The sequence below is a fragment of the Salminus brasiliensis genome, chromosome 25, assembly GCF_030463535.1.
Source record: "Salminus brasiliensis chromosome 25, fSalBra1.hap2, whole genome shotgun sequence".
NCBI lineage: Eukaryota > Metazoa > Chordata > Actinopteri > Characiformes > Bryconidae > Salminus > Salminus brasiliensis.
Genome location: NC_132902.1, coordinates 19,375,868 through 19,447,956, shown reverse-complemented (window position 1 = coordinate 19,447,956; position 72,089 = coordinate 19,375,868). Strand labels below are relative to the sequence as shown.

At 42.0% G+C, this 72,089-nt stretch overlaps 2 protein-coding genes across 2 annotated transcripts; both read left to right on the top strand.

The window, feature by feature from the left end:
- The first annotated feature begins 2,235 nt into the window (after positions 1 to 2,235).
- Positions 2,236 to 14,032, top strand: smad6a (SMAD family member 6a). Its single transcript, XM_072671051.1, has 4 exons — positions 2,236 to 3,838; positions 5,529 to 5,585; positions 5,718 to 5,795; positions 13,123 to 14,032. The coding sequence occupies exons 1-4, from the start codon at positions 3,046 to 3,048 to the stop codon at positions 13,662 to 13,664; spliced, it is 1,470 nt and encodes a 489-aa protein (XP_072527152.1). The 5' UTR covers positions 2,236 to 3,045; the 3' UTR covers positions 13,665 to 14,032.
- A 21,710-nt stretch (positions 14,033 to 35,742) lies between these two features.
- smad3a (SMAD family member 3a) lies at positions 35,743 to 70,165 on the top strand. Its single transcript, XM_072671071.1, has 9 exons — positions 35,743 to 36,158; positions 56,508 to 56,701; positions 56,967 to 57,101; positions 61,785 to 61,859; positions 62,092 to 62,142; positions 63,028 to 63,240; positions 63,621 to 63,758; positions 63,866 to 64,010; positions 69,082 to 70,165. Exons 1-9 carry the CDS (start codon positions 35,956 to 35,958, stop codon positions 69,203 to 69,205), a joined length of 1,278 nt encoding a protein of 425 aa, XP_072527172.1. The 5' UTR covers positions 35,743 to 35,955; the 3' UTR covers positions 69,206 to 70,165.
- The last annotated feature ends 1,924 nt before the right edge of the window (positions 70,166 to 72,089 follow it).

Genomic DNA, 72,089 nt, shown 5'->3' with positions numbered 1-72,089 from the left:
AGTTGGGAATGAGACAGGGTGTCGATCATCCAACATGCTGACCTCACCAACGCTTATTGTCGCTGAATGCAAATCTAATCCTCACAGCAATGTTCCAAATGCAAGATTAACTATTTTAAATACCTTTTATTTCGGAAGAAACAATGAATGAGCAAGTGCCCCAATACTTTTGTTCATATAGTATATGCTTCAGAACATCAGAATGTCTAGTGTACTGAACTGAAACCACCCTAAACACACTCTGTAAACAATCATCACCATGTTTTGAACTATTTTGACCTTCAAGAAAGGCACATAGGCCTACTCGTATACGGCAAAGCATGTTAAGTGACTGAAGTGATTGTAAAGAGATCAAGGAAAAGAGAAATATGCAATATGTCAATGCATAGCATGCCTTTGAAGAACACAGAACTTCAGTGTCATGCTGTGTTATTAATGCTGGCTCAAATGAATTCAGAGCGATGTCTCCTCCACCCTGTATAAAGTCTGAAGAACATTTGTGTCAGGATGATCAAACGTTGTGGCTTAAGCACAGTTGTTCAGGCTCTAGCCTATAATTTCCGTACTGATGATTTCATCCATTAACAGCAGAAGGGTTGCCTTGCCCACTTAAGTGTTTAAAGGGTGGACCAAACTGTTATTAAGCTCTAACCTTCTGAATGGAGAAAGACACAATATCCTAAGAGCCAATTGGAGGCCTTCTCTCCTGAACTTTTGTTACTGTGAGCAAGTCAGTGTATTATGGGGCGTGTCTTCCTTTCTGACTCCACATGGGGAGGATTAACCCTTTCTTGGGCTTTGCTGCTGCAGCCACTGAGAGTATCACTGCTAGCACCAATACTGCTGCTGCTGCTATAAGCAATGCGATATTACAGCAGTAGCCATGTGGAAGCCGCAATGCTAATAGTAATATATTTGTACAGATATGATTGGATTTAGTGTTAGAGGGGTAAAGAGCAATGCAGTGAATCCCAGTTTAGTAGAAACAGCAGGCAATTCTGCCTGTAATTTAATAAAAACACAGAGGAGCCCTGTTAAAAGAAAGATTTACTCCAGGACCCCTTGTACATTTACTCCCATCCGAACAGGGCTGTTTTCTTTATGCAGAAAAACTATATACTGATAATACACTGTAATATGTGAACACATGGCCTGTTGGAGACTCTGTATGCTAGATATCAGTTCTTTTATCATTTCCCATTTTATTACATGGAAAAGTTGAATGTAGAATATATACATTGTTGACGTTCCACCTATTCCTCCTCAAGCAGCTACGCTCTTCTCGTTCGAATTTTGGTACTTTGAGAAGGTTTAAGCCTGGACTGCTTTCTGAATAGGCACAATATAGGACAACACCAGAGCACAGGCAACATACATATCACATGTCACTGTCATGCAAAAAATAAATCCTTGTATCTCCAAAATGTCAGCTTCACAAGAGGGGGAAAAACTCAGCAAAGGCCACATTAACATGACAGATATTTGTGGACACCCCTTTTAATGAATGCATTCAGCTACTTTAAGCTGCACCCATTGCAGATCACACAGAGCTAGTCTAGTCCCTGTAGAAAGGTATTGCCAATAGAATAGGACTTTCTGGAGCAGATAAACATTAGGCACCATGAATAATGCCAGGCATGGGCTAGAGGGGTATGAAAACCCCATGATTGAGCTGTGAAGCAGAGGAACGGTGTTCTCTAGATTCAAATTATGCCAAAAAGCTACAAAAAATACATAAATAAATAAAAAAAATAATAATTTCATTTCAATTGTAAGATATTTGGTCCTAAAAACATCAGATCGGAATTCATTGAATTCATACACAATAATGCATATGTAATTTCCTCTTGAATAACATATATTCCAAAGTAAGTCAACTAAAAGAGAAAATGCTGCCATGGTACACTAAATTACTCGTGAAATAATTATAATAAATAATTACACACAGCTTGGAAATAGTTCAAATCACCGTCCTCGTATTTTTCTGTGTGTTTTTAAAAATCCAAGCCCTTCTCAAGCCCTTTACACGCTATCTGAACCTCAGGCTGTCTATAAACAGGGCGTCTGAAACTGGAAGTACTTGCGGATTTGTTCCCCACCGCTTTTTTACAGGACCGTTTCCATCCCGGTAGCTAAAAGACGCGCTGGCCCTTTAAGAAACCTGACACCGTGTTTGCGCAACAGTGAGCGCTGCTCGCAGCCGCCAAAGTGTCTAGACTAGCACATGATGGGAATGAACCAATGGCTCCACTGCACTCCTCGGGGGCCCCGTGTGTGTGTGTGAGAGAGTGTGTGCGGGAGTGCGAGTGTGTATGTGTGGGACCGAGTGCGTATCTCCAGAAGAAGAAAGAGAGGGAGAGAAACGGCGCAGGGAAACAACTGAAGAAGCCCCTGTAATCCAGTCCGCTTCACGGAACCAAAAGGGGGCTGGAGGAGCGCTGGACGTCCGAGCCTTCAGTCCTGACCGATGGACGGATCGAGTGCGCGCTCGCGTTTTTCTCCCGTTGCATGAAAGCCAGTGTTTGCGTCGTGAGAGCGGACTGGAAGGTGAATTCTAGCGAAGGATTACTTGGGGTCGTTGCTCCATTCATGCGGCCCGGCGTCCTCCAAACTGCAGTAGAAGGTGCTGCTCTTCAGGCTGATTGCGCTCCGCAAAGCAAGCGTGTGTCTGTGTGTGTGTGTGTGTGTCGCGTTTGTGTGGCTCGCCTGGGTCTGAAATGTGAAGAAAAGCCCATGCCTTTGGTGTTGTGCAGGAATGCAAGCCAGTCTGTGTTAAAGGCAAGGCAGTAAATCCGCTGCGTCCTGCTCCGGGTGCATGCAGCACCTTTGGAGGGCTTGTAATGCACTGGAGGTGCACCACAGCTTTGCAGCACTGGAGTCTCATGTTGTGCTTCAGCCAGGGGGGATGTGTCCACGGCTGTAGCCCCTGCGCGCAGCATTCACTGGACCTGGACCTAGATGTGGGACAAGGAGCACAGGAGTGACCTGAACCTCCAGACCTAGAGAGGACAAGGCAAAACGAATGAAACCCGCCCAAGCTGTCGTATGTTGAGGACGAGACGCTCGGGTCTGGTCCGGCGACTCTGGAGAAGCCGTGTGGTCCCGGATAGGGAGGGGGGCGATGGGAGCAGCTGGAGCGGGGAGGGGGTTCCAGACCGTCAGAGCGACAGCAACCCGGAGAAGATCCCCAAAACGGAGCCTGCACCTCTGGCCGACGTTCTGGGAATCTCTGGGGGATTTTCGGGCAACCGGGTGTTGGCAGAGAGTGGCAGAGAACATGGGGTCGTGGTAGAACGCCAAAGCCGTGCCATGTGTGTCCAGGAGCAGCAGAGCGGCCCCCTGTCCGAAGGAAGCGATGGCACAACAGTCATGTGCTGTCTGTTCAAAGATCTGCCTAAAGATCTGAGGACTTCCAAGAGCGCCGCGCTGACCCGTGGCAAAGATGGGCCCCCGTGCCACTGGGAAGGCAGAAGCGGCCGAGAAGTTTGTGGACTTGCTTCTGCAGAACTCAAAGCTCGTGCACTTTTGGAGCAAGAGCTCAAGAGGTGTGCTTATGCGTTCCTCAAAAAGCTGAAGGAGAAACCTTTGGACGTGTTGCTGGAGGCAGTCGAATCCAAAGGCGGGGTGCCGGGGGACTGTGTTATGGTCTCTCCGGCTGACCTGCGGATTGGCAGCCAGGACGTGTCTCCTCAGTACCTGCTGTGTAGGCTTTTCCGCTGGCCAGACCTGCAGCCCTCCTCCCAGCTCAAGGCGCTGTGCAACTGTCAGAGTTTTCGGACTCAGGACGGTCAAGCAGTGTGCTGCAACCCCTATCATTACAGCCGTCTGTGTGGACCAGGTGAGGATGTTCAGTTCAGTGATGCTTGATCCTTGAAGGGTTGTGGAGCCTTTGTTCATGTGTGAGAAACTGGGCATAACCGGCACACATCCAGAGTAATTTCATGTATCTGGTCCACCTGGTGGTAGCAGGCCTACTGTAATATTAGTGTACTTTGGCAATTTCACACCTCCAGCCACTTCTGCACTGAACAGCAAACATGCAGAGACACAGTAAACACAGGAAAGTTTATTGGCAAAGTTTGTAGTACATCAGTGGAGCGAGAGCATCATATGCAAGCCAGGCTGACTCTGAGTCCAATCAGTTCGACTCACAAACATCCCATTCAGAAGATGTTGTTCATTCTGAGGCCCTGCGAGACTCCAGCTCTCTGTGTCTGTTTGGGGTGAAGCATTAGAAAGGCTCTTAAATCAGATTTTCAGCAGTCTTAACTGGAACAGGGGCAGACCGAGCACATGAAAGTGTTGATTATTATTTTCATATTTTGTGCTGGTCTAGGTGGGGCTGGGGGGGGAAAGGCGGGGTGAGCACTATTTGTTGGCAAGCATTAGATTGCTATTATTCTCCTTTTTTCAATTATTCCACATGTGGTCTATTCAACTTTTTCTAATCTATTTTTTTTCTTCTATTCTTTTACTTTGGATAGGTCTTTGAGGTGCTCTATCTATTAATTCATTCTTTACTTTTTATCTTTATTATTATCTAGTACTTTATAATTCTTTTAAAATTTTTTTTTGTTTTTTTCTTTACTTTTTTCATCTGCAGTCTTAACTGGAAGGGCGTGAGCACATGCAAAGTTGCATGAAACGTCCATCAAATGAGATCATGTCTTTATGACACAATCCTCCACAATACCCTTTCCAAACACTCTTGCATGGAGCAGAGTCTGTCACACGCTCTTGTTCAGGAAGTGGACTTCCCAATTCATTACTCTACTGGGACTCTTTAGTTCCTTTGCTCCTCATTCAGCTTTTCTATTCACAAAAAAAAAACCCACATACACACAGACTCACTGTCTGGAAATTAGCACAGGGCTGTTGACCCATGTTCTCCAGGCCTTAAGTATTCTTCTCGGTGCATTGACACAGCTGTACAGCCAGGACTGAAGACATTCAAAGGTATATGATGTGCCTTGACTCATAAATCACACGGTACAGTGTCTTCTTGGCACGGAGTCGGTGACCTGAAAACCGCCTGCTGAATGAACTTTTCAAGGCAAATAGATTGTGGCTTGATGACGCCTTGCATCAAATTATGTCATCAGAGATGATTTCGGTAGCATTCAAAGTGCCAGGGCCATGTGTTTGACCACATGACCAGGTTTTTGAGAACAAACCAGCTTCAGATGCTCCGATCTGAGCATGCTCTGCAGTAGGTGATCTCATCTACGTAGGGCTCTGTGCTGTCCATTGTTAGCGCCTCTCTGTGTTTTAGTCGGGATCTTGACACTAGGCTTGCAATTTACATAAAGCACCACGCCTGGTGCGACCTTAGTGGCTGTGAAATGAGCACATGATCTAAGGAGAGCAAATCATGACTAAACTCTTTACTGCGTCCCGAAAACTTAGCTCACTAGGTGTCTGGCCAACATGGCCATTGGCATGCATTGGACAGGAGTGATGTGCAGTGCAGTTGTAGTTTTGGATGCTGAATTTGAAGCTGTCTCTAATGCAAGCCCTCTACCTTTCAGACTCGCCCCCTCCACCCTACTCACGGCTGTCTCCTACACTAGGACAAGACTTTCTGGGTAAGTCTGCATCTGTGTTATTGGACTTTTTGCTGGTTTGGTTTAGATAGTGTTAGTGTTCCTTGACCGTGTAAATACTTGGCTTTGTGTCCTAAACAGAATGCATCATATTGTCCATCGATTTTTCCTTAGATCCTCCACATCCAGCCTTGCCTTATGCTGAGACTGAGGCAACACGTTCATCCAACTGCACGACTGGGGGTCAGTCAGGTGAGTGGGTCATTTTCAGAGATATACATTTTAACCAGGGCTGAGATGATGCCTTGCTGCTTGTGTTAAGGCTTGTTTTTTGGTTCTCAAATCTAGCAGAGATTTACCAAGGGAAAGTATATCTTATAGGCTCTCGCCTGGTTGTAGTGGGAAGCTCACCCCCTAGAGGAAAGTCAGAGAACTATACATAAAACCATAAAATTTTAACCTCTAAGCCTCATCCTTAAGACCTTCCAGACACGTTCTAATCTGGTTTTGGTGAAGTTTCCAGTCAGGTTGGGCATAATGTGGAATTGAGATGAACTGGCTGCTGTAGAAGAGTATTGAACTTAAAATAGAACCAAGTTAAGCAGTGGCTCTGGGTCAGCCTAGACAGGTTTTGAGGAGACCTTATGTGAAGAACCTCAAACACTCCAAGGAACATAGAACAAGAGCTCCTTACTAATCATCTTTCTCACATATTAGTTTTTTGCATAAGCTGCCTCTGATATTGTGCTAGGTTGGGCTGTCACTCCTGAGGTTCATGCTTTAAAAAGAGGTCTGTCACGGGTTCCTCAGTAAAGACAGTGGTTGTGTGTAGAACCATGGTGTCTCAAAGAACCATTTGAATGCATAATTTGTAACTTTGCCTACTCGGACGGTTCTTCATATTCCATATACAAGGACAAACCTTTTGTATATGGTTCTTCAAAGAAGTCTTTAAAGGCCCTATAAGGGTTCCGCTGTTGTTAAAAGTCATAGAACCATTTGTTTTAGTACTATATAGAAATCATTTGGCTAAGAGTTCTTAATCAGCCAGAATTTGAGAGTTGTCCAGAAGAATGCCATTTTCTTGTTCACCCATTGGCCAGGACTTTTCACTGTTGACTTTTGACGTTATCTGGCTGAGCGAGAAAGCTCTGGATTTGCTGATGTTCTGCAGCCCGAGAGGTTGACATCTAGGAATGTGTACCTCCCTGCAGAACTAGCCATGCCCTTTAAGACTTAGCTCATACCAGTGGAAGACAGACAGATTCCACAGCATCATCAGCGCAACTTTCCAGCGTCCAGACTCGAGGCGCAACTCTCTGTAAATTAGATTAGGACCAACAATGGGCAGTTTTGTGAGGGCTGCTGCTGGAGCGCGGGGGCCTGTGTGCTTTCAGCAGCAGTGGGAAGTCTCCTAGCACCGCATAATTACCCAGCCTTTTGTGGTCTGAAGACAAGGAATGAGATCCTCTTTTGGTGTGTCACATACGGCTCTTTCTCCATTATTTGCATGTTGTTGTTTCCTGCTGAGTTTTGCAACGCAGGCTCCGGCGCGGCCAGCCAGTCGCATTTTAAAATAAGGTTTAAATTACAGGGCCCGCTGTGGCTTTTCCTCTTCCTGACTGAGCGCAGGCCAACACGCAATTTAACTAATGAAATCCTGCCAGTCTGCGCGCAGAGATTCTTTACAGATGTTGACGAGGGACGACTCTATCAATTGTTGGAAAATTGTTTGCTCCCGCGTTTTTTTTGTGGAACAGACACTTTAAGCCTGTGTTTGTGTTTGCTTGTCTGCGGAGGGGGGTGTTAGGCTGCATGCAGTCTTGATTTTCTGTGTGTGCGAAAGCACGTCTCTCTCAGGCGAGTGTTGTGACAGAGAGAAGTATCTGTCTTCTATCATTCTGACATAGTCTGTTTTCTTCATTTGAGGCCTGGATCGATATCCAGTCAATTTGCTGACTTGCATCACAGATCACCTTGAAAAATGAGGCCTGAGACTTTCGTATTAGGATATTAATATCATGGGCTTGCAATTGATTTAAAGCCGTGTGTATCTGATCTAATATCTCTCATATTTTACATTTAGAACCAAAAGCCCTACATGAAGATTTGTGCTACTTTTATTTTGGAAGGGTTTTCAAACAGACGATGCGTTGCTTCTGAATGTCGCATCCATTTAGAAAAGCTCAAAAGTGGACATTAGATTATGACTTGTGATGCCAGCAGTCAATAAAAAATGTTTTTTAAAAGCTTACAATATCATTTTCTGTAAATACTCATAGAGGGAGCCCATTATGTTTTATTAGGACATGAATATTGTCGTTGTCCAATGAAAAACATGTATCTCCAAAGTGGTGACTTTACAGGACAAGGCAAAAATGTCTCTTCATTTTGAATGAAAGTCAAATAAATGTAAAATAACAGTCTATTTTGAGTCATTTTGAACATTTCTATTGGTCCAATCATCCAGAATTATTCACACAGCGGACAAAAATGGAGATGGACACCGCAGTGATATTTATGTGTTTGGCAGATCCTCTTTTCCAGAATCAGGAACGACTTACAACGTAATTCATGTTACAGGAGTCGCAAAAATGTACAGTTAGGAGTCCCTCCTAAGCGCTACACTGGGTATAGTAGTATACTGTGGATTACTTGCCCCACAGTCTACTGCAGGAAGGGCAATGGTGTTACTATACTATGCTATCCTAAAGCTATGAGCAGCTTTTTAAATACTATTATCTATAATTTTAGATGTCTATACAAAAAGAAGCCAAATAGTTCCTAAAAACAGAACTTTAAAGCAATGTGAAGTCTTTGCCCAATTATTCTGCACAATTTTAGATAGATAGTTACCCAGCCAACTTGTTGGTACTCTCCCTTATGACATGTAATGCTCCCAACACTGGGAGGATGAGGACTGTCACATGTCTCCTCCGACACATGCTCAACCAGCCACTGCCTCTTTTCAAACTGCCACTGATGCAACATCACCAGGCAATCAGCGTGCTCGGAGCGTCCATTGGCCATCATCACTCGAGGCGATATGGGGAGAGAGAGAATAAAAAAAAAGATTGAACATCTGTATCGGCCCACAGCTGATATATTGGTGCACCCCCCATTTCCTTATTGCAATTGATATTGAAGTGTAAAGAATAATCTTTCATAACACAGATAAGTTATCTAAATATTAATTCAAGGTGTATTTTGTAGAAGCAAACATTTCTCAGTACGTCCAAGCCAAGAACCCTTTAGTAACCTCTATTTTTAAGCGCATCCACAGAAGAATGCTGTGTAACAGTCTGAGCTGTGTTATTTCCCCAGATAGCCAAAATAGCTGTTCTAGCTTAAGCCGGGAGTCGTGTTGCAAGCATTTTTGGTTTTGGCTTTTGTGTGTTCCTCCCTCCTCAGAAGTCCCTCACCCCAGCCTAGCACAGTCTAGTCTAATCTGTGGAGGGAGATCTAATACATGGCTCAGCGTGACAGATAGTGCTCCTGTCTGCCCCCCCCCTCCCTTCTTTCATTCTGCGGTGATGGTTTAGGCTTGGCCAGGATGTTCTCGGACCTCTTCTGATGGCCGCACCACCCATGAGCATCTTGAATAGCGATACTTTTTTTTTTTGATTGATGAGGAAATGTGGATAAATTCATAAGAATGTTTTCTGAAACCGTAAGTGTTTTGAAAGCAGTGCCACTGGTCAGCAAAAGTGTATTACCATGTATCAAATACCATATTCTTATGGCGTGTGATTAGGAAGGAAACCGAGGTCATAGGACTTTGTAATCATATGCTTTGTATATTTGCAATGCTTTTTTCAGTAAATATGAAATCCGAGAAGACGTGCGGGCGGCATCAGGAGTGCCTGACTGGTATATTGAGCTAAATATGTTTGAGTGCAGCTGGAATTAACTTGGGGAAGAGCAGATACTGTTTAATGTGAGAAACAGACATCACTGCTACATGTTCGCAGTGTTCCAGTGAATTGTAGTGGGTCTTCACTCCAGCGTTTGTTCAGCTCAGTCTTTATCTGCTGCCTCTGTCGCATATGGTCGATTGCCATGGACAGTAAATTTGATGTTTCCATGTGCTCAGTAAAAGAACTTAAGGCTGACTGGAAACACTTAAAACAGAGGCCAGTGGGCAAGTGCTGAAACACTTTCTCATTGACTTTTTAGATGTATGTTTTCCCAGCAGGCTCCAGACGTCAAGTTGACATCAATATACGCTGGACTCTAGCGTCGGACAGACGTAGAATTTTAGTCCAAAGTGAAAATCAAGTTGACTGTAAAACCCGACTTTGTACAGAAGTTGAATTTTGGTTGGAATTCAAAGGAACATATCCATCAAAGGCCAACATTGGGTTGCCATGAAGCTCCAATGTTAGACAGACGTTGAATTTTGCTTGCTTGACACCATGACTTAAAACCAACAACATATCAAAGTTTAACAACACTAGAATTTCATGTTGTGTGGACAGTGACGTCTAGCAGACATTGGGTTTTGGTCACCGTACCTCACAACCTTGACACATCACAACATTACATTTATGTTGTTGGTGGCCGTTGGTGGCCAGCTGAGTTGAGTCAGTTGAGTTGGTGGCCTGAATGCCATGGAGAGATCTAATAACCATAATCACATTAATCTCACACTCTCTCTGTTCTTAATTTGAACGCATGCTGATGTAATGTCCTTTAACAGATTTTATTCCAAGAAATGTTGGATCATGTCTATCAGTTCGCTCAACTTAACATGTCTCCATGCAGCTAGCTAGCATTTCCAAATGATGTAAAAAGCAATAAAAAAATAAATAAACCCCCTCGATAAGATGGAGATACTGTCCATATTCATCTTGAGCCAGTTATAATTCCGGCTCATGTCTCCACGCGGAGCTGCTGAGAATCAGCAGTCCGAGTCAGTGGATCTCCCTAACCTTTCCTTAAACAGGCCTTGTTTCATTAGCATGGTTTCTCCGTGTGCGGGGCAGCGAGAGAGAGGAGGCTGAGCAGAATGGGGCCACAGGCCTGGGGCTTTAGATCCTCCCCCTCAATGGAGCCTGTGAAGCAAAATAATGCCATCAGTCTGTGTGCCAGTTAATCAGAGCTGATAGGCTGGCGGCTGGGGGGTCAGGGGGTCGCGGGCCTGCACTGAGTTGTCAGGGAGCTGAATGCCGGCCCTCGGAGGGGGAGAAGGGTCCCTGAGCGGCCCCGCACAGCCTGCTGGAATGCTGGGAGTGGGTAGGGGGATGGGGGGCGGGGGGTGTCGGAGGCAGAGATGACAGATTTGGGCCTTTTAGCGGGAGCCGTTGCCTCTTCAGCTCCAAATCCCCCTCAAAGGGAACTTTGAAACGGTGCGGAAAGTAGGTAGCACTTCCTCTGAGTGTAACATCAAAAAAAAAAAAAAAAACAACACTGGAAGAAAAGACATAAAAGTGACTAAAGCGTTTGACGCTGCTCTCCAGGACAGCGTTTTTCTCCAGGCTAAAAGAAGAAATGAAAGAGGTTGTCAAGTTTGAAGGAAGGAGAGAAAGTGCCAAGCAATGCCAGTGATTTTCTTGTTCTCGTAATTCTCGTAAAAAGCTATTACAAATATGTTGTGGAATGTGCTGTTGCTGTAATGACTATATGTGTAAGCCCTTGGCTGTAATAGTTGTTAGGGTGTAAATGTAATTACACTAATTATTTTATTAGCTTCATTAGCTATAGAATGCTATAAAATAAGGTGCTTTTTAGTGGTTATGGCAATGTTGGCTGCAATATGCAAATAAAACTTAACCAATCACAGTGAGGTATTCTTATAGTGCAAAAATAATAATAATAATAATAAAAAAAATTCACCAATGCACTTCCTTGGCACTGTATTGCAAGGCAATACTAGGGATGCACTGATTTGGCTTTTTCATTTAAGATTCTGATACAGATACATAAACTTTGCATATCGGCCAATACCCGATCCGATACTATAGTTGAATTAATAAACCGTATACCTCACCATGTGGGAGAGACTTAAGGCATCAGGATTGACTTAAACATTACTTTACTAACTTTGTAAAACAACATATAACAAATTAAAACATAGATATAAATGTATTAAATTGCTATTTATTTGTCAGTTAAATAAACAATTGTGCGGGACACATTCAAATTCTAAATAAAAAAGGAGTCAAACTTAAACAAAATATATTACATTAAATAAATAAAATTAAAAATGAAAATGAAATAAGTAACTTCATTTTGTCAAACACACAAACAGTACTCATTTTTGTTATCTTATTATCCATTCCGAACAAACTGTACCAGTTTGTTACAGTATAATAACAGCACTGTTATTTTGGGGGGGGGCATCGACATAAGAAATGTGACCCAATATCCAGTATATACTATATTTCCAAATGTCTTTGGATACCCCTTCTTATGAAGGCATTCAGCTACTTAAAGTGGCATCCATGGGCAAATGCACACACACACACAGCTTGTCTAGTCCCTGTAGAGAAGTACTGCCAATAGAATATGGAACCTATTGCCTCCATGCCTAATGCCAAACATGGGCCAGAGGGGTATACGCCCCTCGAACAGCATTGAGCTGTGGAGCAGTGGAACTGTGTTTTCTGGAATGATGGATGATGGTGCTGAGTACTTTTGGGATGAGTTGGGGATGAGGTGGGGTGGTGATCATCTACTTTCCTGACCTCACTGCGGAATGCAATCAGATCTTCACAGCAATGCTCCACAATCTAGTAGACAGCAGAGACAATTACTCCAGCAAACGCAGAATTAACTTTTTTTAATATCCTTGATTTTGGAAGACATATATTGTCCCATATAGTGTATTTCATATAGATATATGCCGGTCTGTGCGTGGAGGCGTGGAGTTCTGCAGGTTTTAAGTCAAGGTGTTAAGAATGTTAAGGAACCAAAACCCAACGTCTTCCAAACGTCATATTGATGTAAACTAAGGCATTTGATTGGGAGATACAGTAAGCAAAGCCCAGAATCTGAACTTTATAATGTGAACTTTATAATGTGAACATCTACACAATATGCAATTCTAACACTGGTCTTTGATAGGTCATGGTGTTGAGCAACCAAACATCTGTCTAATGTTGGAGCTTGGTGTCAACCCAGTGTTGGATTTCATATACAAAACTCTGTACAATTTTCATTTTGAATCTCAAATTCAACATCTGTTCGATGTTTAACATCATTTTTACACCCAATTTATGTCTGGTGCATGTTGGGAAAGCATATTTCTAAAAAGTTAATTATAAAGCATTTCAGCACCTGCCTGTGGGTTTCTTAGTCCTGGTCTGTCTTAGGTTTAGACTTGGATCTGTTCAACATCAAGAGCCCAACATCTTGCTGATGACTCCTGCTGGGTCCAGACTACTAAGCAGGAAGTCTTTTTTTTTAGACTTGGCCATCATTATTCTTGTTTTAGTGAAAGTGGTGTTACCCAGCAGCTAGGACCTCCAGCGGAAAACACACAGGTTTATGAAAAGGGCCTGTTGTTATTCAGATAAATGGAGGTTTTAATTTTTTTTCTTTTGTTGTAACACGTTTCTCTCCTTTTTGTCACCTGCAGATGCCAGTATGTCTCAATCGTCACTCGCACATGCTCACTGGTGTAACGTGGCCTACTGGGAACACCGCACACGCGTGGGACGTCTGTATCCGGTGTATGACCCCTCCCTCAGCATCTTCTATGACCTACCTCAGGGCACGGGCCTGTGCCTGGGCCTCCTTCCGCTGCCGGCCCGCTCCAGCTCCGTCCAGCGCGCCCGCGGCAAGATCGGCCACGGCATACTCCTCAGCAAAGAGCCAGATGGCGTGTGGGCCTACAACCGCAGTCAGCACCCCATCTTCGTCAACTCGCCCACCCTGGACCCGCCACACTGCCGCAGCCTGACAGTCCGCAGAGTGATGCCAGGCTACTCCATTAAGGTGTTTGACTACGAGAAGTCGTGCCAAATTCGGCACCCCGGCGATTCGGTGTACCTAGAAGGGCCGTATGATCCGAACAGCGTGCGGATCAGCTTCGCCAAGGGCTGGGGGCCTTGCTACTCAAGACAATTTATTACTTCATGTCCTTGCTGGCTGGAGATTCTGCTCAACAACCACAGATAGCACAGACACACACACACACACACACACATACAAAGACTGTGCCACTTAAAAAATTGCCCATGATTCACAGACACATCCACAACCACAATCCCAAAATGTACTCTATCTAGATTTAATATAAAGTTTTATATATGCATATTATATAAAATACACTATACTTGTAAATAACGAGTCATTTTTACAGTGTGATTATTTATGTATGGTGCAATGTGTATATGGACATGAGGAAAAAAAGATGATCAGGTAATGCACTTTGGATTCTGTGTTCACATGGAATCTTTCAATGCCATTTTTGCTAATGGATGTATACAGTGAACCTGGTTTTGGTGTATAGTTTTCATATACTATCAATATCCAGAAAAAAGTACCATGGACACATTGATAATAAAGTATTCATGAAATAGTTTCAGTGTTGCTTGTTCTTATTCAGATGTTTGAGGCCTGAAGCTTGAAGCAATGAGACTAATGTTAGCTAATTAATCGAAATACTCTGATCAGCCAAAACATGTGATGTGTTGAAAGCCAGAAAAATAACAAGCAATAGCAAGCATAAGAATCTGAGACACTTTGCCAAGGGCCAGAATGTGAGGGGTAGACAACTGGGTCAGAGCACCTCCAAAACATCAGGCTGGTCTTGTGGGGGTTTTCTGGTACACAGTGGTTAGCTGTTGTGGCAGCACGAGGGGGACCTACTCAATATAAGGCAGGTTGTTCTAATGTTGCGGCTGATTGGTGTCTACCCTCTACCGATTAGCATTGTGCGAACAGCATGCCTACTGTATATCATCACACACTTGCCTCAAACTGCAATATGTTGGTGATCAACTGCCTGTTGGTCATGGCGAAAATAAGGTAAACATGTTTACTTTTTAAACACAATTATAAATATGTCAATGTTTATGCCATCATTAAAACTGCCTCATGCACAGAAACAACATAATAAAGCACACACACACACACATATATATATATATATATATATATATATCATTGTTATAATAACTATGTTGTTATAACATTATTATAACATTATTATATATTATAACTATTATAACATAGTTATTATAACAAAGTGTCCTACCGGATACTGTTACTGGTATCCTGTTGGTGTGATGGACGGTTAACAAGCTGTAGAGGTTGTAGCTGTTTAGCTTTTAGCCTTGCTCTGACTCGAGGTTTTGCTGTGAAAAAAAAGGAAAGGTCAGTTTTTTCCCTTATGATATGTGTTTACCTCCAGCTGGGTAGTCAGCCATGGTAGTCCAGTCAAGCTAGCGTAAGCTAGAGTTAGCTTTTAGCCTAGCGCAGATCCCTTTGTACTTCTGTGGGTTTTGTTTGAACTTCTGTGGACACTGGCTCACGAGGCCTGGCTTGTGTAGCAACACGTGTTCCCATAAATAACAGGAGTCAGGAGGAGATGAGCTGCTCTCCAGTATCAACAACACCATGTTCTCCTAAAGTTGCCATCGCATTATATTGGCTAAGGCTTTCGCTAGTTGGCTGTGTGTATATAAATTTTGGGGGCATAAACATAATGATTTTAGACTGTTTCATAACTCTTTTGGGGTTTTGGAATTGGCTTGTTTTCCAACCTGGTTTTGGACATGTCGGATTTTCTTTTGAAGGAGGACACAAGTGTTTAAGATTCACGGTATGACACGCTGATGTACCACACTCTCAGTGTACATATATGTAAATATAACGACGAAATATTTAACGACGACTTAACTTGCGAAAGGCTTCTAAGACTCCCAAACCCTTGCATTCCTACAGTCGGCTTGATGAAACAGCCCCTAATCCACCTTTACGTTGTACTAAGCTGTAGATGCGTCCCATGTGAACCCAGGGGTCGGGGGGAAGCGTGCTGTTAAAGCTGCTGTTTGTTCTGGAAGGCGACTGCTGCAGCGCCTGGCTTACTCAGCAGTCTGCCCGGCCCCACCTCATCCCTTTTAAAACAAGACTCCCAGAAAGCCACATGCGCCACGGTGGCCCGGCCTCCGCGGCCTGCAGACGCATTCTTCAGGCCCATGAATGCTATATTATGACTGTGGAGACAGGGAAGGAAAACTGGCCCGTTCACACATTTGTATCTGTGCAGGGAAACGGAAAAAAGGGGGCCTTATACTGGGAAAGACCTTCGGTGAACGGGGGTGGTTGCGTTGCAAATGCTTTCTGGGATACACACTGTGTTGCCATAGACGGGGGTGAAGGCTCAGAGTGGGTGCAGGGTCCAGTTTCAAACATGTTTAAAGGTTTTCCCATGACAGGGTACATGTCAAATCGTTCCCTAATTCGCTATCTAGTTAGTCCCTTGAACCCTAGATTTATTGTTCAGTTTTTATTCCTAATGCAGAAACTATTGTGAATTATTTTGTTAACCATTCGGTTTAGCATATCTTGTGGAGTCCCACAGGGCTCTATCATAGGACCTATGAAACTGATGTTAAATATGACAGCAATGTGGTTACTGAAGTGTGGGCTCACATATATAGTCTAAGAGGTTAATAACAAAAGTGAGAGACCAGATAGTCATGTCTCAAATCCACAAATCCTTCTTCCTTCTTCCTTCAGGCAGCTTCTTGTGTGTCACAGTGTAGAGATCATCCTGAATGCTGGAATTGTAGGATGTCACCTATAAGTTCTGGTCTGGTATGAACCTCAAAATGTAGGGGACTAACAAGTGTACATCAAAACATATAACTACTATTTGTTCAAATTATGGTTAAAGTTTGGAGATTTCATAAAAATTCAACTACATTTAATAGGATATAGGATTGTGCCAGAACAGCACTGCAATCCCAGTCAACGCCAGCCCCAATTTTAAGGGTTTCTGAATGTAGATATTAACCCAGGGCCCTATATCGTTCATACACCAATATCCCCAATATCATAATATCTACATTCAGAAAGCCTTAAAAATGGCTAAATGACTTTATAAAACAAAGGGTCAGTTTGAGACACAGAGCCCAATAACGGTCAACGTGAAGTTCATAACACTGTTATGCCATCTGACTCGGTCAGTCTTGCTCTCCAAACTGTTTGCGTTTGTCAGGTTTGGTGAGCAAGGTCTCAACTTGTGGAAAAGCCTTGTGTTTCACTGCATTTCTGGCTGGGGCTGCAGCACTGTTCTGACCTCGCAGTGAACCATGCCAGATTACTGACTGTGGGGTTTCTGGCTCGATTCTGGCTCCAGCTCAGATCCAGCAACACTGGGTCCATATGTATCAGGGTCCCTGAAAAAGAATTGGCATCCCCTTTGTCTGTATATCTCCATCTGTTTGATAAAAAGTATCCGAATTCTCAACCTGTGTTGGGATTGACTGGTGAACAGCTTGCTTTAATGATGGTACAGTAGTTTTCCTGTGTTGCATACCAGGCCTACAAGTACACTAATATCAATATACCAAAACATCTTAATGTACTCTAGTGAATAAAGCTCATTTTATTCATGTGAAAATGAGGTACATATATGAGTTGAATCAGCTGTGTGACTTTAAAAATAGACGTTCATAGTTTGATCTCTTTTTAGCATTAAATTATTTAAATTAATTAAACTCCACAAACGTTCAGGTTAGCATTTGCAGCTGCGAGAGCCAAAAGACAGCAAAGTCTCCTAGGAGAAGCCACTAAACAGGACAGTGGTGCTGTAAGCAAGGTGTGGCTAAAGAGGAATTCACTGTGTCAGTTGATGATTGCAGTGGAATTGTGTATTCCACCCTCAGGCACAGTGCTCCCAGCTACTGCCACTCATTCACAATATGGTCTGTTCAATTCAACGCAGTCTACTTCAAATTGAATCAAGGTTATTGACACTTTATATACATACATACACAAAATATACACGATATGTCCAAATGTTTGTGGACACCCCTTATCTAATTAGTGCATTTAGCTACTTCAAGTGTCACTAGTTGCTGTCTAGTCCTTGTAGAGAAGCACTGCCAATAGAATAGGACTCTCTGGAGCAGATCAACATCAACCTATTGGCACCATGCCTAATTCCAGCATTCGGGGGGTGACCATCCAACATCTGGACCTCACTAACGCTCTTCTAATGCTTTGATATGGAATAACTGAATAATATCGTATGTATACTTATATGGGGTGTAAGGAAGGATTTGTCTTGTCTGGTAAAGCTTCCACTTTGGAGAGACTATATCATTTGCATTTTAAATAAAATAAACCATAAAATACACAATACACGTGTATATAATGAGATATGTTTCATATATGGTTAATATGTGAATCTGGAGTGCATGAGGTAATGCAATTTGAAAGAATTTTGGAGTATAGATTTTATATACTATATATAAACTTTCAACATCTGGAAAAAAAATATGTATTATGGGTTCATTCTTGATTATGGATAGAGTCAGATGGATATGGAGATATGGAGTCAGATTTTGTTGTCAGTTTCAGGTTTTTGGGGGAATAGAGAGTACAGTATAATGAAACACTTTGGATCTCAGGTGTATAAACCTATAGCGAGAAATAATGTGCCGTGTTGCAGTTTACATGCAGTATGACAGTGGCAGATAAATCACTCCATGAATCACCCTCTGTCCTCCACTGCTCTGTACTTTCTTCTTCCTCACCTGGAAACTCGCCCATCTCAATGAGAATTACAAAACAGCGTCGCTCTCTCTTACTCATCTGAGTGTTTTTCTCGGCCTCTCTCGTTTTCCAGATAAATCTCTCCCCAGGCTCTATATAGGCGATTTAAAAACTGTGTGTATCTAAGAGCGTCACAGGCCTCGGCGTATGATATATAGGTTTGTGTGTGCTAAGCGTCCTTGGTGTATACTTGTATTGGTGTTTATTCTTAATCCGGGCTCTGTTTTGTTTCTTTAAGCACTATGTCTGTCAGCCACTGTGGTAATTATAGAGAGACAGAGAGACTGGGCTGGGACAGCCCTCTCTTTCAACAGCTCTCAACCACAGCACTCCTCAGGCTCCGGGTTTGAAAGTTGGCCAAGAACATTTCTCTCCTCTCTCTTATTCTCTCTCTCCCTCTCTCTCTCTCTCTCTCTCTCTCTCTCTCTCTCTCTCTCTCTCTCTCTCTCTCTTTTTATCCCTCTCTCTAACTTTGTCTCTCCCCCCACTTACCATCTCTTTTCCTCTTTCTCTAACTTTGTCTCTTCCTTACCATCTCTCGCTCTCTTTATTTCTTTATGTTCTCTCTCTCACTCACTTCATCTTTATCTTTCTCCCCCTCTCTCTCACCCTCTCAACCTCTCTCTCTCTCTCTTTTACTTTGTCTCTCTCATGCAGTGTGTCTTGTCTGTCTATTCTCCATATATCTTATTAGCTATCTGTCTCTCTCCCTCTATCTCTCTCCCTGCCTCTCCCTTCCTCTCTTACTTTGCCTTGTCCTTTTTCTCTTCCATATTTTTTTCAGTTCAACGTCGCTCTGTCTGTCCCCCTCTCTTTTTTGTCTGTCTCTTGCCATCTCTGACTAATTCTCTCTATTTTTCTGTTGTTCTCTCTTTCTCACTCACTTCATTTTCATCTCCCCCTTTCTCTCTCTCTCTATTTCTCTCTCTCTCTATTTTGTCTTTCTCTTACAGTCTCTTCTCTGTCTATGCATCATCACTCGTATTCTCTCTCTCTCTCTCTCTCTCTCTCTCTCTCTCTCTCTCTCTCTCTCTCTCTCTCTCTCTCTTTTAGCTCAACCTTGCTCTGTCTGCCCCCCTTTTTTGTCTGTCTCGTTTCTCTCTTGTTCTCTCGCTCTCTTGTCTTCGTCATTCTTTCCTCCTCTCTCCCTATCTCACCCTCTTTCTCTTAACAGCACTCTCTTACGTTGTCTGTCTCCAACAGTGTCTATTCTATCTATTCTCTGTTTCTCTTATTCTATTTTGTGCTCTCTCTCTCTCTCTCTCTCTCTCTCTCTCTCTCTCTCTCTCTCTTTCATTCAGAGTACTTTTACTCTTTCCTCCTCTCTCTCTCTCTTTCTCTCTCTCTCTCTGTCTCTCACTCTCTCTCTATCTATCTCTCTTTCGCTTTGTGTACTTTACTCTTTCCCCAGCAGTCTCCATCTGCCCAAGAAGGTAGATGGGCAAAGGGTTTGTTAAGATGGTCAGCAGGGCCATCGGATTTCATCTCCACTTTATCCAAAGATTCCTTATTAGCCCCAAGGAGCTGGTCTGGAGAGTAATGGCCTACAGAAATTGTCCACATATTGTGAGGGCTGTGACTGGACAAAACCTTGTTTTTAATGGACATCAAATCATAGGATGTTGCTGGGCGGCCAGTACTTCATTCCTTTTTAATATTTTTTTAAGATCTACAGCTTTTCTAGCATGGGGAAAACAGGAGTACAGGTCATTACATTGGCTCTTATTTATGGCACTTGTTTGGATATAACGGGCCTGCCCCAGAAGTGACCAGAGGTCTGCTTTCTTTAGTAGTCCATCTCTCCATTCGACAAAGAACATTGCAGAAGTCAAAATTCTCTCTCACCCTCTCCCTCCGTCTCCACCTGGCTCATTTTCCTCAGGATAACTGTTCTGTCAGTGAAGACTGCTCTTGGCTCGCTATTGTCAGAAGGATCTTTTGCTTTCATCAAGTCATTTTGAGTTCTAACCATTTTATAGATCTTTCTGAGGTTGGGACGTGTAACTATCATTTGAGAAAGTCTACGTTGTTTGCTTTATGTGTGGAGTATGCTTTCAGTGTACTCTGTCAATACCTCTGCAGAGGGGAGATCAATATGGGGCTGCTGAACTCAACAGAGCTCTATCACTGTGGCTCAGCATTGATCATTCCCAGCTGAGGCAAAAAAAAGACACTACATTATCATCCAATGTATTGAACAGTGTTTCTATCAAGCTTTTTCTTTTTAATTTATGGGACCAGTTCATCAGTTGTGGTTACTATGGATATACATATTTAAGCAAATGGTAGTCCTCCATGTGGCACACTGTGGTTTCATTTCCCACCCGAAAAACCACCGCCAACTCACAAACTAACAACTGACAAAGCTTAGGTCTAAAACACTATTGTCATAGGCTATGTTCACACAGCGGGTAAAAGTGGCCCAAATCTGGTGTTTTCTCGTCAAACAGCCCAAACGAAATTGGCTTGGGTAGATTTGCCCTCAGAATCTGCTGGTCAAGCTTCTGGCATTGGTGTTGGATTTCTTCTGGGACTATCTGCACTGGATGTCAATAGTCAGTTTCCATCTACTCAAAAAGGGGAAATGACAGGGGGGTTGTTTTCCTGGTCAGCGGAGCCATCAACCTTCATCCCCACTTCACCATGATTTAATTTCCTACCCTGAAGAACCGGAGAAGCACCACCAACTCACAAACTAGCTACTCACAAGGCTTGAGTCCAAAACGCCACTCATAGGCTATGTTCACACAGCGGGTAAAAGTGTGGCCAAATCCGCCAATTTCGCTGTATGTGACACATATGGATGTGTTATCTGTGTGAAAGGCGGAGGAACACAGAATAAAATCCTAACAAAATATGTTTCAGCTGCAGCTCATTTACATATTTGAGGCTCAGTAAGATTGACCAAGCTGAGATGCAGAAGTAAAAGATATGAGTTAGGGGGACTTAAGAGTTAGGGGGAATGTGAGTTTACTGTAATCACTGTAATCAGTTACTGCATCATTTTAAGGTGGCCTGACTTTACATTATTTACAGTGTACAGTCGAGGACAGCTGATTATAGAAATCTCTGAGAAAACAAAAAGGGAATGCATATTACAGCCGAGGAAACTGCTACAGTATCATTGGGGCCAGTTATCTCTTCCAAACAGCAGCTCCACCCATACTGACCACTCTTGCTCTCGTACAAGCGCTCTCCAAGCTCCAGGCTTTTATAGAAACTCCTCCCTTGCTGTGGTACAAGCTTCAGCATGCTCTCCCTCTCTCTCTCTTTCTCTCTTTTTTGTTGGATATAAGAAAGCAGTGAAGCTTTAACTCTTATAATTGTTTGGGTGTGAAAATTCAGCATCATGCTGTGATCCTTCCAGTGTGTGGTTGTGTAGCCTGAGACGGGGTTGTGTGTGTATATGTGTGCATGTGTGTGTTATAATTACAGTCTGCACACTGATATATGAGCCTGACAGACTGTAAATATCTGATGCAAATCCAGTTTAGAGCCACCTGAATGGTGTATGTTTATATTTATAACTCTAAATCAGGTGTATTGAGTTCTTTGCTGTATTAGAAAAGACAAATATGGATGCTTATCAGCTTGGCAAAGTGGCATTTGCATGGCAAAGCCAGCAGAAGCGTGAACCATGCAGGGTGAAGTAATGGTCCCATATCTAACACTGTACAGCAGCTCAATCCTTGCATATTTCATTAGAATATAGTTAAGATATTGACTAAATTACATAGTTGTAACCACTTCTGAGGAATGCATTCAGCAGTTTGCACCCATTGCTGACACAGATGTGCAAATTCACTCACACACACACAGCTTGTCTAGAGGTATATGTAGAGGTGTATGGCCAATACACTGGGACTCCCTGGAGCAGATCAAAATAAACCTAATGGCAGCATACTTGAACAATATTGATGGTGCTTCATCCAATATGTTTGGATTGAGTTAAGGAGTTGGGAATGAGGTGGGGGGGAGGGGGGGGGGTCATTCAACATCTGACCTGACGTCAGTAATGCTTTTGTCAGTAAATTGCAATCAGATCCTCACAGCAATGCATGAAAATCTTTATTAACGCTCTTGATTTTAATGAATCAGTAGGTGTCCCAATACTTTTGTCAAAAATATGTAAAAATTAATTTTAGGTATTTTAACCCCCTAACCCGTAGGTTCATGATTCAGTTATTAATCCTAACATGAAATCTATTGTATATCTGTTTAGCTTTTTGATTTTGTGGAGTCCTACAGGGTTCCATTTTAGGGCCTATGAAATTAATTAAATTATGAAAGTTATGAAATGTGGGCTTGCATACAGAGTACAGGGTTTAAGGGGTTAATAGAGCTGAAGGACAGATAGAGAAAAAGGTGAGTGCATCTAATCTCTCTCTCTCTCTCTCTCTCTCTCTCTCTCTCGCCCTCTCTCTCTGCAGGAGGATCGGATGTTCCTGTGTCTTTAGCAGTGCAGTGGGTCGGCAGACGGACTGGCTCCACACTAGACTGGGCATCCGTGTGCAGCCAGACATTTTCTCATCTGCTTTACTTTCACTGCGCTCAGCTGAGCATGCTTGTTGATTCCAAACATTCACACACACTCTCTCTCTGTCACTCTCTCTCTCTCTCTCTCTCACACACACACACACACACTCAAATGCATAAAATATGCTTATTATTTACAAAATGCCTGTACATGCATGGCTGTATGCAATATCCATTCTCGGCATAGCTGCATAGCTGAATAGTGCGAGCAGAGTCAATAGTCTATGGGGGGCTAGATGTGGATGCATTTTCAGATCAGCTGTGTTTCAGAGCCAAACTTTCATTTGAATGCTATTATTATGCCATGCGAGAGATGTTGACATCTTAAAATGCATCCACTGAACAGCCATAACATTAAAACCACAGGCGTAATATTGTGTAGGTCCCCCTCGTGCTGCCAAAACAGCTCTGACCCACCAAGCCATGAACTCCACAAGACCTCTGAAGGTGTCCTGTGGTATCTGGTATCAAGACGTTAGCCACAGATCCTATGAATCCGGTTGTCAGGTGGAGCCTCCATGAATTGGACTGGTTTGTCCAGCACATCCCACAGATGTTCGATTGAATTGACATCTGGGTAATTTGGAGGCCAAGTTCTGGTAGGTTCTGACAACTGCAAACCGGGAACACCCCACAAGACCTGGCTAATGTAATGGAGATGCTCTGACCCGGTCATCACAGTCTGGCCCGTGTGAAAGTGGCTGAGATCCTCAGTGTGTAATATCTCATACAGATACAGTGTATGAAGGACAGTAATCATTTGGGACAGGGTGTACACTTCTTCTACTTATTCATCTTCTTATTCTTCTACTGCGACTTCTTCTTCGGCTTCCTTTCCCCCTTCCCCCTCTTCCTCCTCCTCCTCCTCCTCCTCCTCCTCCGCCTCCATCTCCTCATATTTCTTTTTCTTCTTCTTTTCTGCTTCATCTTTTTTCTTCTTTTCTCATTCTTGGTTTTTTCTTCTTCTCATTTTTATTCTTGTTGTCATTGTTGTTCTTCTTCTTCCTCTTCTTCCTATTTTTCTTAGTTTTTCTTCTTTTCTTCTTTTCTTGTTCTTGTTGTTGTTAATCTTCTTCTTCTTCTTCTTGTTTTTGTTTTTCTTCTTCTTCTTCTTCTTTTCAGGAGAAGGAAAACCTCTCTTGACTTTAGTGGAAGTTTATGAAAGGCTTATTGTATTGTGTATAATTATTGTATATAATATGGAAAATGTATTGTAATTTGAGAATCTAACATTAAAACAACAACTGATGAATGAACGCAGGTGTCCAAATACTTTTGCCCATATAGTTTATCACTTCCATTTGTTCCACGTAAACACATTTGTTAAGATTTTCAAAAGAGGGCCATGAAGGTAATAATTGGCCCACACTTTGATCCAGAAGTCCAGAAGAACTTCTGAGCGCCTTCCTCATCCTCTGTGTCTGCTGCCATCTAGTGGCAACTTTGGAGTGGAGTACGTTAGTCATGACCTTCCTCTAGTCTGAGGAGCAGGACAATCTCTGGCATCAGACTCTGGCTTGCAGCCACATACGTAGTCAATATTTCCCTGAAAGAAACATGAGATCTGAATGCTCACTGGAGCTGAGCAACCTCATATGTTTTCTTTTGCGTTTTCAGCTCCCATTCACCACTGCTTGGACAGCAGCCGAAATAGCAGAGTGATACACTGTCGATTTATAACCATGAGGAAGGTCTCTGTTTAATCTGCTAAATTACACTAACAGACGCTGTAGATGTTTTCCCCGAATGCTTCCTAATCATGATGAGTATGTAGAGGCTCCCAACTTCAGCAGCGATGCTCTAACATTTGTAGTCCTTAATGAAGACTTCATGTACATTTTAGTCAATAATTGATCAGATACTGCATACTGTACACCAATCATGTCTAAATGTGTATACATTTTAATAAATTAACGAATGTTGCTCCTTAACATTTCTTCATAACGACACATGCAAACATTATGTGGGTTCTTGCAATCACCAGAGCTCAGAACAGCATTTTATTAGGCTGTGTCCTAAAAAGCTAAATGAACAAATGGGGAATCGTTCGACTTTACTTTACTTTCTGAAGGTGGTATTCTGCTATGATTTGGTAATATTGATGATTTTTCGTCCTTTTTGGGGATTTTATCCCATTAAGATACATAACACAACTATGGAGAATCCCTCCCCACAGTGACTATGAACTTGAACCTATTGGTACCGTACCTAATGCCAGGCCTGGGCTAAAGGGGTATGAAGCCACTGAGCTGTGGAGCAGCAGAACTGTGTTCTCTGGAATGACGGATGATGCTCCATCCTGGGACGGGTTGGAGAGTTGGATTGGGACGCTGCAGCAATTGATTCCTCACAGCAATGCTCCTCCACCTCCAAAATCTAGTAGAAAACCTTCTTCCCTGGACATTATTTCAAAATAAATAATAAATGAGCAGGTACTTTTGTCCACATAGTGTAAATAAATGCACATACCAGTGATGTAAAGGCTAATAAATACAGAAAAACAGCAACATTAGCTCACCCTATCCACCCTAAAATGCTTGCTTATTTTCAAAGCTCCTCCCACCTTCAAGAGACATCATCAGAGGGAGGCTTTCCTTGTTGTTAAACCAGTAATATAACCCCAGGGGTGTTGTGGCACCACTGTAGGAGGCAAATAGGCATGTTTATTAAGAAAGGGAGCAATGATCACATCTTTCATTTTGGTCAGATTGTCCCTTTTAAGCTCTGTATTTGAATATCAAGTCCCAAAAGTGATCCAAAAAGGGCCACCAGTGAACCGGCGCCAGGGTCATGGGCCCCACCTCTCAACTTACAGGACTGAAAGGATCTGCTGTTCAGTTGTCTTGTGCATTTCTATTGGTCCATTTTCGTCATCTCGAAATGTTGACACAATGTGAAGAACATCATGCCAGATTTAGACTATATCAAAAAGTGAGAAATGGCACAAATTGAGATACTAGTTTTTGTTTTTTTGTCCAACAGCAGCGATATGTGTTGATCTACATATGCACATGTTCTTTGAACTATCTGGTATACACCCAAAAGCATTTAATTCTATGCCAGGTGATGCTTACTAATAAGAATAGTCCTAAATCATAGGATGTAGAGACATGCAATTTCCCTAGAATCAATGCCCTGCCACTTAGAGCAGGAGGTGGAGGGAAAATAACATGCCGTGTTAGCTCTTGTATTTTTAAGCTCTGTTATTTCCTCTAACGAGTGTTTTGAGTGCTCTTGGTGTGCGCACAGGGTTCAATTATAAATTACAGGCTGTTTGGGAAGCCATTCTGAGCCCCTTCAGAGCCTCCATGCTGAAGCGTCCACACTGAAGCTTTCTCAGTGACGTGCAGAAACTCCCAACATGAAGCAAAACACAGACTGTTAACACAATCCCACACAGTCCAGCCCTGGAACGGCTTCAAATTTCAAAAAGCAGTCTGTGTGGTTAAATATAAAACATGCAAAAGTGGCAAAAGTAGGGATAGAAGAGGTGCGCAATGGTGGAATGTACCTGGAAAGTCCTTTTCTTAAGAAATAAAGAAAAATTAGAAAGAAAGAGAGAGAAACTCATTATAATTCCAAGCCACGTAAAGTGAAATGGCAAAATTGCCATCATGTACTGTGGCATTGTTGCCACAAGGTGGAGCATAGCAACACACTTGACCTCAGACTTTACCCCAGCATGAATGCATATGCAACTTCCAGAGGCGCTCCTATACATTATCTTGGCCCTATGACAAAGACTGCTTGGGTCAGTGGCCCAGTGACCATATATGGATGCAAATTTGCGAGATTTGAGTCAGCACCCAGTAATCCCTGTCATTCTCTCTGCTGAATTTCCATCATACTCAGTAAACCCTGGAGTCTGACTCGTGTGCTAAATCTAGCATGCATCACCCCCTAGGACAATAGAACAGTCAGCTCAGCAGGCTGCGTCCAGGCCTGTGTACACATTAACGTGTGAATCAGCACCCTGGAGTAGGGCCGCGCAGACTAGCGCTGCAGTTAAACTATATGAGGCGATATGTTGGGTGTGTGTGTGTATGTGTGCACTCCATGACCCAAACGTGGCCCTTTTTACTCATCCTGGGCAAATACTACAGCAGTATAAACACAGTGATTCAGTGGGAACGTGCAACAGCACGCACGGCCTCTTCAGTTACACAAGCCTTATAGGGAACAATATAAATCTACTGGCAGGCCCTCAAGCCGCCGTTGTCCAGCAGTAAGTAAAAGCGTAAAACATCAACGTTATTCATTCATAAGGCCGACTGTTAATAAATGTAAAAGTCTTATTCCATCAGGCTAAGTAATGAGGTGAACCAGCGAATCTGAGCCTGCTTCTTGCCTCATGTGCAATCTGGAAAGCTCTCGATTAAGCCTCATGCTTGTGATTTCCTGCTGTTGTGTAAAACAACATTTTTCAACATTTTTGAATTTGTTGTTTTGTTTACCAAACGCAAACTCAAGGTACTTAACGTAGAGATTATCCAACATTGAGTTTCATGTAAGCTGATTGTATGCAAAGCTGATTTCCTCTACCATTCAAAGGTTAGGGGTCATTTACCATATTAACCATTTTTGTTCCTTATTTGTGTTCCAGTAATGAACGTTTATAATGTGAATGTCCAAAGCCTGCTAGTTGGCCTCAAATTACTAATAACAGTATGATTAGAGTCACCTGGAGAGGTACAGTATACCTCTTCTCTAGCTCATACACTACATGTCTCCACAGAAAAGCAATGGCATTAGAATGGGATGCTCTGGAGTAGCCTAGGATGTCCAATGTCAGTCACTGGCTACAGGGATGTAAAGGCCCCTAACATTGGGTATATCAATATATGGTACAGTCGTGGCAAAAAGAAATGCAAATGAAATGGATGAGAATTGAAAGAGGTAGAGAAAGACAGACAGAGAGAGAGAGAGGGGGGGGGGGGGGGAGAGATTCTATAGAACAAACAATTACACTATACGTCCAAATATTTGTGGACACCCCATCTAATGAATGCATGCATCCACTTTTAGTTATACCCATTGCTGACACATGCAAATGCACCCCCCCCCCCACACACACACACAGCTTATGTGATCTCTGTAAAGAAGCACTACCAATAGAATAGGACTCTATGAGGCAATACTTTTGGGATGAGATGGGGAGTTAGGAATGAGGTGAAAAGGTGATCATTCAACATCCTGACTTCACTACCGCTCTTGTTGCTGAATGCAATCAAATTCTCACAGCAATGCTCCAAAAGAGAGCGCACAATTGATCTCTCCAGGTGGGCTGATGTCTCTCTCTCGCCCCACATCACTTTAGTGTGATGCTGGCCGGCACGGGCATCTGATAGCGATGCATCAGAGCTGGGTACCTGGCGTGTCTGGTTTGGGCATGTGTCAGCCTCTTCCTCCCAGTTTTGGGAGCATCACATGTGATTTGAGGAAGCATTAATGAGTTGAGATTGGGTAATAATCTAAAATGGGGATATAATAAAATTGGGGAGGAAAACTGATGGAGAAAACTAAAAACAGATAAAAATGGAGATACATGTTTTCCATTGGACAGCAGCGATATACAGTTCTGTTCATCACAGCTAAAATTTGACGATTCTAATTCATAAGCAAGGCAAGTTCATTTCTAGCACATCTCATACATCATTTACATCGTTTACTTATAATCAGCCCTTTGTGGATTAGTGAGAGTGAAACCAGGAAGTGATGAGTCAGTTTCAGCATGGGCTGAAGGACCACTTTTGGTTCCTAAAAGAAACTTTCAATGGATGATTCTTTAAAAAAACATTGTAAATGAGTTCTCTCTTGAGCCTCTCTTGACCTGTGCTTCCAAACAAGAGCCTTTTAAGAACCTTTGCTTCCAGTATGCTGTTTGTGTCAAGTAGCGTTTGTGTGAATGGGGCTACCCCATACACTGATCAGCCATAACATAAGCTCCACTGACACATCTACAGTGGCATCTGTCAAGGGGGTTGATATATTAGACAGCACGTGAAGTCAACAGTTCTTGAAGGTAATGGGTTTAAGAAAGGACAGCCAGTGAACCGGCAACATGGTCAAGGGTATCTAGGGCTCATTGCTCTGATCCATGGAGGCCCCCCTCACAATTTACCGGATCAACTTAAAGGATCTGCTGCTAACATCTTGGTGCTTAAAAATACCATAGGGTGCCAGTAGAGGTCTTGTAGAGTCCATGCCTTGAATAGTCAGAACTGTTTTGGTGGCACAAGGGGGAGGGGGGGCATACACAATGTTAGGCAAGTAGTGCTAATGTTATGGCTGACTGGTGTATATTTCAGAGCATTAGTGCAGGTGGCCTTGATCACAGTTGAGATCTTAGATTCAAAGGTCAAAAGGTCATGGGTGAAGCTGGTAGTGAATGGTGTCCCTGTGAGTGTGTAGGGGCTGTCAGAACAACATGTGCTACATCAGATTTGAATCTTTTGTAAGATTGATGGCCTTATAAGACAGAAACCACGACTCTAAGCTGTGACTGACTGCCAAGAAAGATTCAGGAGAGGCTTACCGCGCCCTCCCTCAACCTTTCCATAAAATCAGCAGTAATAACACCCTACAGAGCTGCACATTTCTCAGGTACGGTCATAAACATAGCACACACACAGGTCTTGGCTGCACTGGCTTTGTGTCTCTCTACACCTGTCAGTCACAGCATGCTGGCAAAGATCCAGCAGTTTTTCAAACCAGACAGTTTTATGATGCTACTCTTCCTCTTGTTTGTTTATACGTGATAAAGATAACTGATCACATATTAGCACATCAGAAACAAAACATTACTTCTATTTTTATTTTAGTTTTTGTATTATTTTTTATATAATTTTAAAACACTATTTATTTATTTATTTGTATTATGTCAAAGTGTAATATATGGATCAAAGAAATAGTCCAAAATGACTTCCAGTTCCACTGAAAAGTTGGTATTTTTAGAGATGCTCGAAGATATACTTAATATCATTACAGTTAAAAAAAACCTTATACCTTGTTTTAAAACACTTCTTTACATTAAGTCTATATATTTAAATATTTATATTAAAATTTAATAATGATCCAACAAAAATGGACCAAAAGTGCTTAGTGGAACATAAGAAAGGTTTTTCATCACCCTAAAAGTTGTTGTTTTTGGAGATACAAAGTCTGTAAAGATACACTATATATGCACAAAAGTATTGGGACACCTGTTTATTCATTGATTCTTCCAAATTTAAAGGTATTAAAAAACTAAAAGTTTATCTTGCATTTGTTGGAGTAACTGTCTCTACTGTCCAGGAAAGGTTTTCTACTAGATTTTAAAGGGGCATTGCTATAAGGATTTGTTTGCATTTAGCAGCAAGAGTGTTGAGGTCAGGATGTTGGATGATCACTACCCCACCTTATGCCCAACTAATCCCAAAAGAATTGCAGAGAACACAGTTCCACTGCTTCACAGCTCAATGCTGGGGGGCTTTATTCCCCTCCAGCCCACGCCTGGCATTAGGCATGGTGTCAATTGGTTCATCTTTATCTGCTCTAGAGTCCTGTTCTATTAGCAGTGGCTAAATGCATTAAAAGGGAGTCCTCAAATTTGGACACATAGTGTATGTATCGCAGCATTTCGTTTGTCTCAGTTTGTTCGGTAATAAACACTGGTTGCTGTTATCGTATTGTCTGAAATTGGTCCAAATTTGTTTTATTCATTAAATATTAAAGTGCCTTTGAAGTATTTACGATACCCATTTGCTTCTCGGGAATGTGTATAGTGGATCACAATAACAATAACAAACTACCACATTGCCCACCCTCAGACCACACCAGGCTCTGTGCTTTATTGCTACCCTAAAAGCCCCTTATCAGTTCAGCCCCAGTGCTGTGCTCACAGCCAGTGACACAGAGCTCACATGCTTCCCTTTATTCATCCTGCAAGCTTTCCTGTGGGAGCCCAGCTGAGCCACACACTCATCTATCCTTCCATCCGTCCGTTCATCCTCTCCTCCCTCCATCTCTGAATCCTCAAAGCCCTCTGAGACCAGGCATGCACAATGGCCTTATCACCAGTCAACTTGTACATGGTCATTACCCATTCACATCGCCTATTGTGTGGAACAATTCTCCTCTCGCTCTCTCTCTCTCACACACTCACACACATACACACACACACACACACACACATACACACTTACCCTAAATCCCCTCACTTCTTCCTGGATCTGTCTGCTGGATCCCATCTGCCCCCCTGCCCCCACACACTCCCATACACACTCCCGCACATGCACACAAACACACACACACACCCCAAACCAGCTGTCCTGGAGCTCCAGCCCTAAGGGAATAAACAGGTGCTGAGCTTGTGCTGGCTTCTGCAATCAGACGGCACAGGCAGAACTCATAGGCTCATCCCAGTTACACGCACACACACACACACACACAAGTATAGACATGACAAACAACAGCAACGACGAGTAGATGCATATTCAGTTTTCCTCTGCTGAAATTTAATCACTTTAACAGATCAGGATGGAAGATCTTGGTAATAAGACTTTTATAGAAAAGGCCAGAACTACTTTTCAACACAACTAGAAAATGAGGATTAAATAAAAAGAAGGCAAAAAACATTTAGTGAACTGAATAAATGTTTACAGCAAAAAAAAAACAATCCATTTCACAACTTGAAATGCCTTACGTATGAAAAATGTCTGAAAGCAGACCTCCACTTGACCCTACTTAGGTCTAGATTTCTTGCCACAGTGCTGTCTTTCTTGCTTCCACTGACAGTTACCATGTGGGCTGTGCAAAGGGGAAAGGCGGGCAGGAGAGGATGTGAAAATATACACTGATGGTTCTCCAAAATAACTGAAAGGAAGGGCCTCGGCCATGCTGAGTTGTGAGCCGCTTTATTTTTAGCACCATTAGCATGCCGTTTTAAGAGAGGAACACACATGCACCATTGGAGAGGGGGAGAGAACAAGGCTTTCACAACTTGCCTCTGTATTTTGCTTTGCATATATAAAAATATGTGTGTATTGTAATTATGCACACTACTGTCCAAAGAAATGTGTAGAGAACATGATGTGTACAGCTGTTTATCTGGGCAGTGAGTGTTTATTTGTTCAATAGAAATAGCACTAACATTAGAATACATTTGCTGTGTATTAATGTGCGAGTTATTATAGTTACTATTTTATAGTTAAAATAGTTACCTATTTTCAGTGCTCATCTCAGGGTTTTGCAGAAAACTGGTTACTGCACCTGTGATTATTGTATGTATTATTATGTGCTACCCTCTTAAAAGTAAAGGTGCCATAGAATAAACATTTATAGTTCCATAAAGAACCATCCCAGCTAACCATGTCCATGTGAGGCCTGTATGGGTAGCCCAACTGAGCACCAGAAAGATTTGTCTTCAGGTTCCACATTGGCCCCACATATGGATGTTCAAAAGGGTCAAAAATGATGGGACCAGGAGAGGTTAAACATGAGCCTCATCTGGGCTGTGCAGTGCAAAGGTGGCCTAGATGGGACCCATGTCAGATGTAGGTGGGCTAAAACGATTGGGCTCATTTGGGAAGCCTAAACTGGGTCCCACTCAAACCCATTCAGAGCCCATTCCCACCTGGAGCCACCCATGTTCCCCCAACGTTCCACGCCCCACATAAGCATGTCATTTGGTGTAAAGGTTTTTTACCAATGCAAAGGTTCCATCTCTATTACAGACATGGTCATTAGTGGAACCAAAAGTGGTTCTTCTAAGGCATCACTCCTTTTCTAAGTGCCTATAGTGTTTCTACAGCCAACAACATATATACTGCTGAAATACACACTATATAGACAGTATTGGGACACCTGCTAGTTCACTGTTTCTCCCTAAATCAAGGTGATTAAAAATGAGTTTATCCTGCTTTTGTTGGAGTAATTGTCTCTACTGTCCAGGAAATGCTTTCTAGATTTTGAAGCATTGCTGTAAGGATTTGATTGCATTCAGGTCACCCCAAAAGTATTTAATGGAGCACTCTCATTTCCAAGAACACAGTTCCACTGCTCTACAGCCCAAAGCTGGGGGGCTTTATACACCTCTAGCCCATACCTGGCATTAGACATGGTGCCAATCGGTTGATGTCAGATGTCAAATGTCAAATGATCTCAGTATCCAGCACTTTTAGTATTTATGTGATGTGATTTAGCTTGATTCAAATATAAGGACATGAACAATGTTACAACACTATATTTAATATAATAAATGCAGTACAATGTTTAAAATATTCTATCAAAAGGGGAGACGCAGAACCGAAGTTATGTGAATTCTATGGATGCAATACAGTGTTTTCAGGCACTATTTGTGTACAACAAACACATGCAAGTGATGAGACATCGTCATCGCAAATGAAGAAAGCCCCTCAATCATCCAGACACGACTTTAATTTTGGTATATGAGAGCCGTGTGTTGCCTTGTTTGCATTTCAGGGGGAACATCTGGCCCTCTCATGCACACTTCTTTTCTCGGCACTCTGACCTTATCACCCCTTTGGCATATGCTTAAGGGACTTGTGTGAGCACATGTGCAAACACATGGGTGCCTGGGAGCTGGGAACAGGAAGAACGAGCCCCACCATCCCCTGCTCTTAATATAGAAAATACGTCCTGGTGGACACATCTTCACAATGCTCCTGAATTCTGTAGAAGAGCCCTTTAAGAAGGACTGGTTCCTGCTAAAGTAACTACCCTCTGGCTTTTATTAGCGGTGTGCAGAGTCAACGGGTTTTCTCTTCTTTTACTAAGTACAGGGAAGTGTGGTGAAATTACTGTTTGCGATAACTGACCATATGCTGCAGATGCACAGGATGGAGCAGAGATTAGGAGGGAAATGCTGGAGTGTTACTTTAACCTAGAAGAGTGAACTTTAACATCACATATTTTTTATTGCTACTTATACACGGGCCTTTAGCAAGACTGGGGTTGCAAAATGCACTGGAGAACCAGAGATGTTGGAACGTGAGGGACATTTTTCCTGTCTAAACTGCTGCACCCAGAACACAACTACCACTGTACACCAAGGCTTATGCATGAAGGCTGTCGCCTGACAATCCCCCATCGTTTAACGCTGAGATTTGTCTTTGCCAGGAATTGTAGAAATATGGGGTTGTATCTCGTGGGGGGCAAGCTGGGGCAGGTTTTCTGCATGCCTGGTGTGGCATCCTTCAGCTCTTTTTCGGGCCCTAAAAAAAGCCGCCCTTGAAGGATATCAGATGAATGAATGTCTGGCAGCTCCATCCACTGAGGAACTCTCTCTCTCTCTCTTTTTTTTATCGTACGGACTACTTTATACATGCATAATGCTTTGCAGTAGAGAGTAAGGGAAGGAGGCGCTTAATTACTTTACAAATTTCAATTTCTCCCTCTCGTTTCCTGTGAGTCACCGTCTAATGGTAATTATTGTCCAGGCTTTACAAGCAAGTTTAATGGAGAAGGAAGTGGAGCAATAAAACTCTACAATGAGCCCAGCTACTGCATTCATAACAATCTGAGGCTGCGAGGGAATTATATGATGAGGAAACGTCCAACTTTTAAACACTTCCACAGCAAACGTATGTCTAGAGTATTACTTTTTTAAATATGTCAAATTTCTAGTGCTTTTTAGTACTGATAAAGGTAAGGGTGCACATATACACTTTTGTAAGTCATGAGGACAAGAGCATTTGCTAAATGCTGTAAAAATGTACATGTAGATGTGTACTCCGCATTTGACCACACTGTGAACACACACACACTAGTGAACTAGGACTAGTGAACCCAGAGCGGTGAGCAGCCACCTCCAGCACCTAGGGAGCAGAGAGGGTGAAAGGCCTTGCTCAGGGGCCCAACAGTGGCAGCTTGCCGAGCCCAGATATTGAACCCACAACCCTATTATGTCACTGCCCACTGACATAATAATCATAATAATAATCCATAACATTTCCACCTCCACTAATATTCATGTAGTGCTGTCTTATAGTGCATATGGGTACTATAGCAAGACACTATAACTGAGTACTGGCATGTGAGGCTATGGTGCTAGGGTGGGCTTTATTTCCTTATTGTTTGAGATCTGAAAGATCACACTGGTCTAATAAGTGTATTATGTAAACAATAGATCATAATTTTTACCAAAACTTAAATCTTTCTTCTAGTATGTGGAAAACGACAGATGCCCCCCACCCCCTCCATTTGCCTTTTATGCAAATAAGCATAAAACATCATTGTTAGACTAAAAACAAGGCTTTCCATGGTTGATATTACATCTGCCAGCACCAGCCTTCAACTCTGAGACCCCCTGCAGAACTTGGGTATGCATTTCTGTAGTAGAGGACCTCTGCAACGAGGCAGAGATAGAAAAAAAGCACAAAGCAGTCTTATACAGCCGATTATACAGAGTTAGGTTCACTTTCTGAACTTCTACAGAGGGTCTGATGTCTGCCAGACCCCCCAAAACAACGCTCAGGGCTACGTCAGGAGAGCCAGTTGTGTTGTTGTTGACTGTAAACCTACGCTTTGTGAAGCCCACGCTTTTACAGCCCTCGGAAACTCCTCTCGGTGGGCTATTGTGAGCTCGCGCGCTGTGGTTGTGGCTTATTTGCATTAGAAGCAGACTCAGCTGGTGACGTCAGAAGGAGCCGCATTACAGCGCTGCCGGCGGAGGAGTCTGAACTTGAGCAAACTCCAAATTCGCTCTTGATATTTTTTTTTGGGGGGGGGGAAATACATATTACAACAGATACCGTGCAATTTCATAGTGTATATGCACATGCTTGGGAATATATTAGTAATATTATAGATTATAAAGAGAAAAAAAAAAAAACAGATGGGAGTGGGGACTACTTTTCTCAGCGGAGTGGTCCAAAAAACACCCGTGCTAACGGTGTTGCGCGGGCAGCGCATGCAGGGAGAGGTATGGTAAACGCAGACGAGTCGGAGTAGTCTGCCTCGCTTTACTTCGCCCGGAGCGCTTTTGCTCATGATTTTTTTCCCCCAAATCTGCTTTATTTACTTATTTTGAATTTTTCTTTTCATCTGGAGTTAGGGCTCTAGCTGAAAACACTTTTCTCAGTTTTTCTGAATGTGTGTATGAAAGCTCCGCAGAGCGAGGAGGCACGCAGCTGAAGTTGTGAACATGTCAATTTTGCCTTTCACTCCCCCTATCGTGAAGAGACTTTTGGGCTGGAAGAAGGGAGAGCAGAATGGACAGGAGGAGAAGTGGTGTGAGAAGGCGGTTAAAAGCCTTGTGAAGAAGCTGAAGAAGACGGGGCAGCTGGACGAGCTGGAGAAAGCCATCACAACTCAGGATGTCAACACCAAGTGTATCACGATACCGCGGTAGGTTAATGCAGAGGGTCCTCACACACACGACCACTCAGACAACAGGCTCACTTTTGCCCTTCTGTGATGGCTTGCTTGCTTTTGCCACTTTGACAGCAAGTCTGGACCTCTGTTCAGTCATTTAGGGTGGTATTCTGAAGGGGAACACCTCACCCCCCTCCCCCCCCTCTCTCTGTTTACTTGCTGAATAAGTCCTATTATAAACTGAATAAGAGGTCAGACACTTTAGCTACTAATTCTCAGCATTAAAAACTCCTCAATCTCACTCAGAGCCAATGTTATGAAAGTGGTGACTGCTGTAGTGCCCTGTAAAGCACTGCAACACTGTTAAAGCCCTGGGCTGCTCACTGCTGCCAGTCAGAGTGTGGATGTAATCTGTGTAACATGTGGACATGATGAGGAAAGGAGGTTCAGTCCTTCTCAAAAGTCTGTAGTTTTGTTTATCTCCATGAAGTGGACTTTGCTCAGCTCATCTTGGAGATTGCAGCCTTCTTCGTTGTAGCAGAGACCAGCCTAACCTCCCCCTATTGCCCTGTTTTTTGCCTTAACCTCTTATTTCCACCTAGGAAACTCAAAGTGGTTGCAATTGCGGACCTGGAGTTGCCTCAGTCTTCCACTGCCTCTCATTCTTTCCCCAGTTTGCGGTCTGCTGTCTGATAATGTTATATAACACACGACCTTAATCTCCACTGCTTTCTAGCTACTGTGCGTTTTCCATCCCCAGCTGTATCATCGATGGAAATGTGCCTGTTGTAATGTCTTCGCAATTGTCCCAGACTGCATTGTACCTTCTTTTTATTAGGAAATTGTAAAACTGCATGTTGTTGCACAGCAAGTTTTAGTGTGAATTTGTCAGCTTGACGTTCGCACTGCCTAGATAATCTTGTTATGTCACCCAGTGGCTGATGCTGACCGACTGCTTGCACTGTGGCTTTGCTCGAAGCAGTGCACTGGAGTACTAGTTCTCTTTTGTGGTAGCTGCCTGTCTTCGGTGGACACTTTGGCTTCTCAAGAACGTTTCAGGGTTCAAATTGAGAGTCACGTTGCTGCGCTGAGGCCTACACTGGTTCAGGCTTTTCTGGTCCATGGTTTTTCCTTGGCGAGTGTGTTTAGGTTCCACTGGTGTGTTCCAGCTGGTTATGGCCTTTAACAGTGGCTGCGGTTGCTGTTCTGACTGTAGAGAAGAGCAAGCTGCATTACTGTAAGCAACACCATCGCTGTCCGGCAGGAAAACACTTGTATGTGTAAAAGGTCAACATTTTCTTTCAGTGGAAGTCAATGTAAAAAGATTTTGGAGCATTTCTATTGGTCCTTTCCTTCTGAAATGTTGGCACAATGTAAAGAACAACTGTCAGATTTATATTTTGCAAACATGGAGATAGGTGTTTGTGTGACAACACAACAAGAAGCATTTCTTGGTGGAAAAAACGCTGCATAATTAAATAGTTAAGATGTAAAGAGAGTCATCAAGAGTGATTTGATTGAAATGATGATCCAGTGTCTACAATGCAAAACAGACCATTTATTTGCTGTTCAAATGACCAATAAAACTACAGATTTTCAATTGTATGTAATACTGAAAATGGTAGAAACAAATACACCAATTCATTAATTTAATAAACTTAATCTTAATAAATGATCCTCTATGTTTTACTTAAAGACCTGGATGGTTCTTTAGAGAACCAGTGTCATACAAATCTCCACATAAAGTAAAGGAAGCCTTGAATTGGAATAGGGCCTCCAGATTTGCGTGACCTTTTTGTTAGGGTCTCAAGCCAATACCCAATTTCGAACTAATGTCTTAGACATCAGGAAATGCGTAGAGCCATTCATAATAACCATTTTCTGAAATTACTGCATGTAAGAAAGCCTTTAGCGGCCTTGATCACTTCTGCGTCTGGTTTTTCTATAACCACTGTGGTGAACAGTTCTGATTCTGTAGTTTTTCCAGAGTGCTGCATTTCGTGTTAAACACTCTGAGAGATATTTTCTTACATCTTAATGATTGACTTAAGCAACTTTTGGAAAATGGGTGGAATTCCCCTTTAAATGAACGAACTGCCCGCGATACAGGTGTTATAAACAGGCGGTTCTGCACTCGCTCTATATATAGAAACCTTTGCTTTTATTTGGAGACTGAGTGAGCCTGTGGTGGTGGAAAGCGTGTTGCTCTGCAGAGCTAAACAGCTGTGGTTTTAGCCTACAGTGCCGGTGTTGTTTCCAAACAGCAGATAGTAGAGTGAAAGCAGGGCTCAGAGCCAGTGATCAGTCTTAGTCACTCAGGAGCAAGCCTGTGGCTTTGTGGTCAAGCCCACTGCTGCCCTTTTGGTGAAGCTGTGTTAGGAGACAGTCTGCGCCATTGCAAACACTCCTGCTGTTGGGAAATATGAGAAGAAAAGTTGATTTCGTTTTGGCAGACAAAAATAGCCCTTGTGAGCTCTGGTAAAACAGTTGTTCTAGAGGTAAACTGGGATAAATGCCCAGACGTGTTTAAGTAAAGCTTAGAAGTCACTTTTAACTAAGAAGATAATTGCTAATAGTATATTGCTCAAAGATATGACTAATCTAACTCAGGCTTCTAATCAAATGTTCTGTTAGAGCTAAATGCCCAGGCTTGTTTAAGGGAAACTACAAAGTTACTTTAAACTAACAATAGATAATCATTTATTATTCAAAGATATGACTAATCCATCCGCATTTAATAAAATGAATCATGCCTTATTCACGAGACTCTCTTTACTATGACCTTTCAGCTAATACAGATTTTACTCCCAGACTTTAGCATGTTTGCTGTTTCCCCTCAGGGTTGTTTGAGTATCCTGAATCAGCACAGTGTTCAACCCTGGCCTCCATTCGTGTCCAGTCTGTGGATGGCCAGACAGTGGCCTTTCTTCGGTTCTGTGCCCGGGCTCGAGGCGCTAGATTCCTCACACCTGTCTGCGTCCTCTCACACTGGTTTTCAGAGGGAGCGGGGCTGCAGGTCACTGCTAGCTTCCAGAATCCTGTCTTGCCTCTACATGCTGCGTAAGCTGGAACACTGTCAAAGCCTGCTGAAGGAAGGAGAGACAGAGAGGAGGAGAGAGAGAGACATTGTGTGCTGCTCAGAGTGAGGAGATGAGGAAAAGTAAGACGTAATTTAAAAGTAGCGCTAGTAGGCAACAGGAATTATAATTGCATGTCAACCTATGTTACAGTAGTAGCCTGACAAGGTAGTATCCATGTCACGTGAATTTACACAAGTATGAGTGTAAGCTGAAGCATGGCCTGTACATGGCCTGTGGGTTGCACCCACCTGGTGGGTTCATAAGTGTCTGTGAGTTCCGGACTATGACTTAGTGACACCTACATTTTGAGAGGGGTTTGTGAAACAACAGTGCAGTGAAGACAAGCAGAAGCAAGAAGATGTCTCATAGTTGGCCTTATTCAACAACAGTTGTTCCCTTTAAACTTAGAAATTTTAGTGTAACACGTTTGTGATTAAAACGAACAAAGGTGTTGTAACGTATGAGTAAAGTATAGTAAAATAGAGGTAACAAAGATAGTGCTATTACAAAGGTAGTGTAAAAGTGTTGTAAAGTACTAGTAAAGTTTGAGTTTGCTAAATGAAATAATCAAGAGCTGTTACAAAATATGTATAAATGTATTATACAGTTGTGTGTGTATGTATATGTATATATACATATAATAACTAGTTATAAAAGCTGTGTAAAAGTATTGTAAAGTTTAGAATTGTTAAATGAAACATACATAACAAAAAGCTGTATACAAATAATAAGAGTGTTGTAAAGTACAAGTAAAGTATAGTATTGCTCAGCAAAATAGAGGTAACAAAGATGCTATTACAAAAGCTGTGTTAAAGTACTACTAAAGTTTGAGTTTGCTAATTGAAATAATCTATATATATATATATATATATATATATATATATATATATGTATAAAGACTAGTTATAAAATCTGTGTAAAAGTATTGTAGAGTTTAGGACTGTTAAATGAAGCATACATAACAAGCTGTATACAAATATAATAAGAGTATTATTTAGCAGTAAATGATTGTTAAAATAAATGGACACAATGTATATGTGAAGTACAAATAAGATTTTTATTTTTATTTTTAGTGAAACAGAAATGTGAAATAACAAAACATTGTAATAAAAGGGAAGTTGCATAATAGTTATATTATAATTATAAGCATTATAAATGTGTCATAAAGAACATGTTATGGATAGTATTGTTAAGTTAAGCAGAAATGACTGCTGTGAAAGCTGTATTAAAATTAAAGTAGTATCATTAAACAACAGCAGTAAAAATAATAGAGCTGTTTTACTCGGTATATGAATACTTTAGACTGAGACCAACAGATATTGAAACCTAGTACTGATATTGATTACACTTTATCATATGATCACATAAAATGTACGTAATACTATGGATAAGATGTGACAAAACATGATCCTGTGTATTTTCTGTAGACACTCCATATGATCACATGTAAAATGGGTATGCGTTTTAACCCTATCTGGGGTCACAAAAACCTTGTTCTTTGACTAAAGTTCATCAGTAGGGATTCCCCCACTTAAAACCCTTCTAAAGACTAAGCTCACGTCTGAGACCCAGCCCTTACAGCTTAAAACCACAGCCAGATTAGTTTGAGGCCCTTTTGTTTTAAAAGCGATACTCTGCACCTGTTTGTGTCCTCCCTCAGCCCCACGCACATCCTGCTTGACCCAGCAGAGAGCCAGCAGTGCAGAGGATGTCTGCACAATGCATCTGTCTGTATCGGCGTTCTGAGAAGCCTGCTCTGTCTCCAATCGCAGTCTCGTTTTGCTTTACACGCCCCTCGCGAAGAGCTTCAAAGCGCGCAGAGCCGTGAAGAAGAAGCCCGTGAGTGTGGTGTGATTCAGTCGGCTGTGCAAACAAGAGCGGTTTATCAGTGAAGCCAGGGCAAGCGATGTCTGCTGTCACGACAGAAGTTGTTCTTTCCCTCTCCTTGAGGCTGAATGTCTGCACCCTGAGGAGGTGTCTGGCCTCAGGTTCTGCGTATTGAAACCCGATCCTGCATCCTGCGATTCAAAGCAGCTTTTGATAAGATATCAGTTTCCATCGTTTTTTTTTTTTTTAATTGATCTGCTTGGAATGTCTTGTGTAGGAGGGGCGCATCTTCAAAGCCAGGTTCGTCTGCAGGAGGTGAACCTGAGACGGTGGAAGATGAATCACGGTTATTGTTTGGAGGAGGCAGACGGTAAAATCAACATGCTACTGACAGCTCCAGTCGCTCTAGCGTTTGAGTGACAGGAGCTTTTGGTGTTCACTGTCCCTCAGTGCAGTTAATGATCTGTTGATAGTTTTTTGTCTTAGTGCTTTAGGACTTTTTCAGGTTTTTCTGTTCAACTGTCAAGGACTTCCACAGAGGGGCCGTGAATAAAACGTGGTCTTGGGTGAAATTGCATGTGCTACACTACACTGGTTCTTTGAACGATGACATGGAGAGAGTGTGAAGAACCTTTAAATTGGTAAAAAAAAAAAACTCTGCATCGGTTCTTCACACATATCTGTCTGTTTTTTTAATGGAAGTAGATAGAGATCAGATTGAAAATTAATTAGATTGAAAAACATAAGTGTGAGTAAGTTAAGACCCTAAGACCCCGTTTACACCTGGTCATGTGACTAGTATCTGGATTGTATCCTGAAAAGATTAAAGGTACATGCATTACATGTACTGGTACTGGGAGGTTGTATAGGGAGAGGTTTAGGTTGTACTGATAGGGGTTTAGGTTGTACTGGGAGAGATTTAGGTTGAACTGGGAGAGGTTTAGGTTGTACTGATAGGGGTTTAGGTTGTACTGGGAGAGGTGTAGGTTGTACTGATAGGGGTTTAGGTTGTACTGGGAGAGGTGTAGGTTGAACTGGGAGAGGTTTAGGTTGTACTGAGAGAGGTTTAGGTTGAACTGGGAGAGGTTTAGGTTGTACTCAGAGAGGTTTAGGTTGTACTGGGAGAGGTTTTGGTTGAACTGGGAGAGGTTTAGGTTGTACTGGGAGAGGTTTTGGTTGAACCGGAAGGTTTAGGTTGTACTGAGAGAGGTTTAGGATTAACTGATAGGGGTTTTGGTTGTACTGGAAGAGGTTTAGGTTGAACTGGGAGAGGATTAGGTTGTACTGGGAGAGGTTTTGGTTGAACTGGGAGAGGTTTAGGTTGTACTGAAAGAGGTTTAAGTTGTACTGGGAGAGGTTTTGGTTCTTGTTCAAAATATTTTTAGCCTCTAAATGGCGCAGTTCTCACTTCTAAAATATGTCACTCAGTGTGTGCATGACCACAGTGACGAGTTGCAGGTGCCAGGTTTGGCTGCGGTTGTGGTGAGGAGTAGCTGTGCATGCTCATTGTCTGTGCACACGAGCAGCAGTGTGTAGGGTTAGTGCGGGTTTAACATGAATGTGTTGTGAACGTGTGTGATCATGTGCAGGTGTATCTATTAAACTGCATGTCCAAATGAATGCATTCAGCTACTTTGTGTCTAGCCCCTGTAGAATATTGCCAATAGAATAGGACTCTCTGGAGCAGATAAACATGTACCTATTGGCACCATGCCTAATACCAGGCGTGGGCTAGAGGCTAGAGGTAGAACCCTCCAGCATTGACCTGTGGAGCAGTGGAAGATTTGTGTTCTCTGGAATGATGAATGGTGCTCCATTCAGTATGGGATGAGTTGGGGTGGTAATCATCCAGCATCCTGACCTCACTAAAGCTCTTCTTGCTGAATGCAATCAAATCTTCAACAAAAGCAGCATAAACTCTTCTTTAATACTGTTGATTTCTGAGGAAACAATGAGTAGGTAGGTGTCCCAATACTTTTGTCCATATAATGTATATCAGTTGACGTTTTTTTTTATTGCACTATTCAAATAGATGATAACCATACACAGATTTACAAGTATTGCAGTTAATGTAATAAGGTTTATAGTAATTTAGTTAATTGCAGTTAACATGGATAAGGGACGTGAAGGCAATGTGTGTCAAGCACATTTCATACAAAGGCAATCCAAAAGAAAACAGACATCTAAATATACAGAATTATACTTAATATACACCAAAACGGAATAAATCTGAAATAGACACAAAGGTACTTTTCCAGCCCTTGTTTAATCAATCAGTCTTAGTATTTAACCTTGTGAAAGTTAATTAATGAATTAAACCAAGGAAAACCAATGAGTTATTGCCATGGATGATTGGCAGTCGTAACTACAACATAGTCACATCATACACTATCTGGACAAAAGTATTGGGAAACATCTCATTCATTGTTTCTTCTGAAATAAAAAAAAATATTTTATCCCACTTTTGTTGGAGTAACTGTCTCTACTGTCAAGGGTAGTCTTTCTACTAGATTCTGGAACATTTCTATGAAGATTTGATTGCATTCAGCTACAAGAGTTAGTGAGGTCAGGATGTTGGATGGTCACCACCAAAACTCATCCCAACTCATGGCGACAATAAGTTTATATTTATCTTCCAAAGGGACTAGACAAGCTGTGTGTGTGTGTGTTTGCACATCTGTGTCAGCAATGGGTGCAACTTAACATGAATGCATTCATTAGAATAGGTGTCCACAAACATTTGGACATATAGTTTATGTCACTCTTTTTAGCATGATAACTTTTGAATTTGTTGGTTAGTTGGAAGTTGGTTAGCTGACACCAACAGCAAACACACTAAGCAGATGCTGAAACATGTATGATTGTTAAATCTGTATGAATTGTGTCAAATAAACTTGAGCTTCTTATTTTCCTGTGCATTTCTTTGATGCTTCCAGTGTGGTGTAGCCGCGGTTCGCTTTATCTGCTACCTGGGGCCAGGGATCCTCTGGTGCTGTGATGTGGAGCTTTGCCTCCAGTGTGCGGTTGCCTTTAGTCAGCCGTGGTAGTTCTTCTATGCTTCCTTCTTTGAAACAAACCTGTTCATTAATACTTAGTAACTAGGACTTCCCCATCATGCAACGCTACCAGCGCTAGGAAGATGTAGGCTAGTTTGTGCCTGCTCCAAGTCACATGAAGCCGACCAGTAGCTTCTTTTCCAGCTCAATTACTGGACAGCTGAACACGCTTAGAGGAGAATACTAACTCAGTAACTGCCAGGTAACAGACATTTGTACTGGCTTGCATTGCACTGATTGACAGGGAGAGAGGTCTTCCTACCCCCTTAAAAAGAGCACGGCCAGTTACATTCTCTGGGAGCCCTGGCAATAGGTTGGCTGTGGAATCACAGGGGACTGAATCAGCGCCCTCCTAAAGATTGGGTCAGCACTAGCTTACATTCTACATGAGGTATCATTTAAACCAGTGACTGTCCCATCCTTAATGTGTACATGTGTGTATGTGTATGTTTGTGTGTGTAATCCTGGTGTCGGTGTGTGTGTGTGTGTGTGCGTGTGTGTGTGTGTGCGTGTGTGTCCGTGTAGGCACTCTTGTTAGTCATCCCTCTGGAATGCTGTGTCTACCCAGGGGAGGGCGTGGGCCACTGCTTGGTTTGTGGTTGCTGCTGGGGTTGAAGGTTTAGAAAGCTCCTCGCCGCCTCCGTATCTGCTGGGATAATAGACACTCTGTACAGCAGACAACAAGCCTGCTTTGTGCTGCTCTGTCATCACGGCTGGGACCACGCGCACTACTACTGCCACTACGGGCTCTCAGGCAGCCGCAGACTGCCAGGCAAAAATAGCACTTCTTTGAGGCTCCGGAGTGTTTCAGAAAGGCTTGTAAATGGATGCACGTCTGTGTTTGCATTGGACGTGAGGAGGGGTGCTTAGCGAGGGATGTTTTGAAATTTGTCTGCACTTTTCAAGAGACTTTCTTTAAAGTCTGCAGTGAGACTAATCCGCGTAATCGCAGTAGCCATTTATTTATCCCATTTATTCAAAGACCAAGAGAGTATTGCCACCCTTTGTGTCCTACTTTTCAATTTTTATAGGATTCAAATTGTTTGTTGAAAGGTTGCATCAAGAATTCAGTAGGAAAACACACAACCATAAATAGATAAGATAATCTGGAATCCCTAACAAGTTATAGCATTTATGTTACGCTTTTTGCCATATTGCATATCACTCATGTCATACACAGTTGGTGATCTAATCTGAATGCTGTTGCATGCCCAGGCTCGTTGCAGAAATGAGGCACACTGCATCCAAGAGCGACACTAGACTTGTACAGGAACGTCTGTTTTTCAAATAGTGCTAGATGATGCAGTTTTCTTTTACTGTACAGAGCAGCAATGGTAAATGTAGAAGTTGTAGATGTTCTGGAAGGGGCTACATCTACTGGCTTATGAGTTGGAGAGTCAGAGTTTAATCTAATTTAATCTATTTTTAAACAAGCAATCTTTGTCCGTATGAGATTATTGTTGATTGGACAGTTTGCTATAGGAAAGGTATTCATCAAGGCTGTCAGAGTTCATATTCAAATATATGTCAAATTCACTAAAAAAAACAAAATTTTTAAATGTAGAAAATTTGCATGTTCGAAGCTCAGCAGCTGGTCCTAACACGATTCAACAAACTAGAAATATTAGAAAACAAAACATTCTTAGGTATGTAAATATACTTTCTATATATTCAGATCAGACAGCTCTTTAGCAGCACATTCACTCTGAATAAAAAAAAGTGCTTACTTTAAATGTTCCCTGGCAGAAGTTATCTACTTCTCTCTACACTGTGCAGGCTAATAATCATAAGTAAATAGTCATAAGATGACAACATCCTGCACCTAATAACTGAGGTTACACATAGTGCCCGGCCCATTTCTGTCACCCATACTCTAATCACCCACTACATTGCAAGCTCTTCATCAGGGTCATCAGGAAGGCACCGCTCTCTTCGTTAGATTCTTCAGACCACCCTACACCTGCTCATCCACTCACAAACTGCCATTCCCCGCCCAACCTCAGCCCTTCGTATCCACAACCATAAATCTTTCAGCTACTTCTGACAGTTTCTTCTACTCGTCTAATATATGTCTGCCACTCTCAGCCATCAGATCTGCATATTTTTACCTCTTTCTTTCATAAGCTCTATTGACTTCATCTTCAAATGGCACTGTTTGCTCTATAAATGAAACTATCCGTGTACAAACATATCCGGCCTTAGTGTAATTACTCCAACGTAGTATGAAACTTGTAGTTTAGTGCCTGCATCTGCCAATAGCTTCCAATCTCGTGCATCAGCCCATTTACCAATATTTGCACCCTGAACTCGTTCTACCACTAACACTTCTTGTTACATGTTATTAACCTCTGTAACAAGAAGCTGCTTCTTATCAAATGTGACTGCTATAGACCCACATACCTCATTGTGCCTCCATGTGTAGAGACCCTGAGATAAACTCACCTCATTACATCCTGACATAATGCCTAATTCCTAGCACATCATTTACAAAGTGGATCTTGGATTTCCCCATCTCACCAGTGGATCTTGGAAGGACGAGTAACTCCCACGTGAAACGTGACGCGGCTCATTGTAGTTAGATTAGCTGTTTGGCTAAGCGCTGCTACAGCCACCCACACTCATTAGAGTGTCACCGATTGTGTTGAGGAGGCTGGACATAAATGCAAGCCCTTTTGGCTACTTGTACAGAGACCAACAGGGGACACCTGACAGGGATAACAAGGGGACATGTCAAGGAGCCAGGAACACCTGAGGAGGAGGCAGGACCAAGGCAGGACCATGGGTAAACACAGAACAGAAGGTAGATCAGGTACACGGCTACATAAACAGACAATGACAGACATGAGGACAGCGAGGTGGGAGCAGGGAGTCTGACACAGTGATGTTGTCCAGGTTCCGTTGTCAGAAATCTTCTCTTCCCTGTTGAAGAGCAGCTAACAGATCTAGCTGTCTAATAGATCTAGAGTTCCCAAATTCTACACAGGCCTAAGGGCCATAGAGGGAGGCTGTCTGTCTCTTTTGGAGTTCAGTCTGCCATACTCTGCTCCCCTGCTGAGATTGGGCCCCCATAACCACCGCCAGCAGGCCAGTGATATCACCTACGGATCAGACTCCAGCTAGTTTCTGTTTACACAAGGAAGGCCCTAATGGCTTTAGCAGAGGGGGAGAAACCCAACCCAGTGGAGAAGATTAAGCCAGGTTTTTTACAAAATTGCGAGCTGCTTCGTTTATTCTGACTTTGTTTTTCACTGTAGGTGGAGTAGGTGATGACCCACCCACAACTGGACAAATACAGAATTACTCTTGCTTGAGGATCATGTTGTTTTGTTCTGTTTGTGTTGTTATTAATACATTGGTTCATCAGTATCATCTCAATTTGCTGTCAGTTTTATATTGACATTCAGATGATTGCACATCACTCATAGATACATACATACTGGTCCAGATATAATAGGGTCTATATCATGCAAAACCATTCCTTGTTTTTTATTTTTTATTAAGTGAGCTTGGTGTAGTGTGTGAACACTGTTAAATTCCTTAAAAACAGTCCTTACAGTCTCTGTATGGCAGGGGTGGGGATCTGTGGTATTGGAGAGCTGGATTCCTGCACAGTTTTGTGTTTTTACTGCTCAAACACACCTGATTCAACTCACCCAGGTTTAGTGGGTGTGTGAGAGCAAAGAATTCAGCAAACTATGCTGGACTCTGGCCCTAGGTTGCAAACTCTTTTTTTGTAAAGGCACAAAAAAGAAGTTCTGTTACATGATTTTATTACATGATCATATGTAATATGATTTTGGTCCACTCATCAGGAATTTTGGCACAGTGACAGTGCTTAGTGTCAGATTTAGATTATGGCAAAAAGTGAAAAACATCAAAAAAGGAGATACAAGGTTTGTGTGTCAACCTAGTAAAAAACCTAGTCAACCTAGTCAACCAACAACCGATTAAGATGAAAGATATAAGAAGTAAGGAGTCCTGATGTGAATAAGGTACAATATGAGGCGACAAGTCAGAAAATAGGTCATTTCAGTATAGCTTAAAGATAAAGATACTGTGAACAGCCTGTTTGATTCGAAGGGATAAAGAGTAGGGCTGAAGGGTTCTGGAAAAAAACTGACATTGCCATAGTTTTCTGTGATATATTGTGATATTAAAAATACAGGAAGTTTCACAAGATCTTACCAGAAGTCAGTAATCCAACATGTCACAATACTATTAATGCACTCAGTGTTCCCAAGATTGGAGTAGAATAAATGATATTGGGCAGGTAGGATCTGCCTCTGTTGGATATGTCATGGAAAATGACAACTGTATACATTTTCCTTTTGCATCAAGCAGCAAAGAAGTTGTAACATTTCATTAAATTTGCCTTACTTGACATTGCTTGTCCTGCGATGTGACTATTCCACATATCTACACTGTGATGTGATGCTAGAGTGCTACAGTAATGCTAGAGTGATATATTGAAAATGGTCATAGAAAATTCTGTACTGACTGTTTTTGATATATAAACCAATGCAATTGCCATAAGTGGACCCAGTGACTGTAGACAACATGGACAGCGCAACATATCACAATGACAAAACTGTCCATTTTACTGCTTCTGCGCCGTAAGCTCAATGAAGGCGATCTGAGACATGCAAGGTATGGGCGAAGGGGGCAGGTCTACCAAATGAGTAGGCGAGTAGGCTGGCTCCGCCTCTGGTCTGCAAAGACTACGGTTGCAGGTGGACATGGTGGACAGTTTTGGCTTAATTTCTACAGAACTCAAGGGAATGGAACCACAGCATCCATGGTTTCTACAGTCTTTGAGTGAGATTAATGATATGCAAGTAAAATGTAGCATATGAGCTCTTTTATAACCTGCTAGGCTACTTTTACTTGAAGCACTTGTGAAAATCCAAACGTGAGCTATCATTAAACTTCTTAAACACTTTACTGCCCTACAAGAGGAAACACACAGCTACCAACATATCATACAATGTAAAGTGTACTGCTTCAGGCTAGATTTGTTACAGAGTGGATTAGATTCATTGTTTTTACCCTCTGTTCCAACATTTTCTACTGATATTGGTTGGATACCTATACTTATTGAAAGTCTTAAGCCATCTCTACTTATAGGGAACTGACTGGTAGCTGGGAAATGATGTCTACTTGTGACTTGTTTAATGTGTTATATGCTTTTATTGTATTTGTACTGATAAACATTGGAAATTAGCTGTGACCATACCCTGAATTAGTTCTGTTATTGACCATAGCCTGCATGCTGTCACTCTACTGTCTGGCTTTGGAATCAGGGGGGAGGGTTGGAAATAGTGATTGTGGAAGGGGTATTTTGGGGGGCTCAAGGGCAGGAGGGTCAAAGGAGGGGTAAAATCTGGTCTGTCAGACCCTGTGCTTTTGTCCTCCCCCAACCTAAATAGCCTGCCTCTGTGCATCGCATTTGCATTCATCAGCAAGTTCAGCAAGTTCATGTCTTATGAAACTTCCAAAGCTTTCCCTTGAAAAGTGTCTGCAGTTTCCTCGTAGCTGAGGTTTCTTTTTCGCAGCATAACAGGATTATGTAATTTGACTGTACTTAATCAATAATTCTCCAAGAAGACTCAAGTTATTACTTTTGCTTTTGATAAACCCAAGTGAGGTTAAAAAAGCGTGACAGCATTTATGTAATGTGAAAAAGGAATGCAGCTTTTTTCACTCAGTACTGATACTGATAGCTGAACTCGAGACGAGAATGAGACTGAATACTGGTCTGATAGCAGTGCTACACTTTTTATTCCTTCATATAAAATGTGTAGAATTGAACAAATGGGAATGGGAAACAAAAACAGTAAGAAATGGTTGTGTAATCATGTCTGGTCATGTCTGACCTACACCCGGTCTGTTTAATAAGGTCAGTGTTGGTGGTGATACTGTGCTAATATATCAGATCAGTGCATCTGTAGTTAAAGAAGCAGTGTTTATTTGTTTATTTAATGCTGTATACATTTCTGGCTGAGACTTTACCAAGTAAAGTGGATATTAGTAGTGTGTTTTGTGGAGCTGTGCTGATCTTCACAATATCTGCAGACTCTCTGTTCCAGCTCTACAGATTAAGTCTGCCTGCTCGCTTCAGTCCTTGTGGGATCATGTCTTTCACCCCCACCCCTTCCACTTCCACCCCCACCCCCATTTCCCCATCTCACCAGTCTTTCCAGTCAAGTAACAGCCGGTTAAACCCAAGTAGGGGAGATCAGAGGGGTAGTGGGACAGACCTTCCCTCTGGACATGTGTGTTTTTGTTTTGTGTGCTTCTGCGTTTGTGGGTGGGACCTACAGTGCTGTTCACCTACTTCCCAAGCAGAGAAAAAAATCAATACTCCTTTTCAATATTCCCTTTTCCTGTAGTTCTTAGTGCTGTGACTTTTGTAAAAGAACTGAATAGTGACAAAGACAAGATTGAGCATTGAAACGAAAGAGCTTTTTCATGTTATTGTATCATATAATCCAAGTGAAGGCTCATTGCATCGAGACCATGACCTGAAAGTATTGTTCTGAGCCATTTCACCATCAGATGTAGAGTATATATCTATTCACATGCAGCTCATATGTACAGAGTTTATCCTGCTTTTGTTGGAGTAACTGTCTCTTTTGTCCAGGGAAGGCTTTCTACTAAATTCTTGAGCATTGCTGAGAGACATTAGACATGGTGCCAATAGGTTCATGTTTCTCTGCTTCAGAGAGTCATTTTCAAGCAATGGGTGTATCCTGAAGGTGCTGAATGCATTTATTAGAAGGGGTGTCCACAAACATTTGGACATTTATAAGCCTCTAGTTCTGTGATGTTCTTGAGTCGTCTTGCTGCACAGCTTGTTTAAAATCTGTTGACGAAGGTTCAGTGATATTTAGGTCAGGGGACTGTGAATTTGGTGATTTTAAGGTATGATTTACCTTATTATCCTGTATGCAGGTGTTTTGTGGAATCCATTCTTCCCTCCACACAATAGCGCAATAGTGCCAGAGCCACTGGCAGCAACACAACCCTAAAACATGATCCATCACATGCCTCACAATAGGCAAGGTGTTCTTTCCATGAAAAGCAGTACCTTGGCTGATTGAGTCATATTTTGACTGCATCAGTTCACAGAACCATCTGGCTTCTCTGGATGTTTAGCATTCTTCAGACATTGAGTTTTATGATGAGGTCACAGCTAAGATTGACTTCTTATGACTCTTACATGAAGATTGTGTTTGTACAAGCTGCGATGCCCCACCAGCTAAGCTTTAATGCAGGTGCTTGGCAGGCATATGGGAGTTTTGGTTTGCCTGTCTCATGAGCATACAAGCAGTTCTATCCAGTAGTTTTCTCCAGGAGTTCCAGATCTCATCTCAACCTCCACAGGTAAATACTGCAAAGCTGAAAAGGCTTAGCATGTTATAGCCTTCCTCTGTCTTGTGGGCATTGCTTTGCCTTTCACATCTGTAGACAGTTGCTTAGAAGAGCCCATGATGGGTTTGATGAGTCAGGTTTGAACTCTTAAAGAGTCAAGAGAAAGTTCATAATTACAACAGATAACATGTCTCAGGCCTTATTTGCTAAAGTTTGCAAAGTCTGGGACCTTTTGAAGCTCAGGGACCCTGTGTGTCCAAATGTTTGTGGACACCCCTCCTAATGAATGCATTCAGACACTTTAATTTACACCCATTGCTGACAGATGTGCAAATCACACACACAGCTTGTCTAGTCTCTATAGAAAAGTATTGCCATCTATCTGGAGCAGATAAACATGAACCTGATGCCAGGCATGGGCTAGAGCGGTATAAAGCCCCCCAGCACTGAGCTGTGGAGCCGTGGAACTGTGTTCTCTGGGATAATGGTTGATGCTCCATTCATTAGTTTTGAGAACATTCCGACCTGAATTCAATCAAACCTTACAGCAATACTATCATCAAAAGCCTTCCTGGACAGTAGAGATCATTACTTCAACAAAAGCAGGATAAACTCTTTTATATACCCTTGATTTCTAAAGAAATGAGTAAGCATGTGTCCCTAAACTTTTGTCCATATATTTCTTTCTCTGTCGCTGCCTGTCTGTCAAGAATATGGTATGTGTGCCCTGGATTCTTAAAGGGCTTGGGGAGCATTGCTGAACCAAGATGACCTTTTCCAACTCCCTCTCTCTCTCTGTCTCTCTCCCTCCACTCTCTCGCTCCTTTTCACTCACTCAGGGTATGTGGGGTAGGAGCGTGTCATGGGTGCCATTGATGCATATCTAAAATGCATAATGCAGCAGTCATGCATAATTCATGTGTGGAGTGGCTGGGGCAGGACTGCAGGGGATGGAGGTAAAGCCGTTCCTGAGGAGCTTCTGGTCAAAGATAGGGGTGTAGGAATGCTGTCATAATGAATCGTGGATCATAGTCATGTGAATCACGTTAAATAAGATATCTGATGAAGTTTGCAAATAAACCTCCCGGTTTAGACCTCGTTAGAAGCTTAAGCAACAACATGGACATAGTTAGGATTTTTTGTTTGTTTGTTTTGTTTAAAATATGGTTGTGAATCAGATCGAATGGAGTCGTGGGATGAGAGCATCGTTACACTCCTAATCACAGATTTGGCCTCTGAACACTGGGCCTGAATTGCAGTCAGAGCTGTTCAGCCGTCAACACCAATAACATTAGCCCACATTTCATTTCATTCAAAATCTGTGTGCACTGTTTCTTAAGGCAGCAACCAAGCTTTCATGAGCCCTTAGTGTTCATTCACAAAGTAGCTTTTGAAGGAAATTGTTGTACAGAAGAAAGGAAGTCTTGCGTTTTATTGTCAGAGTAAATGTTTTATTAAACTGTTGTTTTCTGGTGGTCTGAGTGAACTGTAGCTTCATCACAGCTCCGTATCCGCTTTCATGATGTTTTTAAGGCTATGCTTGATTGGGAGAGTGTGGTATAATGAAATTTTCTGCTGGGAAACTTGCTTTGTGACTTACATGCTCTCTCTTTTTGTTCTCTCTCTCTCTCTCTCTCTCTCTCTCTCTCTCTCTCTCTCTTTCTCTCTCTCTCTCTGTTGTCACTTTCCCTTTTTCTGTTCTCTGTCTTTCTCTCTCTCTTTCTCTCTCTCTCTCTCTCTCTCTCTCTCTTTCGCGCTGTTCATTTTGACTTTTCACTTTCTCCTTTTTCTTTTTTTCTTTCTCTCTCTCTTCTGTCACTTTCTCTGTTCTCACTTCTCTCTCTGTTCTCTTTCTCTTTGTTCTCTCTTTCTCATTCTATTTGATCTCTCTGTTCTCTTTGTTCTGTCTCTTTGATCTCTCTTTAGCCCTTTTTTCTTCTTTTCTGTCTTACTTTTAGCTTTCTCTTATTTCTCAATGTGTTCACTCTTTCTCTTTTATCAGTTTTTACCGGTTCTCACTCTCCTGTCTTTTTTATCTCTCGCGCTGTTCATTCTCACTTTTCACTTTCTCTTTTTTTCTCTTTCACTCTCCCTGTCTTTCTCATTTCTCTCTTTCCTCTGTCCTGTTCTCTCTTACTTTTCACTTTCTTTTCTTTCTCACTTTGTTCTCTGTTTTCACTTTTTTCTTTCTGTCTCTCTCTTTTCTCTCTCTGTCTGTTCTCACTTTCTGCTTTTCTCTTTCTCACTTTATTTGTTCTTACATCTCTCTTTCTCTTTGTTCTCTCGTCACTTTCTTTCTCTGTTCTCATTTCTTTTTCTTCATTCTCTTTTCTCTCTGTTCTCCATCTCTCTCTCATATCTCTTTCTCTTTATTTTCTCTTTTGCTCTGTTCTTCTGTTTTCTAATCTTTCTCTCTTTGATCTCTCTCTCTCTCTCTCTCTCTCTCTCTCTCTCTCTCTTTCTCTCTCTGTGTTTTCTCTGTTCTCTCACCCACAATCTTTCTTCTATGTCTTTTTCTCTCTGTCTATTCTTACTTCTCACTCTCTGTTCACTCTTTCTCTTTGTTCCCTCTCCCCTCCCCTCCCTCCCCTGCCTCCATTAACCTTAATTTGCCTCTGTAGCTGGTGTGGAGCACTGAAGTGTAAACCAGAGGAAATGACAGTGAGTTTACATGCACAGGCTGAAGCACAGACTTGCCCTTCCTTCTGCAGTCCGGCCACTGACCCTGGCTGTGTGTGTGAGTGTTTCTGTAGGGAAAATTAGGGCCCTGCTCTTGCTTGTATAAAGTTTTATTAAATAAGAGCTGTGGATTATTTAAAAAAAACAGGCCACGGCTGAATAAACCGAGAGCTGCATTACATAATTCATCTCTAATGGAGCTTTTTATTCTGTAGATTTGCTGTTGTAATTCTCTCTTTCCCTCTCAGTTTCACCCCCCCCTCCCTCTCTCTCCCTATCCCTCCCTGTTTTACGCACACACACATACACCCGCACACTTTCAATGGGACGTCTGGTTTTCTGGTTTTTACATCGTTTTTTTCCCCTCTTCACAACTGCCAGCGAAGTGAAAGCTTTGCTATGAAAAATTGAAAGCACATTTTGCAGCTGAGAGCGCTCTAGCAGGAGCTGGCAGAGTTCTCCTGGTGCCGGCCCCAGCGTCTGGGCTGGCCTGTCCCAGTGGGTGCAGAGGTGGACAGGCAAAGAAGAAGGTCCTGAGTAGGGGTGGGTGATGTGATGATATGGTAGATATGATATTATTATGATTTAGGTTATATCATGGTGTCATGAGAATATGAGTGTTTTTGGGGTTGGTACTGATTTTGCCATCAGCTCTGCAGACTCTGTTAGCCTCCTTCCAACCTGTTCTTCAATGGTCAGGACCCCACAGGACTGACCACCACAGAGTAGGTAATATTTGGGTGTTGGGTCATTCTCAGCACACTCAAAACACTGTGTCCACTCACTGTCCACTGTATTAGACATTCATGGGTAGATGTAATGTCAGAGACAGAAGCTCATCTGTTGCTGCACAGTTTGTGTTGGTCATCCTCTAGTCCTTCACCAGTGCTCGCAGGATGCTACTGCCCACACGACTCTATTGGCTGGATATCCCAGGCTGGTGGACTGTTCTCAGTCCAGCAGTGACGCTGAGGTGTCTGAAGTGCTGAAAATGACCCACCACCCAAATACTAACTGCTCTGTGGTGAGGAACAGGGTGAAAGGAGGCTTACAGAGTCTGCAGAGAAACAGATGGTCTACATTCTGGAATTATAGAGCTACAGAGTGCTCCTATATGGTCAGTGGAGCTGATAGAATGGACAGTAACTGTAGAAAGGAGTGGCCGGTCAGTGTGTGTTTGAAACTTCTGCTTGTTCAGCTTGAAACAAACAACAGAATGCTTTATTTGTTGTTTGTGTGTCTGTCTTTCTATTAATCATAAGTGTGGTGTGGACTTGTGTGAGTGTGTGTGAGGAAGATGCCTGCTGGTGGTCTCCTAAGCCCATGTAAGATGGTGTTAGCATGCCTGAGTGGATTCTGATGATGCTAGAGGCTTGCTGCTTGTCTGGAGCAACATAAGGAGGAGCTGCCTGCTTTATCAGCATGAAACTAATCGACTATATGGGGTTTAAAGTAGGGGCGCACAATCAGAATCAGCAAAGGAGCTATTCTTTTGCCCAAACAAGCAGCCGACAGTCTGTCAGTTTATTAGTTCAGTTTTGGCAGATCTGTTAAAGAATGTGTGTGTGTTTAATGGCTTTCTTTAGCCTTACAGTGTGAGCTTCAGGTTTAGAAAATGTCTAATAACAATTAGACTTATCATTTTCACATCACATCACAGAGAAACTGGAAGCACCCTTAGTTTAAACCACAGCTCAGGACAGCAGACCTTGTTTGGTTTCAAACACACCAAATAAACACAGTCTTAGGGCTTTCTGTATATGGATACTATCTGACTTTTTTTTTTTGTTGGGTCAAATCTTTCGCTTTTCTCACAATTTGGTACGGTCAGTTAACCCACCTGTTTGCAGCTTCCCCTAGCACTAGAAATGGTTCTTTCAGTGGAAGGACTTAACATAGGTCTCCTCCGATACATGCAAAGTCCGCCACTGCCTGTTTTTGACCTGCAGCCAATGTGGCATCGCCGAGCAGAAGGCTTGGGCTAGTGAGATATAAAACCCCCCAGCATTGAACAACATTCAGCCGTGGAGCAGTGGAACTGTGTCCTATGGAAGGATGGTGCCCCATCCAGTACCTTTGGTATGAGTTGGGAAATTGGGGATGAGGTGGGGTCATCCTGAACTCACTAACGCTTTTGTCGCAGTCAGATCCTCACAGCAATGCTTCTAAATCTAGTAGAAAGTCTTCCCTGGACAGTAGAGACAGTTACTCCAACAAAAGCAAGATAAAGTCTTTTTGTAATACCCTTGATTTTGGAAGAAACAATAAATGAGCAGTGTCCCGATACTTTTGTCTTGTTTAGTAGCACATGGCTTATTATATTGTAACAAGTGTAAAATATCTTCACTCTCTCGCTCTCTTTCTGCCAGGTCTCTGGACGGGCGTTTGCAGGTGTCCCATCGAAAAGGTCTCCCCCACGTGATCTACTGCCGGCTGTGGCGTTGGCCAGACCTACAGTCACACCATGAGCTGAGAGCCGTGGAGCTGTGTGAGTTTGCCTTCCACATGAAGAAGGACGAAGTATGTGTGAACCCGTACCACTACCAGCGCGTAGAGACGCCAGGTAAGAGACAGAACGTGATGTTTTCCTAGAACGTTGCTCACAGAAGCAAGGTCCTCAGGGTGCAGTAGGTCCAATAATAAAGACAACATTGGTAATTTCTTTGTGATCACAAAACTCATCTGTGTGTAATAAGCATACAAATGAGGGTGATATGTTCTGTATGTACAGAATGTAGTGAAAGCAAAACTATATGAAATTGTGGTGTGTGAGTGTTTGGTGTAAAAGACACGGTTTGTGGTCATGCTAATGTTCTCTCTGTCTGTAGTGCTGCCACCAGTGCTGGTGCCTCGCCACACAGAGATCCCGAGTGAGTTTCCTCCTCTAGATGATTACAGCCACTCCATCCCCGAAAACACAAACTTCCCCGCTGGCATAGAGCCTCAGAGCAATTACATCCCAGGTAAGTATATAAGTGTGTTTATAGGTGTGTAGTAGGATTGTGTTGGAATATGTGTGGGTGTATGAAGCCACAGAGCAGTTACAGCGAGGATACAGTGAAGGCGCTGCTTTATAGTTCATGAGAATAGAGATACTCCTGTCAGTAACTGGCATTACAGTATCATTAATATGCCCAGAACATACCAGAAACTCCTGTTGTAGACATCTGTGAAACATAAGGCTGTGAAAGTGGGACACAGCACAGCAGAGTCAGTACAAGTGAAACATAACTGGTTGCCACTAGGCTGTTACTATCGATTATATTAGAATCTGCAGATTATTTTAATGATTAATACTTTTTTCAATAAAAGTAGACTTAACTGAACAGTAACTATGCAGAGCCTTTAAAATATTCCAAAATACTGTACTGAAAAAGGTTAAAAAATAAAAACGTTTATGCAGGAAATTCAATGTAATGTTTTTAAATGTTTTTAAAATGTCTTAAAAAGAGAAACTTTTCAGAAAATTTGAAATACACTTTAAGGCAGTGATACATTATAGAGCTATGATTTCAGTGATTCAACCCCCATTGCAAATGAGGTTTATTAAAAAAAAATGTAAAAACGTTCAGCTGTTTGCAATAAACCAATCAAACAAGACAAATTTAAATAGCTCAACAGAATTAATGAAACAAGTGTTCAAATTTAACACAAAATGCCACTTTCAATGCAGTCTCAGAATTATTTAACCCTTTTATTACAAGTATCTTTAGTACTTTAGTAGAACATCCTTTTGCTGTTACTTGACGCATAGCCATACGCCAGCTTCTGGCAGCATTCCTGAGGAATCTTAGCCTGTTCCTCATGGGCAGAGGCCTCCAGTTCATCCAATATTCTGGGGTTTGCATGCTGCAGCCACTGCAAAATTTTCTATGGAGTTCAAAAATGTAGAGGGCAAGATGTATTCAATCAAGTATCAGGAAGTTTAGGCATCATTTGACCTCCCAACAGGACAGTTATCCTAAGCATACCTCAAAGTCCAACCAAGACTTTAGTTTCAGAAGAAGTCCTGGAAGATTCTGGAGTGGCCGTTACTGTCGCCTAACTTGGAGCACATAGAAAATCTTTGGTAGGATTTGAAAAAGGTGGTTGTAACACAAAATATTAGTGAACTTGAACTATTAGCCATGAGGAACGCTGCCAGAAGCTGGTGTATGGCTATGCATGACATTTGCAGCAGGTCATGAGAGCAAAAACGTGATTTACTAAGTACTAAAGACGCTTGTCACGAAGAGGTTGAATAATTCTGAGACTGCAGTCATCATTAAAAGTGGCATTTTTAAGAAGCCACTTGTTATATTAGTTAAGCTGTTTAAACTGCTATTCTTTGATTGATTTATTGCAAACAGCTGAAAGTTTGTACATTTTGCTAATAAACCTAATTTGCAATGAGGGTTAATCATTTCCATTGCAACTGTATGTCATTATACTATATATCATTATAACTTACTGCAGAAACAATAACTTATAGTAACCTGAGTTACCTGAGGAGTAGCCTGTTAATGTTAGCTCTGTCCTCCGAGGTGTTCAACCTAGACCTTTAATAAAACATTACATGGGAATTAATGTGTACTTCATATATAATATATATAATATATAATACATAAGAAGCAGTAAACAGACAGGCTTTCTCATTTTTAGTGATGCACACACATTTGAGTGCTATTGGTTCCCTTTGTGGAAAGGGCTCAGACTGCTAAACATGCCTTTCTAATGCTCTGCAGAAACCCGGTATAAAACTTTAATTTACAAGCTAACCATAAAGTCAGTTCATAGAGAATGTGGATTTTAAATGATTAATTTATTTTAATTAGTAATTTATTTACATTTGGCAATCATGAGAGCCACTAGAGTACTCTCCGCTTTTGAGATTATTTATTTGTGTGCTTGCATGCTGACTGTTTCCAACATCTAACTGAATAAGCCATGTCTATAGTCCCAGCTCCTTTTGGTAGTGGAGGCTGCGGACAGTGGTAAGCTGGCAGGCATAGGGAGACAGAGCAGGCCAAGCAGACAGACAGAGAAACAGTTTTGCTCAAGGCCCCCATTTCCTCAGTCCACTCCAAGCAGCCCAGCTGCCCGGCCGTCCAGCCACCCTGCAGTGGCCAGCAGCAGTAATACTGCCTCATACACACGGAACGGAGGCACCCCGGGGAGCAGTTCGAGAGACCAGCAGACACTGCCTCATAGACACACACCTACACACCCTCAGAGTGTGTGTGCTTGTGTGTGTGTGTGTGTGTGTGTGTGTGTAAATCTGAGACCTGATCAGGCCTGACTGGTACTACTAACTTTAAAACTGAACTGAATTCACTTTGCATGCATAAACAGAGACGAATTTGAATTGGATTCAGTACGATGCAGGGGTGTCTCAACTGAACACATTAATAAGGAGTAAATAAGGATATTAGAAAAAAGAGAGAGAGTCTGCAAGAGAAAATGAAAATGAATGAAAGTATGTGACAGTGGGGGGAAAAAATAAATAAAAAAACAATTGAAATCAATTCTACTCCAAGATCCAGCATTGGACAACAAACTCAAGTCTGATGTGTATGAAAATTATTTTTTGGGTGACACTCCTTCGAAGTGCTTTACATTAAGTAGATCAATTATGCAAAAATAGAAATAAATAATAACTAGATTAGATAAAACTGTAAAATAAAACACCATGTGGAATTAAGGAGTTCTTGGCTTTGCTAGATGATCTTTTTTATATTAGAGTAATTGCAGCACCAACTTTAAGAAACTAATCACAGAAGAGTAGATTAATACATCAGCAAAATAGATGCTTTTATTGACCAAGTATTAAAACTTTAACCTTTTGAACCCTTGGTGTATTATTCAGTTATTATTCCAAATGCCAAAACTATTGTGAGTTATTAAGCCATTTAACTATTTGGATAGTAGATATTGTGGAGTTCCACAAGGTTCTATTTTGGGGCCTATAAAACTGATGTTAATTATGAAAGTAATAGCATTATAAGTGTGGGCTGCAGGGTCTAACCTTCATGGTCAAAGGGGTTAAAGGAAATTATACATAAGGAAAAGTCTCCTAAGCTTTGCACGTGCCATATCTGCCTCAGGGAGTATCCTTGACTTGCGTCATTGGAATAGTATTTGATTCAGGGTTTGGAAACGTGGTCAGTTACTGTAATACAGTTGTTTGCTTTTCCATTTCCTGGGCAGAGCTGAGCATCTGCTGCTGCAGTTGAACTGTTGAGAGTACATGTGGGCTTGCGGCCCTCATCCTCACCTTGCTCTGGGTGTGAATTTGTGTGTCTCAAAGCAGATAACTTGACAAACCCACCCCAGCCGTTAGTCTGGGACAGTGGTGTCTGTGTTCCTGTCTCTTAACATGAGGACTGAAGAAGAGTCAATTAAAGCAGGCATGAGGCTGAATATCATATCAGCTCAGTACAGTAATTAGGAGTCACTCGTGAGCTTAGCAATAGCACACAACCTGCAGAAGATACGTACTTCTGAATTGTGAAGAACTGCTGCTGAGCAGATGAAAGGAGCTATTCAGGATGTAGACAGGTGTGTGAAATTCTGCCGTATAGAGAGGAATACACATCACATGGTTTACCACAGGATGCAAAACACTGGTAAGCCTCATGAAGAGGAAGTTGAAGTTACGGTTTGCTAGAAAGTACAGAAGATGATAGCCTGTAGATGTTTCAGACCAAGTCATGGTGAACTGAAATTACTGGCCTTGCGAGAAGCTACACTGCATTTGGGAATGACTGTGGGTCACAGGTTCCAAGCAGTAGTACATTTGTACCGTTCATCATTTGTACTTATGCTACCTTGTCTGCTTATTATTCTGGTGTTAAATGTTTTTCAGAGAACCTGTCATTTGTTTATCTCTCAACAAATGGCTGTAACGAGAAGAAAGTACAGCAACATAAATAAATTCTCTTAATTCAATGATGACATTTAAAGTTATTGTTTCAATTCAGAACTAATGAGTTGGAGTTCAGAGCCAGAGCCACAAGACCACTTTCCAATTACTTCCAGTCTGTTCTGTATACCCTCAAACACTGGGAAGGCTTGGCATTCATAACAAAAGCCTATAAATAAAAAAAAAATCACATTTTTAACCATATGTTCAGAGATGGTCTTAGCTTTAAAGCTTTAATGCAAATAATACATAAGGGCTTCTATTTTGGTGGCCTGTGAAACTGATGGTAATTATGAAATTTATGTTGTTATGAGAGTGAAGAAGTGTGGGCTGCAAGGTCTAATCCGCAGGTCAAAGGAGTTAAAGGAAATTGTACGTAAGGAAAAGTCTCTGAAGCTTTGCATGTGCCGTATTTGCCTCAGGGAGTATCCTTGACTTGCGTCATTGGAATAGTATTGGATTCAGGGTTTGGAAACGTGGTCAGTTACTGTAATACAGTTGTTTGCTTTTCCATTTCCTGGGCAGAGCTCAGCTTCTGCTGCTGCTGCTGCTGCTGTTGAGCTGTTCAGAGTCTGACTCCAAATGGAAGTCTGAGGAAAAAAAAGACCTGTTGACTGATTGTCTATTAACAGGTCTTTGTTGGAGCACATGTGGGCTTGCGGTTTCTCATCCTCACAATATGCTCTGTGAGTGTAAATTTGTCTGTGTCTGCATTTCTGACCATATGTGTGTGTGTGTGTTTCAGAGACACCTCCTCCAGGTTACCTCAGTGAGGATGGGGAGACCAGTGACCATCAGATGAACCATAGTATGGACACAGGTGAACCATTTAAAAAAGGCAGAATGCCTGCTCTCCCTGATTTCTAATGTTCTTCTGTGCCTGTTATTTACCTACATAATTGCACATCTAATTACATGACATTTAATTATCATTACATTTACACTTATAACAACCAGTGGTTGATGGCAGACCGGGGAGTTGATTACCCGGCCGTGCAAGCACACCGCACTACACCAATAAACTTACTTCCTAACATACTTTATTTCCATAGGATCTCCAAATCTGTCCCCAAATCCTGTGTCTCCAGCACACAACAACTTAGGTAAGACCTTTAATTGTGTGCAGATGGTTATGTATATATATATAATCGCAGCTGTCCGATAAAAAACATGTATCGCCAAAATGGTGACTTTACAGGAGAAGGCAAAATGTTCTGTGCTTTGAATGAAAGTCAATGGAAAATAAGAGTTTATCCCAAGTAAGTTTGAGCATTTCTGTTGGTCCACTCAGTGTACAGAACAGCTACAGGGTTCAAACAATAAAGAAAAGAAAACAGAAAAATACATGGATTTCATTGGACAGGAGCAAAATCTGTGGGTATATATACACATGCATTTTGTGTTTTGAGTCTGTCCCTCCGTTGGATGTCCCAGAGGAAGCAACAGCTGAATGAACCTTTTGTCTTTCCTCAGTCCGATCTCTGCTCTAGCACTTGGACAAATACCGCCCATGCTTTTCGTGCATTACCGTATCCTGTCCCTCATTATCTGAAGTGAGAATCCCACAGGGCGCTTGTCTTCCTCACTGCTGAAATAATAAATACCCCAGTTCCCCATGCTTCAGCTGGGCGTTTACACTCATCCAGCCTGGATCCCGAAGCCCTTTTTAATCTTTCTTTCTTTCTTGTTTCTTTTTTTTTCTTTTCTCTCTTCTTTTCTCATTCCTTCTCCTTTTTAAGCAGTTACAGAAACTGCTGGTGTGTTTATGAAGTGCTTTGCCATAAGGCAGTAATTTTCTCCTGTCCAAGTGATGGTGGTGTTTCCACTGCCCTGGCTTTTTATTTCTGGGAATCGACTCTTGCAACTGACATCTCTGTTTCAGATCTCCACCCAAATGTTTTTTTAACCCATCTTTTTCTGTCCTCTTTAGTCGTCTGCGCATCTTTTTACATCCCTTTTTGAGCGTCCTATCTCTCTCTTTTTCTTAGACCTGCAGCCTGTGACGTACTGTGAGCCAGCGTTCTGGTGTTCTATATCGTATTACGAGCTGAACCAGCGAGTCGGGGAAATCTTCCACGCATCCCAGCCATCTCTCACAGTAGACGGCTTCACTGACCCATCCAACTCGGAGCGCTTCTGCCTGGGACTGCTGTCCAACGTTAACCGCAATGCTGCAGTGGAGCTCACCCGCAGGCACATTGGTAAACCTGCATTCTATAGTATAGAATTACTATGCAGATAATGATGATATCACACCTTGTTGTGATACTGACTACTGATCATTTTGGGGAGGTTTTTCACTCCATTATCCATAAACGATGTGCACAGAGCAGGTAAAAGGTTAAAGTTGGATCATTACTTAATTTGACTTAAATCATCTAAATTAGACATGACCATTATAATGCGCTTATGTTAGCGGAAAAGCCGCAGCACAAGATGCCAAACATGCAAGACACTTGATACTGTATGATGGTTCAAGGTCATGAAGTAATGTTTTCATAACACCAGTTTAAATGTTAATTTCTTTTTTCTTTGGATTCCACATTTCGTAACTGCATTCGTCTGCATGTGTGTTTCACAGGTAGAGGGGTGCGTTTATACTACATCGGAGGTGAGGTGTTTGCTGAGTGTCTCAGCGACAGTGCCATCTTTGTTCAGAGTCCCAACTGTAATCAACGCTATGGCTGGCACCCTGCCACCGTCTGCAAGATTCCACCAGGTCAGAGAGAGAGAGAGATGTCAACATTTTCATTATTTATTAGGAACTTTGGTGGCTTTTATCTTGTGACTCAAGGCTTTCTTCTGATGTCTGTTGCTCCTCATCAGGCTGTAATCTGAAGATCTTCAACAATCAGGAGTTCGCTGCTCTTTTGGCCCAGTCTGTGAACCAAGGCTTCGAGGCTGTGTACCAGCTCACCCGAATGTGCACCATCCGCATGAGCTTCGTCAAGGGCTGGGGAGCGGAGTACAGGTGAGCTCCTGCACTGTAATGCACTTGATCTACACTTTATTGACAAAAGTATTGGGACATGGTATTTGTCCTGCAAGGATTGATTGTGTTCAGTGGATGTTTTCCACCTTATCCCCAACTCCCCAAGTATTGGATGAAGTACCATCATTTCAGAACTCAGTTCCACTGCTTCACAGCTCAATGTTTATTCTAAATGCTATATATGATGACAGTCTTTTTGGAGACAAAAAAATAGAAGCTGCAAAAATGTAAATTATATGAAATAAAATGTAACTTTATGTAATCTTTATGTAATCTTTTCATTTTATGAGTTATTGAGAACCACACCCAAAGCTCCTCCTTTCAAATGTCCATCTTTACTTTTTATTCCCTGTAAAAGCACCCTACCAGCTCCCAATCTCCTCCCTGTTTGTTATTTCTATCTTAAAGTCCAATTTCTGTTAATCAAAAAGGGGGACTGTCCTTCTAACCTGAAGGAGAACCCAACCACATCTCCAGCCCATCTCTCCTCCTACAGTCATACAGTCTTCTCTCAAGCCACCATCACATGGTCCGAAGTCACAATTATCTTTAGTCGTAAAAGTAGCTACAGTACATTTATTGTCACTCTCAAACTATTTTTTCAGACAAGGAATGCTCTGCAAAGTATTATGAATTAAAAAGGACATTTCCTTGTTCCTCATCTTTTATGGTCTTTCATACATCTGCTGTTCCTCTTAGCTGTTGCAGTCATTAGGTATATAGGCACAGAATGAACTAGCTGGCTTTGCCCAAATAGTTTCTGGAAAACAGTTAGCTTCCCTCATTACTGGACCTACAGGAGTTTGTGGTATGCATTAGGAGTTATTATTTTAACCCTCCTAGGTGCCCCATGGCATGTACACCATGCAATGCCTGTTTTTGTATTTTGTATCATTATTTTTGTATCATTTGACAGCAAATTCTGTCAGAATTCAGACAGATGTTCTGTTGATTCCATGTGTGTGTCTGTAAGTATAAAAGGAGCCTAATTAATGCTGTAAATAGTAGGTGATAAAAATGTACATTTAGTGACATATGAATGGAGAAATCAGATATGTCCATTGTGGGCTATAAATGGCTCAGATGAGTCAGAGTGGCTGAATGTGGAAATCAGATTTCTGTGGACTCAGATGGCCATAGTCCAGTGAGTATTTACAGGAGAGCTGGTGGTGCGTGAACTGGCCGGGCAGAGCTGTTTGCCTGAGTGGGCCAGCTGTCTAGGTGGAAGAGCACCTGGTCGCCCTCGGCTCAGCATGCCAGCCATGTAAACTATTAGGTCTACGTTAGCAAGTCACACCACTCCAAAAACAAATACACACACAGCGCACAGAGAAGTGTCAAAGTTTCCTGGTTTGAGCTTCTTATGTTCTCTCCCTCTCTCTCGCTCTCGCTGCCTTGCTCGTGAGTAATCGTATTGTTGGAAAGGGAGTAACCGAGACCATAATCGAAACCACTTGTGGATTTCCACCAGTGACATTTAACACAGAGCAGAGAGAGAGAGTGAGCTAAGTGGGAGAAAACGAAGGACAAAACGAGAGAAAAAAGAGAATACAAGAAAAAAGGTTTAAAACTAGAAAGTAAGAGAAATGCTCATTTCCAGACAGCAGCCATTCTCTTATACCCTTTCCAGCTCTCTCGGGCCACTTACACTCTCTCACTGCACTGGTTCTTAAACAGCTGCTTAATCCTTTCATTTTTGAACAAGTAGTGATCCCCATCCATTCAAACTCAACTTAAGACCCCTTTAGACGTCTAGTACCCCTCAACCTGACTACCATAAATCTGAGTGTGACAGGGCAGCGCTTAAAAGACATCCAAAGCTTCTCTTTAACAGACTCAGCTCAGTGTGCTTGCTCTGTCACATCTGTCTTTACTCTGTAGATTAACTTTCACTCATCTCACCTTTCTCAGGAGAATGCTGGTATGACTTGATGAATGCTGCAAATGGTTAGCAATGCTCTTCCTCAGCAAGTGCCTCTGAAATGCTGCTAAAGGGTGGAGGATGGAGATTGTGTCACAGTATGTTTAAGTATTTAGGGCTTCAGTAGCAACCTATTATTTCTGGGATCAAAATCATGAAATGGATCAAGTATCCATTTTAAATAATAATAATATTATTAATTATATTAATAACATTATTATAATTAATAATAATTAATTAATTCAATGGAAGTCAATGGAAAATAATTTTATTCCAAGTCATTTAGAGCATTTCTATTCTATTTCTATTATTTACACAGTGTACAAAGCAGCTACAGGGTAACACTGGTAACAGATGGACTTTCATCATCAGAGTAACAGCTCCCTATGAGACGATGCTAGGCTACATCTTTGAAAGAAAACCAATAGAGACCATGTCGAGTGTTGGGTGTTGTGATTACCAATGAGAACCAGTAAACAGAGTTCAGTTGAGAGCAGAAACGTTAGTAGATTCTGCTGAAATGAGGCAATGCCAACTCTAATTTTGCGGTAAATGAGCCAAACCCAGAGACTGCAGACTCCTAGACTATACTACTGCGCTCTTTGAGAAATATGTATACAAAATTATTACTTATGACTTATTTATGTTGGAATAACTGAACACTTCATCACCACTATTGCAAACTAAACTGAATTCCGCACACAGCGCCGCGCCAGCGGCAGTATTTGGACCGGCGTTCTCCTGCATTAGCGCAGTCAGTAAGTCATATTTTTCCCTCTTGCTCACATGTTGAGAGGAGTCATTTAAAGCAGTGAGAGCCTTAACCTGAAGAGAGGGGGATAAAGTCAGAGACTTTCTCTCTCACTCTCTCGCTCACTCCCGCTCATACCCGTCTTTCATCTTCCCTCACTCGGCCACTCACTCTAAAACCCTACAGCACCACCACACACTTCCTCTGCCCCCCCAGCATTTTTCACTGGCCGCTTCAGCAGCGGGTGGAGGAGCTGCTGGCAGCTCAAGGTCATCGCCAATAGAGTCACTGAGAGACTAGAGGAACAAACTAAGAGAAAGTGTCTAGAGAGATGAAACGAGAGAGAGAGAGAGAGCGAGAGAGGCAGGGAGGAAAAGACTTGAGGGAGCTGCTGTTGGTTTAAACATATCCTGAAGTGTCAAAGCAGCTATTAAACTCTATTAGGAGAGCAAAGCGGAAGCCACAATGAGGAAGAGTTGGAATTACTCTGTGGTGTGTGTGTCAGAAAGAAGAAGTGTGTGTGTGTGTGTGTGAGGGAGGGAGGAAGAGAGGCAGAGAGAGAAGGGGTTTGAGTGTAAGGCTTAGTGAAGGAGTGTGTGAAAGAGTAGAGTGTGTGTGTTGTGTGTTTGACAGAAAGTAAATGAGTGTGTATCACAGAGAGAGAGACAGAGAGAAGGTGAAGAGAGAGAAAGAAAAAGGGAGAGACAGAAAGAGAGAAAAAGAGAAAGTGGAAAAAAGAGGAGAGAGAGACAGACAGAAAATAAAGAAAAGGAGATACAGAAAGATGGAAGGAAGAGAAAGAGAGTGAGAGAGAAAAAGAGAAAGAGTAAAAAGAAAAATGGGGGAAAGAGAAAAATGAGAGAGAGAGGCAGAAAGATAGAGGGAAAGCAGAAATATAGCAGAGAGAGAGAGAGAGAGAAAAATACTGGAATATGGACTATAGGGAGTGCAAGAGTGTGTGTTTGTGTGTGTAGAGAGAGAGGGAGACAGAAAGAATACTGGAATATGAAGGACCATAAGGAGTTTGTGTGTGTGTGTGTTTGTGGTGTAGAGAGAAAAGAGAGAGAGAAAATAGAATAGGAAGGACTATATTCAGTGCATGTGTGTATGTGGTATAGAGAGAGAGAGAGAGAGAGAGAGAGACGTAGAACATAATGTCAGTGGCATGAAATAGGGTCCAGGTCTTTGAGACGATATGTGTGTGTCTGTGTATGTCTGCACACGTGTCTGTGTGTGTGTATATAATAGAGAAAAAGAGTCTGAGGCATTGTGTAAGCAGTGAGGAATGTAGGAGTGTGTTTGGCAGTGACGGCGGTCCTGTGGGGCTGGACCTGTGTGGAGTTCTGTGGAGCTGGATCGTACGGAGCCGAGTTTACACACACACTGAGAGCTCAAATCCAGATGGCCTGGCAGCCTCTGCACTGCTACTGTCACTGCAGCCCAATCAGCTGTCGGAGGCCCTGCTGCTCTACTGCCCAAATCATATCATTGGAGATCATTATCTGGGAATGGTAGGGGCTAACCCCGTAAACTGCAAGCTTATTATTCTGCTAGTACTGCTAGGTTTAATATTCAGTAAGCTCTATAAATGGTTCGGTAAGGATATTGAAAAGAGACCGATATTTAATGATTAATTCATTAAATTGCTGACACAGATATGCACATGGTGTCCCAGTACTTTTGTCCATATAGTACTTTCAGTGTAACAAGCCTATTTTCAACCATGTTACTTTGCCACACCTGACCTTCCTTTTATATTGAGCTTGTAAAAACAATTAGCTGGTTTATGTCACTGATAGGGCCCACATGAGCTTAGCCAAGCCTGGCATGGCACTGTAACTGGAGGGAGCTTCAGCCAGTCAGCTAACAGTAGTTTTTAGCCTTTTTAACCTCACTTCCATGTTTTTGTTAAAGTATACATTGCATTTAGCCTCTAGAACAGTGGTGGGCAACTGGGGCTGAGTTTTAATGATTTCCTGTTATAACAGACCTTCTACACCTGGAAATGAACAGGTGAGTTAAATCAGGTGTGCTTGAGCAGGAAAGGAAAAGGAGCTGTTAAATAATATGCATCCACAGCTCACATATCAGTCAATAAACTCTCATATCAGACAGTGACTAAAACTACTGATGTGTGTGGTATTTAGGATGGTTTGATTGGTATCACAGTTCTGACAATATCAGTTGGGCCCTATTATGTAGCTATAAGAGTGAGCAGTTGAAGTGTGGACAGTTGAAGGAGTTAAATACCAGTGGTCAATAACTGCCCTTGATTCAATCTCTGATCCTCTTCTAACTAATTTTAACACATGTCCTTTTTTACATTCTTCTCTTGCCATCTCCCTGTCTCTCTGCCTCCTCCTCTCTCTACTCTTCAGACGGCAGACAGTGACCAGCACCCCCTGCTGGATAGAGCTTCACCTGAATGGACCCCTGCAGTGGCTGGACAAGGTGCTGACCCAAATGGGCTCCCCCACCATCCGCTGCTCCAGTGTGTCTTAAAGAAACAGCACAGGAAGTACTCAGACCAAAACTAGAACTGAAACCCAAAAAAGGTTCTTATGGGAACTGAGGGTGATGACCCTGAAACCCATCAGCCAATAGGAAACCACAGCTTCATCTAACAAAAACAAACCCTATTTCAGCAGCACTTTCAACACACGTTCATCTCAAAGAGGAAGTGTGCAGTAAACAGTACAAAAGAAACAGTACAATGTTTTTTTTATAATTTTCGAGTAATGTACATATTGTTTATTAGCAGCGTCCTGTAGAGCTTGTGAGATTTTGATATTTAGAGCCATTTTGCTTGCAGAGCATGCGTGCTGTACCCTTCTTGTTCCGTTTGTCTTAGACGTTGTTTTGTTACGTACTGCAAAAGGTGTATGATGACACCCCAGAATGATGTAGGGACGAGTCAAGTGCTTTTTGTGTACAGTGAAATATTAATGAAGTTTTATAAATTTCAGTTATTTTATTTTTATTTTTAGGGTCTTTTTTGTTTTGTTTTAAACAAAATGATAGAAGAAAACCCTTGTCGTATGTACCATATTGTACATGTTAATGTGATTGGAGAGTCTCCAGTCATGTTAATGTAACTTCTCTCCAGTGTGGAAAAAAGGACTATCAGAGTCTGTCCTCTGCCTGAATAAACCAGGACGTTCATTCACTAACCTATCTAAACATCTAAACAGTAGCCAGCCTTTGACAGAGCCTTTGACAGATGCAGCTGAATAAAGTTCACTAAGTGAGTGAAACACATCTCTTTAAGTAGCACCATAATTAGTCAGTGCCTTGCGATGCGAAAGTGGAACTGGCAGCATTAACCGTTAACTTTCACTGGGATGCACTGAAGGTCACTCTACTACACGCACATGATAACACATTTAGCAGAGCTGTGCACCTAAGCAGATGTACTATCCTATGCATTTTATTGCTCAGCAGCAAAACAGCATGGGTTTGAGCGAGAATGGGGAGGGGGTGGGTGTGGGGTGCATGGAGGTGGGGCAGTAGTAGACATCTGAAGCTTGAAAGGCTGTTATTCCTCCTGTAGTAGTGTTTAATCTGTCTATATGGAGCCATGCCAAGTCTCACTGTGTGTGGGTATGTGTGTGTGTACGTACGTTCTCCTAAGATGTGCTTATGGTAGCAGTTTAATCTGTGGGCCAGCTGTCTCTGCTGTGGGTGTGTGTGTGTGTGTGTGTGTGCCCTCCTATTGAGTTCAAATAGGTCTATGTGCAAGGAAGAAATGGGCCTCATTCGATCTTCCTGTGTGTGGAAGGTGTGAGTGTAGCTTTTTTCCACGCTTTTGTGCATTGTCCTCATTTTACAGAAGCATCTCGTTCAGAGTCCCTTGGTGAAGGCTGTTTAGTGAACAACTGAACGGGCATTACTTTTACTAGATTAGAGGGCATTCGGACATCAGTGCGCAGTTCGTCTCAGACTGCTTTTGTTTTTAGCTTAACCATGATTTCGTTTTTTGAAACTCTCACCTGGGCTGCTGGCCTTGTGACTGACTTTGTAAGAAAAATGCCGTAGGAAGGCATGGCTATATTCCCTGCTTCAGGACACCCTGAGCCATCACTGTTGTGGGCGTGTAACATTCCATACCTGTACTTCTGATTTTGCCGTTCTTATCTGATCATTCATTTAGCTTCATGTACAGTTAAGCATATCCAAATAAGGATAGCAGACAGGCACACACCAGTTTATACTTATATAAGTGCAAGTGCAAGAAGTGATGATGTATATGAATTTATGTAAACAATGGTTTTCACATAGGTTTATATAAGGAAAAGTACAAACATAAATGTAGTATTTGGGATTATTAGAGTCTAAATGAGGCATTCATACGATTTCTTTAAGAATCATTGGGTATATCTATTGATAATACCCTATTGATATAATACATATACATGTGTGTGTGTGTGTATACATATATATATATATATATATATATATATATATATATATATATATATATATATATATATATACACAGAATATGTTCATGGCTTTAAAGTCCTTTTTAATATGGACATTTGAGCTCAGTCAGTTATCCATGAATATGGACACTCCACTAATATCCATCGAATAAGTGTGCCTTTGCATGAAGTTTCATAACTCACATCATACACATAGGGTAGGTTGTCCAGCTTAGAGTGACTTCTCTTGGTTTAACTCCCGATAAAACAGTCTGTAAATATGTCTTATAAATGATTGCATGCCTGTTTTCAGAGATTTTAAAACTTTCTACCCTAGATTCTATTTTGCTACCAATTTTGTGAGAATGACAAGTAATGCTAATTTACTCAGTTGTGTCCAAAGGCTTAATGGAGGCAAAACTGCTGGCAGATTTTTTTAAAGAAATACAAAAGCCATGTATTTTTATACTGTTAACATAATAGAAAATGGGTTTTGAAAAGGGAAATATTGGTCAAATGATACTTTTTTGTGCAGCGTATTCAGTTAGCAGTTGCTGTTGCGTTTGTTTTGAAGAGCAAGTTTTTGCTTGCCTTCTCAGCTCTGTGATCTCCAACAAGAGTTGGAGTAAAATTCTATGAAGTCAAAGCTATGAGCTGATGACAACACTGTAATGTACATCATATAGGTTCTGCACTTCAAAAACACCATATTACATTTCTCCCAGATGCAATTCTCTTTTTTTATAATAAATAATGGTGCATGTTATGATCAACAATGACCATCAATTCTGATCATCCATGATGTTCTTGTTGAGATACAGGTATTGATTAGCCGTTCTATTGTCAATGAAAAGATACAAATATACATTAATTGTCATCCTTGAGATAAAAATAAAGATCTCATTTGAATTTTATCAGCAAATTGTTGAGTTAATTTTCAGTAGTATGCATCATTGTGCTTGTGT

Excerpts from the sequence above, each read along its gene's own strand:
- smad6a (XM_072671051.1), top strand. The coding sequence starts at position 3,046 with ATGTTGAGGACGAGACGCTCGGGTCTGGTCCGGCGACTCTGGAGAAGC. Across the intron at positions 5,586-5,717 it reads ACTAGGACAAGACTTTCTGG|ATCCTCCACATCCAGCCTTG; the intron begins GTAAGTCTGCAT and ends ATTTTTCCTTAG. Across the intron at positions 5,796-13,122 it reads CACGACTGGGGGTCAGTCAG|ATGCCAGTATGTCTCAATCG; the intron begins GTGAGTGGGTCA and ends TGTCACCTGCAG.
- smad3a (XM_072671071.1), top strand. The coding sequence starts at position 35,956 with ATGTCAATTTTGCCTTTCACTCCCCCTATCGTGAAGAGACTTTTGGGC. Across the intron at positions 56,702-56,966 it reads CCAGCGCGTAGAGACGCCAG|TGCTGCCACCAGTGCTGGTG; the intron begins GTAAGAGACAGA and ends CTCTGTCTGTAG. Across the intron at positions 64,011-69,081 it reads GGCTGGGGAGCGGAGTACAG|ACGGCAGACAGTGACCAGCA; the intron begins GTGAGCTCCTGC and ends TCTACTCTTCAG.